Genomic DNA, 72,089 nt, shown 5'->3' on the forward strand with positions numbered 1-72,089 from the left:
TGACACCCACACACTGCCTTTGCAGACTGAGTGTCCTGGTGCAGAACTAAATAAAGAGTCGGCATGGCACACATCCCTGTGTGCCATGCCCATAAACCCACCGCCCTGGCATACATTGGTCACCCCTCTAGCTGGGTGCCCTATGCCAGTGGTGTGGGCACAGGTGCATGAGCCCTGTGCCCCTACAGTACCGAAGGCCATTCCTGGGCACTGTAAGTGCAGTTATGTCATTAAGAGTATATGGTGCTGGGAGCTTGTCATTACGAACTCCACAGCACCATAATGGCTATGACTGACAAGTTTGATATCAAACTTCTTAGCACATTAAACCCACACTGATGCCAGTGTGGGATTTAATGTAAAATGCACTACAGGGGGCATCTTAGAGATGCCCCCTGAAACCTAACATACAACCCAGGTCTTGTCTGAGAGGCTGCCTAAGCTGCCACAAAGCAGACATGTTGCTGGACCCCTGGGTGGAGAGCCCCCCGCTCTCCTAGTCCTGCAACAATGCACAATCTGGGCGAGGTGCTAGGTCTCCTCCCTCAGGATGGGCAGAGGGAAGCTTCAAAGGCATACTGCCTTTGTGAGCTTCTCCAGACCACTTGCTGTACTTAGCAACCGGCCCCCATCGGTTCTTACCCCCACTCTGGCGGGAAGACTGGCAGGAAACCCTACGTGAGGAAAGGAAGTTGCCAGCCTTTGCCAACTCCACCCCTCAGGTGTGAGAGGCGAGGTGAAGCATAACTCCAGGCCCCGACCATCTTGAGGATGGGGATCCCTGCCCAATCAGAGATAGGCTCTTGCCCCCCTCCCACAGGAGAGGAGCAGGATAGGGGGTGTACTCACCCCAGGACAGGGACCTATTGGTCCCTGCCCTTCCCCTACCTGTAACACCCCTAAATTTTGTATTTAGGGGCACCCTGAAACTTCCTTCCTCAGATCCCGATTTCGAAACAATAAAGAAGACCAAGAAGAAGAAGTCCTGCCGTACAGCTGCTAACAAGAGGATGACACCAACTGACTTTGCCCCAGCCCTACAGGCCTGTTGATCCTTGAACCTGCTCCTGCTAAATCCGGGCATCTCCTGCGGACAGCAGCCTGAAGAACACCGGAGGACCTGCCTGCCTTGACCCTCTTAGAGACTGGGACTCCCACGAGCAGTGGCTCTGCTCAAACAGCAACACCCCTGGTGCCAGCCAGGAACCGCAAATCCAGCCCACTCTGCACCCGCCGAGCCCGGCCTGTGCCCGAGTGGACAAAGACCCTGAGGACATCCCCCCAGCGATTCTGACCTGGAATCCAGTGCCCAAGGACCCTCCTCGACGACCCAGACGACGCCTGCAGACTCCGAACCAGGGACCCCTCCAACCGCGACCAGCAGAGGGTAAGATTTCCCGATGTCCAAAGATACCCCTGCACCTGGCGCCCCCGGCCTCCTGTACCCAACTCCAGGGTGCCTACCTACCCTCCAAGATCCCAACTTACTCCTCGAAGTGTTCGTCACTCTAGAAGAGCCACTGTCCCCGAGCCTGCAGCCTTCGTTCCCTTTTAAAGATCTCCAATGAATAACATTGAGCGCCCGACGGCTCAAAAGCACCCTACACCCAGCCGCCCGAGTGCCCCTGGCAGTGCAACCTTTGTCCTATCCTACTTCCCCATTTGCCCTGAGTAAGTGACCAAGAGCCCAGCTCCCACAGCCATGTGGCCTGCTAACCAGCAGCCACCAACCGAAGGCCCCCTGCCTCTCATTGGATAACATTGGGCCTAACTACCTCTGCACCCGGCTGCCCCTGTGCCGCTGAGGGTGTACCAACTGTACCTACCTGACCCTGGGAGACCCCTGAGTCTATGCCCAGAACCTTAACTCTACCAGTCGAGTAGTTACGTAATAGCCGATAACTCACTTTTCTTCCATAGGCTAACATTGACTGGTTTCACTTGGAAAATCTTCTAAGTGTGAAGTTTTGAAACTTACAAATATTCCTCTAAAATCAGCCGAACTACGAATTCCAGTTTACTCACCTTTTATCAGGAGAGACCTCAGTGCTGCATCTTTGAGCCCAGTACTGTTCCTGAAAAGTAATTCTAACCGTACTTACCAGTAACTTGAATTTCATTCCATTGGCTAACATTGACTGGTTTCACTTGGAAATTCTTCTTTTTGGAACTTTAAAATATTCCTCTAAAATCAGCCGAACTACGAATTCCGATTTACTCACCTGTTATCAGGAGAGACCTCAGTGCTGCATCTTTGAGCCCAGTACTGATCCTGAAAAGTAATTCTAACCGTACTTACCAGTAACTTGAATTTCCTTCCATTGGATATCATTGCCTGCTTTTTGCTGAAAAAGTTTCTAAGTGTCGATTTTTGAAACTTACAAATATTCTCTAAAAATCGTGCCAACGATAAAAGCGTCATTACTTGCCTGTTTTAGATAGAGTTCCCAGTGCTGAAACCTAGGAGTCCAGCACTGTATTAAAAAAGTAACGTGAACATAATTTACCTGCAAATTGAATTTCCTTCCATAGGATAACATTGGTAATTCCAACTGAAAAAGTGTCTGTCAACTTTTAAAATACAATAATATTCCTTAAAAATCACTACTGTAACCAAAACGCTTTTACTTAACTGTTTACAGCTCATGTCCCGGGACTGAATCTAGAATCCAGTCCTGTGGTTAGAAAAGTAATCTACAAAGTAACTAATTGCATTTAACCAGAAATTCCCATTGAGCTCAATGTTGCATTGTGTTTGAAATTGTGTTGCCTATTGCAACAAACTGTAACTATTGAATTCAAAAAGTCTATTGCCTATTTGAAAAGTATTTAACTAAAGTAACTCATCCTGAGAAAGTATATTTTGATACCTTGTTGGTTCTAAAATAAAACAACTATATCTTTTGATACAAAACAATTGGCCTAGAGTTCAGTTCTTGAGTGTGTGAGACCATTTGCTGACTGAGTGTGTACAACAAACGCTTTACACTGTCCTCTGATACTGCCTTACTGCTTGACCAAGCTACCACTTTAGAGAGTAAGGTTATATCTAACTTTAATCTCTGCCAAACCTCTGGGGACTGGCGACTCTATACACACTGTACCTTACTTTGGTTCAAAATATATAGAGGCACTTTCCTACACCATCCCCTCCCTTCACCACAGTGTAAACTCGCCCTGTGTCCGTTTTAAGAGAGTTTCTGCCGTGTCGGCCCAAGTGGGTCCAAGGCATTCATCAGGACCTAAGTGAAAACAGGGGGGCTCCGTTCTTACCAACTGGTGGCAAGACAATACCACTGTGCGGTTGTGGCAAAGGCCACGCTCCACTTCCTAATGAGCTTCCAAATGTCAAGCCCTAGTCGCATAAACTACTTGCCCCATGCGGGGAGGGGAGGGGAAACTCCTGTTTGTTTGTCTCAGGAAAGTATCCCTTGTGCGTCCTACGTTACTGCTCCCGGTACTCCCGAATGTCTTGGACCCACTTGGGCCGACACGGCAGAAACATGTTGACCACTCACGAGACGGTTAGGGGACACTAAACACCCCACTCACTGTCTAATGCTTTTAGTATCATATAGTTATTAGCTACATTAAAATAAGATTTTCTGGTAACTATAATGATTTTTAACCTCACACACATTTTCACGGTCCCCCACTCAATAGCTTAGAAGTGCATCCCTGTCATCAGGTGTATGCCCGCCCTCTATCAAACGAAGGTTTTAGAGGGCGAGGACTGGGCGATGATGAAGCATGACACCAGGTGGTGTGTGAGACCAGTCCGTCACTTTTTGTGAGATGCCCTCACTCACAATGCTTTTGTAACTGTATTAGGGTCACTTTCACTAGGAGCAGCTTTCTGTGGTAAACATTGGAGGATAGAGAGCCTGCTCTCTCAGATCATGTGGTCACTGATGCTGGCCTCTTGGATAACTGGATTTGCTCCACTATTTGCCATCTGGCGCCTGAACTGTTATGGCAGCCGCGCCGAACCAAGCCTTCCTGTCCCTGGTACACAGACTCCCTTAAAGAGGTTAAGAGTGAGTGTAAACATCTGGAAAGACATGGAGGGTATCAGATAATCCAACTGCTAAAGTCAAGTACAAAGCGGCTTCAAAAAAATATTATAAAGAGATCAAAGCAGCAAAAAAATTATATTTTGAGGACAGAATTCTAAATTGTGTTAATAAGTAGAGAGACATTTTTTAGATAGTGAAAACTTCATGTCCCCGGTGGCCTGTGTAGGATGGCAGGTGCCTTCTGTGGAATGGTGTGAACAACTGGCTCACTACTTCCAGAATCAGATTGCAAATATTCAAGCCAGTCTCCCCCCTTCTTTGCAAATAGAGGCGATGATAGGGGAGAATCAGCATATGATTTGACCCTTTCATTGGATAGGTTCGATCCGATCTCTTTGGAAGGATCGCTATTAGCAATCCGTAGTCTTAAGTCGGGCTCTTCCTCTGATCCATGCCCTTTGAGCCTTCTGCCTTCAGGAGCAGGTGTCATTAACCCATTGGCTAACAATCTCTCAAATACCTTGCTTTCTTCGGCCACAGTACCCCGTGCCTGGAAGCAGGCTAAAATCGGGCCTCTGCTAAAGAAACCCCAGTTGAATTCCATGGATCCATCGAACTACAGGCCTATTTCTTTGCTTTCAGCACTCACAAAAGGTCTGGAGAAGGATGTCAACCAGCAGCTGTCCCATGACATGGGAAGTAATCATTTATTGCATCCAACTCAGTTTGGTTTCTGCCCCAGTTGTAGTACGGAGACAGCGCTAGTGGAGGTGATTGATTACATCGGGGGTACCTTAAATGTCAGGGGCAAGTTTGTGCTGATTCTGCTTGATATGTCAGCAGCCTTCGACACAATACCCCACTCCACACTCCTGGCCTGTCTCCATGCCTTTGGAATCAGGGAGCGGGCGTGGGGATGGCTGGCTTCTTTCCTGGAAGGAAGAGGTCAAGAGGTCCTTTTTCATGTGGGTCTTCTGATCTGCAAGTGGGAGTGTCACAGGGTTCAGCTTTGAGCCCTCCATTATTCAATATATGTCTCACTCCTCTTGAGTTCTTGGCAGAGACTCTGGGAGCAAAAATATTTTCATATGCGTATGACACCCAGTTACTTTTTTCCTGGGGAGGGATGAAGTGTTTCCTGGCATACTAATCCTGTTTGTAATGTGGGTAAAACTGAGCTACTTTTATTTGGTATGAGATCAGACGAGGCATGGCAGACCTTTTGGCCGGAGGATACTCCCCCTCCATTAAGTAACACTAGCTCTTTCAAAAATCTGGGCATTAAGTTTGATGGTGAACTCTCTTTTTTGTCACAGGTTAATGCAATAGTAGGGGTCTGCTAAGGGTGCTTGGGAAGTTCCTCCATTGTCTTTCTATTTCTGCTAGGAAACTGGTAGTACAGGCTTTAATAACATCTAGGCTTGATTAGAGCAATGCACTGTACTTGGGCCTGCATGATTACCTGATCAGTAATCAGTACTCAAGTGGTGCAAAATGCAGCAGCTCACACGCTTCTCGGCTTGCCACTGAGAACTCCTGTATCTCCCTATCTTAGAGAACTGCATTGTTTTCCCTTTAGGAAGAAGATCCTTTTCAAAACCTTACACCTGCTTCACAGGGCTCTTCATCAGTGCAGGGCACCTCAGAGCAAGAATTTGCTTTTATGCCCCTTTGAGGAGTTTGCGCTCAGCCAACCTCTTTCTGGCCAAAATCCCTAGGATTCGACGACCCAGAATGGAAGGGGCATATCCTTTTCATTTTTGGGACCTTCACTTTGTGGAAAAGTGGATTTCCCTGATCAGTTATGTCCCCTATCTTGGACCCCAACGGTTCTATATGCATGTTACAAGTACATGTATGTTCTCTCCAGTTCCAGTTTCAAAGACGCAAACACATGTGCGTCCACCGTCAACATGTTCTCTGTCAGATCCGCCATCAATGGGCTGGATAGTTGATTCCTAAGTAGGAAAGGCCACCGACTTTATATGGCTCAGTTACTCCATTTTTACAGTTCAGGCGAAGTAGGCCCGATTCTGTCCTCAAAGCCTTTCCCTGCTCTCTGTCTCTGACAAGCGTCAGCTTGAGCTTGCATCTGTATCCATGAACTTTGTCCTATTTCCTGTGCAGCTAACGGTGCCTGCCTCGGCCAGTTTAGCCTGTCTGCCAAGAAGCTGTATTTCACCTTCGAATTATCTACTTTGCTCTTCAGCCGATGCATTCCTGTCTAGTGATTTAGGTAAACATTTCCTTTAGCTCTCGTGCAAAGGGCTGTCCTCTTGCAAGTAATTCATAGCCCAGTTGCCATGGAAAGTTTTCTGCCTCTTGCATCTCACATAGACACTTAGACGTTTGTGCACGCACACAGTCAGTATAGAATAGATTCTGTCCGAAAGTCCTTCCTTGTGGATAACATAGTTCTTTAAACATAGGATGTTAGATATGATTTGGGATTAGGTTGACTTGACCCCCCAGACTTTTCGTCTCCACATGTAGAGTTAATGTCAAGCCCCCTTCACCCCCTAGTTATACGTCAATTACACGTCATGCTGCTGCGCGCGCATCTATGTCAAGTATTATCTTATAGATCCACCTATATGTGATAAACTTCAACCAATTATGTTTCTTTTTACTCCTTATTACGCCTAGTTTCGTTTACGTAATTATTATGTCACTTTTCTTATCAAATGTTACGCCTCCTACATTCGTTTCATTATAATGTAATTACTATAAAAATGTATGTCTGTCAATAAAGTATCGTACTTCACTTCCTGAACCTTCTTGGTGACGGAACCTGAAGGCCGCCACTCGAGTCGGCCATTTTGGAATAAAGCCCATTCAGAAACCTCTTATACCACGGATTCTGCCTCTTATTATTCTGAGCTATTTGTTTAAAGTTCCAGCATGAAATTCAGATCGGTAGAGTAATATTTTATTTACCACATAATGGCGCCCGAACAGGGACACTTTCTCATCTCACGCGCCGGCGGTGCGTTGCAGGCCCGGTCTCCTGCCACAGCTGGACGGACCATAACGCGTACCAGCAGGATTTCCTGTAGCTCCCTCCGGTCAAGCGGGCGCGACTGAGGCTGCGATCAACCCAGACGAGGCGGTGAGAAGCGCAAAGTATCCCGACCAGAGCCTAGCTGAGAGAGCAAGATCCGAGGTATACAGAGGCCCACCAGGTTTCCGAAGTCCCGATGTCCAGAGGGTCCGATGTCCGAAATCGAGTCCAGTTTCCGAGGCCTTTCGTTGTGAGCTACTCGGTGAGTACCATCGCCGGGGAGGCGTGTTGACGTGCACATAGGTTGTGCCGGTCAAGACGGATTTGGGTACACAAATCCGGTCTGCACTGTTTAGCAGTGTATATGTACGGTTTAGCCGTATATCAAGTATTCCGAAGTATTTAGTTATTGTCAAGAATTCTGCTTGGTGATTGGTTATGCAGACTGTCACCATTGTTGGTCATTTTTTTAAAATGTTTAGTGTTTTATTTTTAACGTGTTAAAATGTCCTGCATATTGTGGTATGAATGATTGTTTTACTGTGCTTTGTTCATTATTGTGTTTTTCGTACTAAGTGTGTTCAAAATTAAGTATCAAATTAGTTGCGTTCAAGAGTAAGTATCCGATTAGCTGTTGTCAATATGCCGCTCTTTTCGAAATTAAGACAAATCACTACTAGAAAAGGGGTGCTTGAAGAGGCAGTCCCCATCCCTCCTAGGGACACTCCAGGGCATTTTATGTACCATAAGCATGGCTTAGATGCCATATTATTTCTAGATCTATGGGTGGACTACACCAAAGAGTTACCAGAGAATCAGAGATGGCCCGTAGCTGGGACCTGGGATGCAGACTGTATCATGAAAGTAGAAGAAGAGTTGTGGAAGAGGAAAGCTAGACAGTCACAGAAAGACGCTATTGAATTATGGCGTAAAGAGTCGCATAGGCGCACCGAAAAGGCGCTGAGACAAGAAGAGAGAAGTAAAGAAAGTGCAAATAAGGTTCGAGAGAAGCAGTTGATTGAAGAAGGTACAAGAGTACAAGCAGAACAAACAGAGAGACAAAGAAATGCCCTTATGAAAGGGATGTATCCCCTTCTGGCCGAAGGATTGCCTCAAGCCACTACGGCCATACCAAAAGACTTGCCACCCCCATTGTTTCCAATAAAGGTACATCCTAAAGGACATCCTAGAACCGCAGAAGATATTTTTCTTTCCTCATATTTAGATGATACAGTTCCCGAATATGCTAACCCCGCACCGCACAGACCGGCTGCTGGGGGGGTTCAACGTCAAGATCAAGTTCCTGTCCCGGTACCACCGCAAGCTCCGACACAGGTCACGACACAAGCTTCGGCAAGCACATCTGCTTCCGCGTCTGTCCCCGTAACTGTTTCTACAGCCGTGTCTACACCTGTAGTGGCTGTAGCACGTTCAACGAATCCTTTCACGTCTGACACCTCAGAGGGGGCTACTGGAGGTGCTACTAGCCTTCATTTCACGCCACCCAGAGGGAGTAAATTTTCTTTCCAGGAATCAGTGCATGCACGTACGCCCAAACTTATAAATAACCGTACGCTTAAGGATCTTATGGTAGATTGTAGATATGATCCGGTGCCTGGTAGAGAGGATGAAATGATTATAACATCATTACGTATTAGACGAGCTGCGTCATTTTTAGGAAGGCTGCCAGGAATGACCACGCATTTAGATAACATATATCATTTTGTCCAAACAGGAAAAGATCCTGAATGTATTAACAGAGCTATGGAATATCAGAAAGTCGAGATACAGGGAGAATTGTTACGTTTTCTTATAAATTGTGTGATCAGAAATCAAGACCGACCGGGGGTAGACCCGGAAATAATGCAAACTCTTACTAGATGGAGTCAGAATATATCCGATGGAAAACATGATAGACAAGGAAGTATAGTAGCCATGTGCCGAAAAATTAGGAAAGAAGTAGAACACATACATGCAGAGAGATTGGAAACAGACGAGTTCGAGCAGGATGAAGAGTCCGAATCAGGAGATTCAGGAAGACAGGCAGACACCATAGCCTATGTGGGCAGAGGAAGGTCCTGTAATAATACCGGAGGTTTTTCTGATCCGATACACTCTATGCGTCCAACAATAATAAATATGAAATCTCCCGAACGTTTGTTTCAAGCCGCAGATAAAATACTCCGGGAACGAAGGGGTTACCACCTCCTCGATTCCATGGACGAACAAGAATTAGCGAGGGCAGCTGTTCATTGGATGGACAGTCCCGGTAAATATGGTGATGTGACAGTTGCACACGCGTTTTTGAACCTCAGTCCAGACGAGCAATGTTTAGCTGGGATTTATATGATCCAGCAACTTCTTATACAATATAAGAGCCGACATGTTGATCCTGGTCCCTTACCCGATATGTTAACCGAACTACTCACGAATAGATGGAGAGGTTCCAGTAACAAGTTAATTAAAGAAATACTAACGTCACGTAAACAGTATGATCTTTTTGTAAACACAGATCCTTTCGCGATCCCCAACAAAGAAGGAACATCGTACTACATGGATAGACAAAATCCCCTACGAGAAGTTCACCCAATAAAGGGTGATGACGATCAGTTTCGTCGTGTATTTGTTTACACACCCATATCAAAAATGGAATTATTAGGAATGAAGAAAGTAGTACCAAGTCATGATAAAGACCCAGCGGGTTTTCACCGAGAAATTAAAGACATGTTACTGATGGGAGAGTACACCTTTCCTGATATTATGACGATATTAAAGGTGCTTTTGCCTCCTGGCATTTATGAAAAACTGAAAGAAAAAGAGTGGGAAGTGGGGGACCAAAAGATAGATTGGACAGCATTAGAAGCAGAAGAAAGGGCCCGAACTGCAGGTTCAGGGCTCGGGGATAAAGTTAAACTGTTACCAGGTTTACTAGTACAGGTACTGCCACGTTTACTAGCGACGAAAAAGGAAGATTGGGGTGCAATCTCAGCCTGTAAACAAAAGCAAGATGAAGACACAAGCGATTATTATGCACGATTTGAAAAATGTTTTGGTATAAACAGTGGTATAAAAGCAAGCAGTGACTCATATCCACATTTGTTTGTGACTAAATTGGTGGAAAATGCGTTACCTCCAGTGAAGAATAGAATATTGAAATTCGAGAGTACCTGGCAAAGTAACACTCCGTCACAAATGCTCCAAATGTTACAGTATCATCACAATAGAATTAGGGATGAACAAGAACACGAGCATAGACGCATGAAGGATACTAAAATGAAAATGCTAGTTTCTCAGACAGTACCAGCGGATGGTCACAAAAAGGGTGCGACACATTCTGGAGATTCTGCAGTTCCTGTAAAAGGAACATGCAATTACTGTAAACAGCCAGGCCATTATGTACACGATTGTCAAGTCCTGAAACGTAATATAGCCTCAGGTATTGCAAAAGAGAGACCACGATTAGTTAGACAAGATCAGAATGAACAAGGAGCTATGCAGCATGGACAGTCCATGCCAGTTCATCAACAGTCTATGCCAGCCGCACAACAGCCCATACAGTTCGTGCCAGCTGCACCACCGTTGCCTGCTGCTGCCACACAAGTAACTTCACGACAGATGTATCAGACCGCACAATACGAATACCCTGAATACCAACGTTACGCATGAACCAGCCTAGAGAGGGAAGTTGACTTACCCCTTATCGAGATTCCAGTAGATCAAGAAGGACCTTATGTCCATAGTGAATTATTAGGTCAAGACAGAAAATTTTTACTCGATACAGGGGCAAGTCGAACGACCATAAAAAGTAGTGAAGTTCCAGGGGCACCCCTCTCAGGCTCTCAAAATGTTTCCCTTGGTTTTTCAGGAAAGCCTATTGTTAATGAAGTAACACAGCCACTTCCGCTTACGATTGGTCCCTTGACACGAACTACTGACTTATTGCTTACCAAATCATGTCCAGAAAACTTGTTAGGTATAAAGACATTGAAAGCCCTAGGGGCTATTATTTGTTGTTCTCCAGAAGGAGTAAGATTGTTTTTACGTGATTTTAAAGGTCACTATGTATCCAGAGACATGGATTCCCGTTTACAGAACTTACCTGCGCATCTATGGGCACAAGGCCCTACTGATGTTGGTTGCATGAACATTACACCATATCGAGTCACCCTGAAGGCAGGAGTAGTATTGCCACGAATGCGACAATACAAGTTACCACCGGATGCTGTAGCGGCCTTACTGAAAATCATTGACGAGCTAGTTGCGCAAGGAGTGGTTGTAGAAACCAACTCCAATGTGTGTAATTCACCGATAATTCCGATTCTTAAACGAACTGATCCTATGGCCCCGCCAGTATATCGATTAGTTATTGATTTGCGTGAATTAAACAAATGCATTGTGCCACAATTCCCCGTGGTCCCCGATATCTCATCATTACTGACAGCTATTGATTCTCAAGCTACATTCTTTACTGTAATTGATCTCAAGAATGCCTTTTTCAGCGTCCCAATAGATCCGGAAAGCCAATACTTATTCGGATTTAGCTTGAATGGACGAAGCTTTAAATTCACACGCGCTCCTCAGGGATTTACAGAAAGCCCCAGCATCTATAGCCAAGCACTGAAACGAGAACTTGACAGTATACACATGCCCGTTAACACCGCATTGCTTCAATACGTCGATGATCTGCTGATCACCGCACGAAGCGAACCCGAATGTGAAAAAGCCTCACTGACAGTTTTACATTTTCTAGCCGACAAGGGGCACAAGGTGTCTCCTTCTAAGCTGCAATTCTGTGTCCAGCGAGTTATCTATCTCGGTCACTCGCTGTCCAAGGAGGGAAGGCAGCTTACACCTGACCGCATTCAGTTAATTGCAAACATGCCAATACCACAGACACAAAAGGAAGTACGGGCTTTCATAGGCCTCACTTCATACTGTAGGCAGTGGATCCCTCAATATGCATTTTTAGCGAAGCCACTCATTCAGTTGACAACACAGGAGGCAGCCACATCGACTGTCCTCCCTTGGACTCAGGAACACACACTAGCTTTTGAAAGCTTGAAGAAAGCTCTATGTCAAGCACCTGTTCTAGCGACACCATGTTACAGCAAACATTTTACACTCTTTGTTACAGAGCGTGCAGGTACTGCCTTGTCAGTACTCACTCAGGAACAAGCAGGAGCATGTAAGCCGTGTGCTTATTTCTCCAGTACATTAGATCCCGTAGCTCAGGCTTTGCCTGCGTGTCTGAAATCAGTAGCAGCAACAGCTTTAGCAATCAGACAAAGCGATGCCATAGTGTTAGGGCATCCATTGACAGTACAAGTACCGCATGCAGTAGAGGTTCTTGTGAACCGAACGCAAACACAACATTTGACCATAGCAAGACTCACTGGTTACGAGCTGACATTGTTTCAGCCACATATAGAAATCAGACGTTGTAATACACTGAATCCTGCTACACTTTTACCAGTAATTGGAACCGACCCACTAGCTCATGATTGTGTTGAAGTTATTGAAATAAAGACAAAACCCAGACAAGACTTAACAGACGTTCCATTGTTAGATCCAGACCTGACGTTGTATGTAGATGGTTCGTGTATGAGGACAAGTACAGGAAATTTAGTTGCTGCATACGCAGTCACTACAGACACCGAAGTTATTGAAACAAACTGTATAGATACTTTGTCAGCCCAAGCAGCAGAACTTGTTGCTCTAACACAAGCCTGTATTCAAGCCACAGACAAGAAAGTCAACATATATACTGATTCACGTTATGCATTTGGAGTCGTACATGACTTCGGAGTGCTTTGGAGAGAGAGAGGTTATTTAACTTCTCATGGAACCCATATTCAACACGGGTCCCTCATTCATGCTCTGTTAGACGCGATTCATTTACCGACTGCGATATCGATTATGAAATGCAAAGCACACACGAAGGTTACTGATATCATTTCACAAGGCAATGATTTAGCTGATAGAACAGCTAAACAGACTGCTCAGACTCGTACATCCGACATGACAAAGCCAATAGTTCAGACACCAACACAGTGCATGACGATTAAGGATCCCACACTTGACGTAATTGACATACAGACACATGCCACAGAGGAAGAAATAAAGAAGTGGACTGAACTAGGAGGGATCCAGACAGATCAAGGATGGATGACGAAAGAGAAATCCGTGTGGTTTCTCCCTGATTCCATGGTTCAAGCCATTATAGCTACCGTTCACAGTCCAGCACATTTAGGAGAGAAGGCTATGTTAGACAGCATACAGCACATTTGGTTTAACAAACATTTGCGAGCAGCTGCTAAACAAAAAGTCCGTACCTGTATGATATGTTGTCAGTTTAATCCAGGAAAGAGTGTCCCCGTAGAGCAGGGTGGATTTCAGCCTCCTGATCATCCTTTTGAAGTCCTCCAGATGGATTATATTCAGATGGAACGTTGTCGAGGATTCAAATATGTTCTCGTAGTTGTTTGCGCTCTCTCCCGTTGGACAGAGGCGTACCCTGTATCAGATTACACTGCCCCGACTACTGCCAAACAGCTAGTTCGAGAATTCTTCCCACGGTACGGTTTACCACGTGTTGTATATTCAGATAACGGCCAACCCTTCTCATCCGAATTAATGAAACACGTTTCGCTTCTGCTGGGATATCAGTGGAAGTTCCATTGTGTCCGACACCCCGAGGCAGCAGGTCTCGTGGAACGACATAATCAACTTTTGAAAATCAGATTGTCTAAAATATGTCAAGAAAAAGGTGTTGACTGGATAGTAGCCTTACCAGTTGCACTATTTTACATGAGAATGGTACCCCACTCTCGAACAGGGCTATGCCCGTATGAGGTGATCTTTGGCAGACCACCGAATATGTGGGGGACGCCTATACCACGTAAAATAACTGATGTTGACTGTAATATGCTGACAGATTACCTGGCTTCCTTGATGTCTGCACTACAATCTTGTCGTTCACAGGTGGTCGCAGCTTTTCCTGACAACACTGAGGTGAAACCCCATGACGTGGTTCCTGGTGACTTTGTACTCGTCAGGAATTTCGATAGGAAAAGCCAATTGGACCCCAGGTGGAAGCTTCCTAAACAAGTCCTGTTGACAACAAGAACAGCCGTAAAGATCGAAGGGAGGAAGGGCTGGGTGCATTCCAGCCATATAAAGAAATTCCATGGACTTCCTCCTGATATGAACAATACTCCCCGTGCATCTTCTCCCATTGACTCAAAGCTACCTTTGGCTGAGGCCAGTAGCACCGAACTCTATAAGCAAAAACTTAGGTCCAGGCCTAAACTGTCGGACGATTTGATTGTTTAAGTCCTCTCCAAGGTGAAGCGGTTGAATCTGTCCCGACATGTCTCCTTTAGGTCTGAATCATGTAGAGTCCAGAATCATAATGAAAAGACATGCATACTGTAAATTACTGCGTAGCCACTGTATTGTGACTTTATTAATTTTGTTTTTCTTAAGTTTTATAATAGTTACTGCAAGTATATTATTGCATATGTATTATCCTGTTTCTAGACGTGCTATTAATATAACTGATGAACATTCTTTTAGTGATCTACCCCCACATGAGTTGTCCTACAGACTTGCGCTGCGTAATAACACTTTCATTAGTATGTTACATCATTCCCACCAGACTAGTAATGCCACTAATTGTTGGGTGTGTGGTCGACTTCCTCCCTATCAGAATAACAAAGGAGTTCTGCCTTTCTTTCCACATCCGTTCACATATAATGGCACCTGTGGAGCATGGTTTAGTTTATTGAATTCTATAGATTCAAACACAGCAGTTTATCAACACCATTGGATATGGGGAAATCTGAATATAGTGTTATACAAAGTCTGTCACCCTGACAAGGAGGGTCACCCCAGTAGAACAGGAACTGACCTAGAAAACGAAGTGTATAGATTAGGTAATTTTACACCTAACCTCATGATTCTGAATGTCAAATCCGAAGTTGAGCTAATTTTGCCCACCATGTCAGTATTCCCAGTTAAAGGTGAATTATGTGTAAGAAAAGTTGGTTCCATACCTATGGGCCATAGCAAATGTGTTACTACAGTAGAATATAGTGATGAAGGAAAATCTACATTTAGAGCTTCTCGCCATTCCTACTTTATATGTGGTCAGACGGCATACATGCGTCTACCTCTAGATTGGGATGGTACCTGTTACATTGCATTTCTTCTGCCACCTGTTTTCTTAGCTCCTCCTGATTATTATCGAAATACTCGTTTAGCACACAATAGAGAGCGAAGAGATCTCCCAGTTGTCGATTATACTGAGACGGCATGGGACAAGTATGTAGATTTCAACAAAGGTATTTTTCCATATATAGGTACAATTTCAAATAGTAAACTGATACGTAGACTAACCAAGACTCTTGAAGCTGTAGTGAATGAAACTATAGCTGCCTTAGGCAATCTGACAGAGGAACAATCAGTGATGAGGATCGTTGTCCTTCAAAATCGGCTTGTCCTTGACGTCATCCTGGCCGATAGGGGCGGAGCTTGTAGGGTCATCGGATCCAGCTGCTGCGTATTCATACCAGAAAATTCGCCATCTGTATATAAAGCTATAACCCGCCTTCATAAGATTGTGAGCCAGATACACGAAGATCCAGGCACTTGGACTTGGTCCGGGTGGTTTTGGAGTCTGATATCAGCCTGGGGATGGAGAGTTCTATCCTTCCTAGGTATTGGCCTTCTTATACTATTCAGTTGCTGCTTATGCCTCCAATGTGGACCAGCGATTTGTGGTCTGTGTGCCACATCGTGTATTCCACATCAAGGTTTTCGTTCAAAATCCCGGAAGAAGAAAGAAGAAGAAATGATGCTCCATGAGCAAATCGATGGATTAATGAAGATTGATGTTTCTTGACGGGCAAGTAAGGGGACAAGGAGGGAATGTGGAAAAGTGGATTTCCCTGATCAGTTATGTCCCCTATCTTGGACCCCAACGGTTCTATATGCATGTTACAAGTACATGTATGTTCTCTCCAGTTCCAGTTTCAAAGACGCAAACACATGTGCGTCCACCGTCAACATGTTCTCTGTCAGATCCGCCATCAATGGGCTGGATAGTTGATTCCTAAGTAGGAAAGGCCACCGACTTTATATGGCTCAGTTACTCCATTTTTACAGTTCAGGCGAAGTAGGCCCGATTCTGTCCTCAAAGCCTTTCCCTGCTCTCTGTCTCTGACAAGCGTCAGCTTGAGCTTGCATCTGTATCCATGAACTTTGTCCTATTTCCTGTGCAGCTAACGGTGCCTGCCTCGGCCAGTTTAGCCTGTCTGCCAAGAAGCTGTATTTCACCTTCGAATTATCTACTTTGCTCTTCAGCCGATGCATTCCTGTCTAGTGATTTAGGTAAACATTTCCTTTAGCTCTCGTGCAAAGGGCTGTCCTCTTGCAAGTAATTCATAGCCCAGTTGCCATGGAAAGTTTTCTGCCTCTTGCATCTCACATAGACACTTAGACGTTTGTGCACGCACACAGTCAGTATAGAATAGATTCTGTCCGAAAGTCCTTCCTTGTGGATAACATAGTTCTTTAAACATAGGATGTTAGATATGATTTGGGATTAGGTTGACTTGACCCCCCAGACTTTTCGTCTCCACATGTAGAGTTAATGTCAAGCCCCCTTCACCCCCTAGTTATACGTCAATTACACGTCATGCTGCTGCGCGCGCATCTATGCCAAGTATTATCTTATAGATCCACCTATATGTGATAAACTTCAACCAATTATGTTTCTTTTTACTCCTTATTACGCCTAGTTTCGTTTACGTAATTATTATGTCACTTTTCTTATCAAATGTTACGCCTCCTACATTCGTTTCATTATAATGTAATTACTATAAAAATGTATGTCTGTCAATAAAGTATCGTACTTCACTTCCTGAACCTTCTTGGTGACGGAACCTGAAGGCCGCCACTCGAGTCGGCCATTTTGGAATAAAGCCCATTCAGAAACCTCTTATACCACGGATTCTGCCTCTTATTATTCTGAGCTATTTGTTTAAAGTTCCAGCATGAAATTCAGATCGGTAGAGTAATATTTTATTTACCACAACTTGGGAACCAACTCCCTTTAGAGTAAAGGTGCTTTTCATATACTCCCCCAGTTGCAGGGAAAGACTGAAAACATGGCTTTTAAATCAGCATTAGTCTTACTTCTCTCAGCTACATTTCACAGGAGGCGAAGAGCGCCAGGACACTCCTTGGAGTAACAGAGCACTTTAGAAATGTCCTTTACATTACATTACAATTAATTTAGACAAAAGTGTTCTCCCAGGTATAGGCGCATCTCTAAGTGCGTGAGATCTCCACCTGCAGATTTACCTTGTGAATTGTCTGCAGAGTGTCCTCCTGTACATCTGCCCATGAGCATGGATATATGTTGTGTGTGTGTCTGTGCATGTGTTTGCAAATGAGTCTTCGTCGTGGGGTGTTCCTGGGTGTTGTTATGCTGTGATAACGTTTACCTTTAAGAAGGAGAAAGCCTATAGATGTGAGATAATGATTAGGCTTTACTTGTGGGGTAAAAGGCCACAATTTGTGGGTCGTCTTGTCAGATGTATGCAGGAGGTAAAGACTTCAACTATGTTACAGTGAAATTAGTTGTGAGAACATGTAGCTATTTTAACCAGTCATACAGTAGTATACCACACACTGTGTAATTGATATTGACTCTAGGTTAATTTTAAATGTTTTTAAAAGTTTATCTGATTGCAATTTAATATTGGATGTTGTTTTATTGGTAACCAGAGTAGCCTTCTGTGCACCAGGTAAATGATGGTCTTTGAAAGCAGCTCATTCATTTTTAAGAATATTGATATGGTTTTAATTCATGATAATAAATGTCAATTCACATTATCGTCTTGGTTTAAACGCATAAAACAAAAGGCAGAATTACTGGCTTTGCCGTTTCCTGTTCTCGGTGTTTCCTGAAGTAACTGCTCCTTGATTCTAAGGCATGCCATTCTTGTTGACAAATAGTGGAATGCGCTTTTCCCTTCAGAGTGAAGGTGGGGTGCTTGGCCGCATAGGATGGCAGGTGACTTAATGCTAAACTGATCCAGCTGAATCCAGGACTTTGCTTTCTGTATACTCCAGGACAACTTATTGACATACAACCCGGCACTTCCCGATATCTCCTGAGAGATTTAGATAATAAAATTCTTAGTCACAAACAAAAAAAACACATGCCCCAGACTCCCAACTCGCAGCACAGACGAGCGCAATTAAAAATGCCAGAGTGGCACAAAATGATTTGTGTTTTCCCTAATTCTTCCACGATTATGCTTGTTTTGCCTGTTCTTTCATTAAAGTTCTTCTCCATTTTTTGCGTTCTCTGTTGTTGAGGTGTTAGTCCCTCCTAGCATGCGTGCCTTCATGAGGGTATGTTTTGTTTATGTCCGGATGTTGCTATGGTTTCAGAGTTATGTTTATAGGTGAATCATGTGTTGCATCTGGCTCCCTGGCACTCACTAGTTGGCTTGTTAAATAAAGATAATAATAAGCATCGTCCAGTCTAAGTTTTCCTGGTCTTCATTCCATCTCATGTCTTTCAACCACCCCCCACCATTCCTGTTTCTTTATCACACCTTTTCAGGCTCTTTTTAATCACTGCTTTCTCCCTCTGGCACTGTTTTCAGATCTTGCTCCCTTTTCTGCCTTTCTCTCTGGTGCTCTGGGTCAAAGCCCATCAGAGTGTAATGATGACAAAGTACTAAATTGCAAATGTTTTCGGATTGCACCCTTTTCTTTATACTCACTTACCACGTGTGCTGAAGGGATTATGATCATCACAGTACAAGGCATTAGAGCTAGTTTGTTAATATATTGATTTTTCAGTCCTGGGATGGATTTTTAATCCGCTGCGCTCTTTTCGGGCAATTTACAAAAAAGTAGTACATCCGCACCAGTAAATATAAACCCAAGAAAAGGTGCAGATTAACAACTTGGAATTCACAAATATTTCCAGGAGTAAACCTGGCGCCGGTTTTTATAGGTACCACTGGGATAGATATGTGACGTCTCTGGATTCCATTTCCTCAATGCATCATTGTATGTTACGCACTGGCAAGCTTGAACCTGAGGTGCAAATGATTTTTTTACCCCACATGGAAAATATGCAACAAATCTGAAGGTGATCCATTTCCCTGGCCATCCATGGAGGGGAGTTACTTCTGCCTTTTTTCTGGAGTAAATCCCTGACAATTCCATTGTGAAAAAGGGTTGGATCAAAGTTTGTGAGGGCCCACAAACTAACTAACATGTTCCAAAGCAGGCAGTTCTGGCCATTCATTACGCCATCTCTTCGTCTGTCCCCGGCGATTTAACCCAATTTCTGTCCCTTAATCATCGCTTCTTTCCTCTTATGTATATCACAACCTATTTTTTTTTTTGGCTCAATCTGTTCTCGTCTGTCCCTACCTGGTCCTATGCACACTGTTTTTTTCCCATCCGTGCCTGAGACTGTTTCCCTCACGTGCTAACCACTTCTACACATCACCGCCGCTCTCCGTTTCTAAAACGTCTCGCTCCCCGGAACTTTTTCACTGACTGTCAAAAGGGAAAGAAATTGAAAGTGTCTGGTAGAATAAGGCAATGCACTAGATTACGTATGAGGAGAGCATGCCCCTCGTCACCCTGTCTCTGCGGCATTATATCCCATCGAGACTGTCAGCTGTCACTCCCCCACGACACCCCTCAGCTTATCGGTTTATAAAAGCGTCTGCGAGAAGGGACAGCAGGTGCGTGCGTCTGTGTAATCGCGCGCACTTTACCCATGATCACCCGCGGAGGGCGCGCGCGACTCGCTCATCAAAACGGCTTGATGTATTAACTTTTCCATTGTGTGTGACTACTGACCGCGGCGCGGGTTCAAATCCCAGGATAGTTTTAGGCAATGAGCCCTGTCTGCTAGGGCTGGCTGCTTGGTGGGTCTGAAGGAAAATGTTAGGCACTCGTAAAAATTTAGGTCACAGGGTCGAAATGAGAGCACAAGTTAATATTTACCGATCTGCTGCACACTGCTGCATTACTCACTGCTGCATGCTGCACAACACTGCTGCACGCAGCACACTGCTGCACGCCGCACACTGCTGCACGCCGCTGCACGCCACACAGTGCTGCATGCCTCACACTGCTACACGAAACACTGCTGCACGCCACACGCTGCTGCACGCCGCACACTGCTGCACGCCGCACACTGCTGCACGCCACACACTGGTGCACGTCACACACTGCTGCACACCGCACACTGCTGCACGCCACACACTGCTGCATGCCTCACACTGCTGCATGCCTCACACTGCTGCACGCCTCACACTGCTGCACGCCGCACACTGCTGCACGCCGCACACTGCTGCACACCGCACACTGCTGCACGCCGCACACTGCTGCACTCCACACACTGCTTTTATGCGAGTTTATGCTACTGACATTGTAAATGACAATGCCTTTTATTTGTTTTAAAACCAAAACATAAATAAAAGGCATTGTAATTTTACAATGCCAATAGCTCAAACTCTTATAAATGCGAGACCTATTGCATTGCAAATGCTTGTTTAGTTTGAAAGGAGTAAAGTTTATTGAAGTAAAAGGGAAGGGGTAAAAGAAAAGGAAATACAATAAAGATACATATATACTATGTTTTAAAAATATTAATATACATGAATGAGTGTTTTGTTTAACAACAGAGAGAAGATACGTGGAAATATAAAACAAATCTGTTCATTTATCTGAAACGTAACAACATAATTCTATTAAATCTATGCAAACAATGTAAAAAAAAGAGAAAAAACAGAATGTTAAGGAGGTTTTGAAACCTCTTGCTACGAAACCGTGCGTGTATGTGAGAGCTTAGCATGACAGTCAATAAACATCGTAACTGGGACCATATATTCAAGCTTTTTACAGCTGGGGACATTGGATATACATAAATAGTGTCCAATCTATGGTTATGACATACAGCATACCACCAGGCCTGGAAAGAGAGGTCGGTCACATTTTTTCAATGTTTGGTAATTTGTTGAAATGCTACCCCCAAAAGTAAATCCAAATCATGTATTTGTAAAGGACACTGAGACCAATCATCAGAAAGAGAACCAAAAAAAACACTAGCAAAAGAGAAGGGCACCACATAATGAAAGATCTGGGTGATTTGTTTCCAAACACTTTTCCAAAAGTCATGAACAAATGAACAAGTAAAAAGTAAGTGTTTTAAATCTGCATTTGTGGAAGAACATGACCAGCAAGTATCAGGTAGTTCAATGTTTATCTTATAGAGAAAAAGGGGAAAAGATGTAACCTATTGTAAATGAAGAAAAGCGTCTGCGTGGTGTTAGCTGCTCTGGATGTTTTCCTAATTCTAAGCCAAATTTTGTTCCATAATTGAATGGAGCAATTGACATCTAAATCTTGTTCCCAATCCAGTACCACTTTAGTTTTCTCTCTAAAGGTATACATTTTTGATGCTTTGGGACCTGAATTCAAAGATTCATGAGAGATGTTAGAACTAACATTAGAATGTTCCAAAATTAGACCAGAATGATCAACAGCTGAATTCAAAGCATGTTGCAGCAATTGATATTTATTAGAAAATGAGATAGGAAAGTTAAAAATAATTCTATCTTGGTGAAAAGATATACTTTTATCATTCTGAAATAGCTAGTGGACTCAGAGAAGACCCTTTTGTCTCCGTGACTTCCAATAAATGGCTTTGCCTTTAATCTTTATCCGATTGTTGTGCCAAATGGAGGATTGTAAAAGTGATTTCATATCAGTAGAACTATCTAATAACTTGTGTGTATATTTAACAATGGGAGTAGATAGTTTCTGAGGTTTTCTGGTGAATGATAGGTATTCCTGAAAGGAAAAGGGGGCAATATATGATTGTTCAAGGGTAACCCAAAGAGGAGAGTCAGACGAGGAGTCGGTAAGCCAATGAGATGATTGACGTAAATTAAAAGCTTTATGATGGGTAGGAAAATCAGGAAAATTAACACCACCCTCTAATTTAGGACGGATAAGTTTTGCCATTGACTGGGGGCGCTAGAGGGCACACCGCAAGATGGCCGCACCCTAGTGAGGCTCTGCCCGGCTGTGCACATTATCCGCCTGTGAAACCCGACATCCAGGTGTTTTGAAGATTGCATCCTGCGTGCAAAGTTATCCTGCCTGCATCGGAGTACTTTTTGACTGCCTTAGTTAGCTGCAAACGCCTCAACCCGAGCTCACTTGGTCCCGGCCGGGCGCCTGCAAAATGGCGGCTCCCGCGGGGCCCTGAGATCGGCTGCCACAACCTGAAGTTTACACCCCGTGCGGTCGGTGGGAGTTTGCCTCCTGCCTGCGGCTCCGGTGAGGTGGGCGGCAGACCGCCGGGACTTGCCAGTCCAGGTGGCGGAGATGTGCTGCGCCCCTGATGGCGGGGACGGATCCACGACCGGCGGGGACAATGGTGCCTCTGTGACCGGGCCTCCCTGTGTGAGCACCGGAGGTGACTGACGGCGGTCCCTGTGCTCCCAGCGCTGGTGGTGGTGAGCGCCCGATTTGGGCCTGTTTCTGTGGAGGCGGGTGCTGGCCTGGTGTGGGCCACAGCCTGCGAGCCGTCTCTAGGTGCCGGTGTGCGCAGTTGGTCGCATGCCGCATTTGCCTGGGCTCAGCCACATGTTGCCGCGAATCCGCCCGCCTCTGTGGCCGATACCCTGCTTGGTGTCCTGGTGGAGCTCCACCTTCCTTAGCCTTATCTTACAAGGTGGCCGAGTGCTTTGGATTGTCCCAATTTTATCGCCTGGGGCCTGGAACTGCATGTGTGCCATGCTGCGGCTTACCGGTTTGCTTCCACCTCCACCTGTAAAATGCTGTCTGCCTGCTGTGGGAGCGAGAAGTGATCAACGCTGATCTTTCTCTTTGGCTGGGCTGCTCTCTCCTCTCTGTGTGCTGTCCAGTGAGCTGTTTGGCGGTCCATTGGGGACCTCGTTGGACTACTTTTACTTCTGTGACTGGTGTCCTGTCCAATGTTCCCTCTAATTTGTTGTCCTCTGTGTGCGGCAGTGTAAGGTCTCTGTGCACTGCAACCAAGACTATGTGCGCCAGGAACCACACCGTGCATGGGGGTGCAGCGCCAAATATCACTCCAAACTTTTGCTTAAAAAAGTGAAAAGACAGCATTTCCACACATGCAGCGCCCCATGAATGGTCTTAAAGCAGATTTTCAATTTAGATACACACGCCATAACATGAATTGGTAACACAGGCAAGTACACTTCTGGTTCAGAAAAGTACAGGACTCCAATGGTGGTACCGTAATATGATTTTACTAAAGATCCTCAACTTGAGCACTGTTCATAGGGTGCGGAAATGTTAGGAGCCTATACAAGATCACATATATACACAATTACATAATATATTTACAGTTTGATGTGCAAGCTATGGAGTAATGTCTAGATAGCCCGGCAGAGCTAGTTTGTGAAATGTGCTGACTATGTGGGTACAAACAGGAATCAGTATTCCACATTATGTGCATGCTCAACACTCTCAGAACTGAGAAGAAAGCTTCTGAAATCAGCCTTCTTACAACAAACAGCAAGTTTGCACTTATAGGCCAGCCATAATTTGTTGGCTCAGTGGAGATTCCATCGCCATGGCACACCAGGGAACAAAATATCTTTGCCTGGTACAAAAATTGTTCAGTAGTCAGGGCCACAAGAAAACATCTCTTTATGCACCAAACACCTAAGATTGCCCAAGACTCAAAACCTAATAGCGGTGGCAACCAAGATTGGTTCGACATGACTTGCACAGTTAGTATCATCTGCACCCGCATAAGCACCTTTGCATTTGAATAAATCCATTAGGAATCTAATTATGCAGGTGTTAATGCCCAACTGGCACAAGAAGCAGGCATAGAACATTCTAATGTTGGTATATGCAAAATAACATGCACTTTTTATATAGCTGTTGGCTTTTACCGTTAGAAATGTTAAACTAATTTGCACAATAATTTTTAAATCATGTCTTCCTGCGTTTTTTTTATATTGTAATGGTTTTAATTAATCATCAATAAAGTATGTTACTGTTTTTATTTTCTTAGACTAGAAGATAGGAGCCAAATTAACCATGCTTTTAAAGGCAATTATGCTGAATCACTGGAAGCCAGTGCACTTTTTGTAATAATACAGTGGCATATCCTTCTTGGGAGTTGAAAAAACAGTCTTGCGGCATCATTCAGTATGGTCTGGAGCATTCAAACCTCATTCTAAGATAGATCTTGGTCCAGTGTGCTAGCATAATCTAATATTAAAATGATTACTGCCATTATAATCAGTTTACATGCTTCAAATCAGAGAATTTGTAGAATGTTTTGCAGCATTCTTTTGAGGAATACACCTTTGGATGCTACCATGCTTATCTGTGGTTTTAGTTTGATATTGGAGTTCACGATGACTCCTGAGCATTTTACCAATGTTTTTATTAAGGTAGCCAGTCCCTTTTCTGAGGGGCAATATGACTGGGTGCACAAGGAGATGTGTTGTTGAGGAGGACAATTTGGTTCTTGTCCGTATTAAGTTTTAACTGCTTACCATTGATCCAAGTGACTATAAGCACATTGTGTCTTGAAATTCTAGTTGAGATGTAATTGTTCTCTCTAAACGCAGTAGGATCAGATAATCATTAGTGTAGTTGCAGATCCTACAATTCCTGTGTTAAGGTTTTGACATATATGTTGAACAGGTGGGGCGATAGGCAAGATTTCTGAGGAATCCCACATTCTAGTCTAACGGGTCTTGCTTGAAGTTGGCTAACTGAATTGCTGGAGAACATCCAAATAGGAAGACTTTTAGCCAGTTTAGTGTAGCCCCTGGAATCCTGACTTTCAACATGGATTACCATGATCTCATGGTGTACAGTGTCGAAGGCGGAAGACAGCTTCAGCATAGAGCCAAGGCAGAAGTTAGTCATCCCATATTTAGTCATTCACTACTGATAGGATAACTGCCTCTTCACTGTGCAAAGGGTGGAATCCTGTGTGTTCAGGCATTCAACAATACTTCTTTTGTATCAGGCAACAGAGACACTCATCTGTGAGCAGAAACCATTATTTGCATATACAAATAATCTAATTTATAGCAGTGTCCATCACAGTTACATGAATCAACTGAATCCTTGGGGTCAGAGTCTGCAATGAGGTCTGGCCCAGGTGGGATGAGCATACACCATGTTTACCATCTCGAATGCATGAACTTGGTTAATCTGTCCGTAACCCCTGAAGAACCCCAGTTATTGCAATTGGGAAAGTATCCCTTCCACAATGAAAACAATGTTTATTAGGTGCTCTTTAGTCATTCAAAATAGTTTATTTTGTTCAATACCCTAAAACCCAGCTGATAAATATCATACATTAATTCTTTCAAAAATAGTAATAAAGGCTAAAAGAATGACCATATCAGTCCATTCAAAGGTGATATTCATTCATTACTTTCAATAAAATATGATCTAATCTTAAGTGCCACTGTTATAAATGTAGATACTACAAAAGTATCACTGGAGAATTCATCAGTAACAAAATTGAAAAGCTGGTCTCCAGCAACGATGTCCCATAAGTAATAATACTTCAATTAAAACGGTTCTCATAGAGAATTAAAAACAACTTACAAAAATAATAGAAAGTGCATAAAAGACTGAACCGAGAGTTCATCATAGAGAAAGTGTGCATAATTCTCTACATCTGTATGTTTAGGATGACTCAGCATTTCTACAGAAGATTGAGCTTGTAATGGATTAATAGGGGTTCCAGAAATTTGTGTAATTTGCTTCCACATAATTACACAATATGTTTGCGAAATTACGCGTAAGTATGGAAATGCAATACCATGATTTCACACTGTATTTTACTTATAAATGTTTCCTATCGTTACTTTTTGGTTTGAGGATACATTCAAAATAAACACTGTGGACAACGTCCTTGTACTCGTGGTAAATTTATACCACGCAAATGGTGAGTTTGTGGTAAATATTTACTGTAAAAGGTGAGTAATTACATCCAGTGGCGTAATGCCATCATTTAAGGAATTTTGCATAAAACTGTAATGCAAATTCCCAAAATAAAGCAAATTATGCCTGAGTAATTAATATTTCAATCAGGCCTAATTAATAGCTAATTCAAATTGCTGCTCCATTCCAGGTCAAGATCTTAGCACTTCCAGATGGTTTATATTGCTTATCCATCTCTCATTCTTGCTAAAGAACAGTGTGACACAGTGTAGCTATGAAAGACACTATCTTAAAAGAATGTCTAAAATGGCCTCTAAATCTTTTTATTCCGTGTCATCTTCAAGATGCCATCCAGTCCAGAGAAAACAAAAACAGTTCTCTTTGCCCAGTCTTGCATCTCCAACAATCACCAATAACGAAAATTCTAGATTGTCAGATAAGGCTAAATCCTCACAAAATACTTTAAATAAGAGTAGGCAGATTATATCAGCTCTGTGTGCTAAATCCAAAGTGATAGAATCACAAGAATGTTCATTAAGCACAATTTTGGAAGAGATTCTTACTATTTGTGATAACATAGATACCACTGGCTTAGACATCAAACGCATTCAAAGGAACCTGGAATGTTTGTCTATGTGAGCCTCTAGCATTTAAAGCAAAATTAGAGAGAATAAAGTCAAGAATGATCACAGCACTTGTGTGCTGGCTTGGATACATCCTATGAGACATTCGTCATTAGATTTGGAAAAGAGGAAATAAAATGTACATATTTTTATTCTGCAGGAAAATATTGTGGGTCACAATCAGCCCTGTAGCTGTGCACAATTATGAAAAGCACACGTTGTGTTTGAGACACCGTTTTTCTTCTCATAACAGTGCACAGCTGTGGGCTGATTGTGGGCCTGTAAGTCAGTATGCATGTAATTTGCAGAGCACATGGGCGCTACAATTAACATGAATACAAACTCAAAGGGTCACAATCAGCCCCGTAGCTGTGCACAATTAAGGGGAAAAACACAGCGTGTGCTAAAGCACACGTAGTGTTTGAGACACTGTTTTTCTTTTCATTACAGTACACTGCTGCGGGGCTGATTGTGACCCTTTGAGATAGTATTCATGTTAATTGCAGCACACATGGGCTCTGCAATTAACATGAAAACTAACTCAAAGGGTCACAATCAGCCCCGTAGCTGTGCACAATTAAGGAAAGAAAAGCAGAAAAGCAGAGTCTCAAACACAGCGTGTGCTAAAGCACACGTTGTGTTTGAGACACTGTTTTTCTTTTCTGAGCAGTGACCAGCTGCGGGGCTGATTGTGGGCCTTGAGTTAGTATTCATGTTAATTGCAGCACCCGTGTGCGCTACAATTAACAAGAATATGGTCTCGCAGGATCGGATGTAAACACAGCACAGTGCACGCTTAGAGTGACTTCAGTGCACGCGCGCGCACGTGTGTGGCTTATTGGGAACAGTCCTATAGATGCAAACCTCTGGCTGTGCACTACAACTGGAGGAGCTACGCTGATAGTGTTCACCCGGAGAAAGCTGGGGCCTGCCCTTTGTGACTCTTGTCAAGTTTATATTTGTGGTGGGGTTGACCTGGCCCTTGCTGCTGGACTATCCTTGTTGTGGCCCCCTTGTGCATCGCTTCGCTGCAGGCCCCTGGGACTGCGGTGGCCCTCTCTATCCTGTGGTTGTTGGATACACTACTGCAGGGGGTCTACGCCACGTGTCACTTTTGTAAAGGAGGGCCATTGTCGGTATTTCTGTCTCTGGTGGTGTTCTCACTCTCTTGACCCTCCTGGTGTGGTGTACAGGCAGTAGCACTTTTTCTCTGGGTATGCCACTTGCCTCGCTAAGCTGTGTGCAGCATGTGCTCTCTCTAAACGGATCACGTGGCCTGAGTGGTGTCCGTTTGGGGGTGTCCTCTTCATCCACACTCCCCTTTAAGATAGATTGTCTCAGATTGCGGACAATATGGGGAGGACTGAGAAGTCCCAACCTCGCCTCATGTTTAAGGCGCGCAAATCCACCAAGATTCCACAAAAGGCAGCCTCGGATTCAGAGGCAGATGCCCAGGATGGGGGGCCCTCCACTATCGAGACAACATTGCTGGCTATGCAGCGTAGCCTCAAGTCTATGGAGGGCACGATGGTGGCTGTGAATCACCGCCTGGACCACATGTCAGCGCAGCTTGAAAAGCAAAACACACGCATGGGGGAAGTTGAGCAGCGGGTGTCTGCGACAGAGGATGGTCTGAGCGATGTTGCTGGGAAAACACTTAATTTGAAGAAGGTTCTCTTCCTTATCCAGGCCAAGAACGAGGACTTGGAAGCTGCTCCCGGCGTAATAACATTCGAATTACGGGGCTGCCGGAATCAACGAATGTGGGCAAAATGGAGACATTTGTTGAAAACTTGATCAAGGATATTTTTGGTACTGATCAGCTTTCTACTATGTTTATTATTATTTTTTTTTGTAACTTTCTTTTTACTTTGTATACAATTCAATAACAATATTGACAGATGGGAAAAGAAGTCTTCAATGCAAAGTGTATGATCAACATTGGGTATGGAGGTACAGCAATAATCAATGAATCTTGCAGAGGGGTCGCTCAAGAGAGAGCGTGTATTCACATCAACGGTGACAATCCGAATAGTACATAGGACCATTCTACTAAAAGTCCATTCGCAAACAGAGGGTGGGAAAGCGTTCCTTATAAGCCAGTACCAGACCTCGCGTGAGATAATGTAAGGGCTCTCCCTTCTACATCCAAATCGAGCTTGTAATACTTCAACCATGGGGACAAAATTTTTCGGAATTTAGGTGGACAGCCCCTTGCTTTATAAACCACTTTTTCCACAGCCATGTATAAATTCATATTGGATTTCCATTCTGTAAATGTAGGAAGGCGTTGTACTAGGTTTATTATTGAGCAGGTTCATCGCTCCCTCACAGCTAGGCCGGTCCCGGGCGCTCCACCCCGCCCAATTATTGCGTGGGTGTTGAATTATAGGGACCGGGATATCATTTTGCGCATGGCTAGAGATAAGGGCACCATTGAACAGCAGGGCAACACACTCTCGTTCTTCCCTGATTTTACTGTTTCTGTGTAGGCTGCGCAAAGGGAGTTCGGGGCTGTCAAAAAGTTTTTATAATCCGAGGGGGTTCCTTATGCCGGCCTGCGATTAGGCACTGATGGAGACTCAAACATTTTCACCAATTCCAAGGCGGCTCTGGAGCATGCGAAGCATCTGAAGCGGAGGCGACGCAAATCCCGGACACCATCGGATAATGAGGAACAGTAGGACTGTGGGGCCCTGCTTACATACTTTGTCCTGCCATGAAGCTTTTCTGGGCTGCCATTCTTTTACCTGTGTAATGATATGACTTATATATGTCCCTTGATTTTCTCCTTGTGCAGGTAGACACAGTTGATACCTTCTTATATATGCACGTTTTCTTTGCAATGTTCTTTATCTGATTGTATTTCTTTTACCAGGCACATATGCTAGCTTATGCTCAGCCACCTCCTACCTGATAAGAGGCTAGTAGCACTCTGACACCTCCTAATGGAAGTACCCCATCTACGCTTTGCTTTGTTTTTTCCTAGTTGGGGATGGGCTAGTGAGGGTCGGGATGGCTTTGGCGAGTTGGGGAGGCTGAAGTGGGAGGGGGTCGAGGGCTGGAGGGTGAGGGGGGACTACCAGCACTTTCTATTTTTGTTTTTTTGGTATTGAACTTTTTGCTTGCAATTGTGGATACATGTCTCTGATATATCCAACTGTCAGGTTTTTTAAAGCTATATTGACTCAATGAGTAGTAAAGTGCGGTTCCTGACCTGGAATGTCCGCACCCTAAACACCCCCAAAAAGATTTGGTCTGTACTGTCGTATTTACAGGAAACCCACCTCACAAAATTGTAGGAAAAAAATGTGGGTGGTCGATGGGCAGGGGTGCGAGTGGCGTCCTCATATTACAGCTATGCTCCGGGAGTGATGATTCTGGTCAAGCGAAAAAAAAAAAACTTTTTGCCATTGACATATGTGCTCTTCTCTTATTCCAAAGAAAGGAAGATACTAAGGAATACATTTTTTAAAGGAACTTTTGAAGTATGGCAACTGGAATGTTAGACACAGTAAAAAGAACAATCGGAGATAACATAATTTATATTGTATCCAACCTTCCCACCAGGATAAATAAAAGGGATGCCATTTGTCAATGAGGGAAGACATCTGTAAGAAAAATTTATCTAAATTGGTGTAAATTGATGAATTGATTAAAGTAAAGAAATATATGTTTAAGTACTTTATATGCTTAGTATTCCAATTGAAGTTAGTTATTTCAAAATCATTTTAAAAGTAAATATAATTAAAGGAAAAATTTTGCATTTGTCATTGTTACATTTATAACCCGATACAGAAGAATAAGTATCCGTCTCAGAGAGAAAAGCAGGTAGAGAAGAATGAGGATTGGATAGGAATAACAAAATATCATCTGAATAAGCTGCCAGTTTAATGCATGCTCTCATAGTTGAAACGTTGGAACTCTGAATTTTGATGAAGTCTAGATAGAAAGGGTTCTAAAGCTAGATTAAACAGAAAAGGGGATAAAGGACAACCTTGTCTAACACCTCTACCCAAATTGAAATATGAAGAAGTAAGGCCATTAGCAAATATAGCTGCTTTAGGATTTGAATATAGAAGAGAAATTAAATTATACATTTTGGGACCAAAACTAAACCAATCAAGTGTTCAAAAAATAAAAGACCATTAAACTCTATCAAAAGCTTTTTCCGCATCTAAAGCTATAGCCGCTAGAGCTTCGGAAGAATGAGAGGATTTGGAGAGTATATAAAAAAATAGGCGTGTGTTATCAGTGAGAAAATTACCTTTCACAAAACCTGATTGTTCTTTACCTAAAAGATCAGGAGAAAGGATTCTAATCATAAGGCCAAGGATTTTGAGAACATTTTATAATCGATATTCCCTAATGAAATCGGTCTATAGTTTTTACAATAGCGTGGGTCTTTATTTTCCTTAGGTATAAGGCAAATTAGGGCTTCCAAAAAGAAACCTGAAGAAGTTCCTGTTTGCAAAAAAGAAATCAGAAGTTTATGTAATTTGGGAAGGAGTAGTTGGAAAAATGTGAAAACAATTCAACAGTGAAACCATCTGGCCCTGGATCTTTATCTTTCTTAAGAGTGAGTAAAGCAGTGCATTATTCTGTCAATGAAACATCAAGCTCCAATGAATCAAAATCTAAATGAATATCAAGAGGTTTATCAATAGAAGAGAGATAGTCCATAATGGATTCATCCGTAGGAGTAGTTTCGAGTGTATACAGAGAGTCGTAGAACATATGGAATTCTTGCAAAATTTCTTTAAATTTGGGTAATTAATGATCGTCAAGGGTTGAATCAATGTTAAAAAAAAATGCTTAACTTTAAGATAATTTGCCAATAATTTGTTTGATTTATTTTGGCCACCATAAAATTTTGCACTGGATTTGAGCAAATACAAAGAAGCTCTTTCAGTAGATTCCTCACTGAATTGAAGTTTGTCAGCTATTAGAACTGTTAGACAATCCGTTGATTTAGTAGTATAATAGGAATGTTCCAATTTCCTTATCTTGGCAAAAAGATCAGTGGCGGTATTGCGGGCATTAAGACGTTTCTTAGAAATTAACGAAATTAATGATAAAGTCCCGTGCAGCAGCTTTAAAAGTGTCCCATATGACATGAAAAGGGAGGGTAGCTGATTCATTAAAACGGAAATATTCTCTAAAAAAAAAAGATGTGAATGAGGAGGTAAAAACAGGGTCAAGCAACAATAAAAGATTAAAACGCCAACGTCTAGGAACAGAAGGCTTGTGAAGTATGTCTAGAGAAATGGATGCCAAAATCAGAAATCAAGATAGAGCCAATATCTCCAGATCTTATGGATTGAGAAAGGTCATGGGAGATAAAAAGATGATCAATGCATGATTGCGTGTGATGGACTGGAGAGAAGTAAGTGTTTTCTCTCAAGGTGGGGTTACACCATCTCCATGCGTCAATTAAATGTCTATGTTGAAAAGAGTGTAGGAATGATTTATGAGCTTTAGAGGATATAAAGAAAGATGAGGAATTGCGGTCTATGAAGGTATCGATAATTTGATTACAGTCCCAGGTAAAATCAGGTTGTCATGAGAGAATTGCAAGGTGAGACCAAAAAAGGCAATCACCCGTAGGTGGTGCATAAATATTAAACAAAGAGAGTGAAACCTTCCCAATCAATAAATCCGTAAGTACCAACAACCCAAATCAACTTTTTCTTGAGAAACAAGCTTAACATGGAGAGATTTGTGGCACAATGCAATAACACCATTACGCTTACCGTCACCTGGAGAAAAGGAAACATCCCCAACCCAGTCTCTTTTTAACTTTAAAGATTTGGATTTTCTGTGAGGTGTGATTCTTGAATCATTGCTATATCAGCTTTCAATTTAGACAAATGTGATAACACGCATTGCCTTTTGATCGGTGAGTGCAATTCTGGGACATTCCAAGTAACAATATTTAATGACATCTAATAACCATTAAGAGAATAAGTTAAATTAGACCATATATGATAAAAAAAACTTGATACATGGTAAACCACAACATTATGTAAATGTAAAAGAATATAACAATATATGAAGGAGGAATCATGTAAGTAATAGAAGAATTAACTATAGAGAGAACAAATTGAACTAGACCACACACAATATAAACTCGATAAATGAAAAACCATAACCTCATGAAAGTAAGAAAGAATGTAACAATGAATGAAATAAAAAAAAAAGAAGAAAAATATCAGAGATGAAAGGTTAGAGAAATAGTAGGGAAAAAATAAGAAGAAAGGTAAGAAAGAAAGGAAAAAGTCAAGAAAAAAAGGAAGAAGATACAAGTAAATGCAAATCAACAGAAGATGAGAGGAATAGGGAAAAACAAAAGAAAAAAAAACATATCTATAGCCTGGAGAATAATAAAAGAAAGAAAAGAAGATAATGACAATAATGGAGGATGCATAAGATAACAGATAGAAAAGTGAAATACCAAATAAGTAAAGGAAGGGTATAGAATGGGAGGAGGGATAGCATAACCACCGAATCTTGTTGAACAGACTGGAGCATTTGGGAGTCAAGGGATGTGCCTTGAGATGGATACGATCTTATCTCACAGGGAGACAACAGTTGGTTTCCTTGCCCCCTTTTACCTCCAATAGGACCTTGGTGGAACATGGGGTCCCCCAGGGATCAGCCATCAACCCCATCCTTTTCAATATCTATCTGCAGCCATTAATTCCTATCATCAAGGCGCATGGGGTTGACCTTATCAACTATGCGGACGATACCCAATTAGTGTTCTCACTAGAGGGAAAGGATGCCCTGACTTTGGATAAATTCCAGAAATGTATGAGTCAGACCTCGGACTGGCTCAGGGCTAACTCCTTGCAACTCAATGGAGGCAAGACTGAGGTGATCTACTGTTCCCCAGTGAGAGTAAGGGATATGCCTTTTGAATTTAGACTGGCCCCAGAAATGGAACCCATTGTCCCTGTGACAACGGTGCGGAATCTGGGGGTCATGTTTGATAATGATCTTCAAATGGCTTCTCAAGCTAAAAAAAAACGTGGGGGTGTGTTTTGCCCTTATGAAAGCCCTACGGCAGATTTACCTTTCCTGCCGGTGGAGAAAAGACCTTTGGTAGTTCGCAGTATCATCCTGAGTAGGCTGGACTACTGCAATTCTCTGTATTTAGGAGCTCCTCTCTACATCTTTCAGAGATTGCAGAGGGTCCAGTCTATGGCAGCCAAATTGGCGCTGAATAGGAAACGTGGCTCCTCAACCACGCTGGCGCTTCAAGAGGTTTACTGGCTTCCTATGAGGGAAAGGGTCAAATTTAAATCCCTGTGCATTGTCTATAAAGCGGCACACGGCTTTGGCCCTATTTTCCTACAGGAGAAAATTTCCTGGTATAGACCTCAAAGGACTCTCCGCTCTTTGAACGCCTTTTTGTTAAACACTGGCAGGATCAAGAAGGCCAGGAAGGGAGGTAGGGCCTTCAGTACTGTGGCCCCGCGATACTGGAACGAACTCCCTCTGAATATCAGACAGACTAACTCTTTGATGGATTTCAGGCGAAAGCTGAAAACCTGGCTCTTTCCTAGGGAGGGGCTTATGGACTCTTAATCTCCCTAGTTCTTGTCTGGTCTCGGCTCTTTTATCTTTCCTCCTCTTTCTGTCCCTGCTGATGCACATTCTGTTGGTTTAAAAGTTTTGCTCCATCTCAGTCCAAGCGCCAAGATACCCGTTGGGTGATAGTTGCGCTGTACAAAAATAAAATACAAATACAAATACAAATAAGATAGGAGAAGTAGAAAAACATAAAGGAAAAGACACATACCTACAGAAATCCAAAAATGAGAGGGGGGGTGAAACCACATGGAAGGACGGTGATCCAGATCTCATGGAGGGAGGCACAGGTATAACTGGATATTAAATTGTGCAAGACAACAGGATAAACATACAATGAGGATGCCTATAGGAGAAAGAAATACAATTAAACTATGAATTCACAACAAAAAGGTCATAATATAATCAAAACAACAAGAATGAAAATAGCTGTAATAAAAAGAGCATGTTGATCTAAGGTATGAAAAATAGAGAGAACAAAATTACTAAACAAATTATTATATTCAGCCAAATTGAGAGGTTGAGGCGCTAGAAGTATCCATAGTATTGACTCTACAGAAATTAAGAAACATTTTCAATTTAACAGGATCCTCATAGGTGGTCGTTTTGTTCCTATACGTGACCTTAAAAAGGCAAGGATGAAAAAGGCCATATCTAGCACCAAAAGTACGAAGATCAGGCCTCCTCTTTAGAAACTCTCTGCGCCGGTCAGCAGTACTTTTAGCATAGTCCTGTGAGAAAAACAGCGTATGTCCCAACCATGAGATGTGTGGTAACTTTTTAGAAGCTGATAAAACTTTAAGAATGTCTGTATATTCCAAAAAATACAAAATGACGCCTCTTGGACAATTAGAAGCAGAAGTATCAGCATGTTGACGACCCAACCTACGTGCACGTTGAATGTTTGAAACCCAACACTTTAGGCAGAAAAGATTTGAAGAAAGTGCGAGGTCTGCACCTTCCGTGTTTTCTGGCAGGCCATAAATGCGTAGGTTATTCCTTTGATTTCTATTTTCTAAATCCTCGACGTGCTTCTGTAGGGAGGTTACTTGTGATTGGAGAGCATGTACTTTAATCGCGTTGTAAGAAAATACACTCTGATCAACCGCAATAAGTGTCTCATTTAGTTGGGACCATCTATCAGTCAGAAATTGAAGTTTGGAGTTTGTCTCTTCCATACAGGGTTTTAAGGCCCGTATTTCCTCCAAAAGTAAGTCTAATGCGTTTGTGGGGGTGCGCCAGGCCTTGGTGAAGAAGCATAGGCAGACTCCATTATGGCAAACTTTGTCAAGATTGTAGAGTTTTTGATAAGTCTGTTAGTGGGAGATGAGGTAGAGGAAGAAAGCTTCTGCAGCCTCACCATAAATTAACCAAGAATAACCTGAGAGAAATGTAAGTAGTTTGATATCACAAAAATCAGTTGCAGAGGAGGGACAAATATTAAAAGGAAACCAAGAGAAATCAGAATGCTAAAGAACAAGTGTTCTGTGATGACATGGGGATCTTCTATTATTGAGAAATAGAAATATCACATGTTGTTGAAAATAAGTGATTATCTGCACACAGGATAGTGATGAGGAAAGAAAAATAGTGAGGTAAATGACATGGGTAACCATGGGTAACCTCAGCACCTCAAAAGTAACCAACGTTGCAAACGTATTAGTGAGGGGAGAATGACAGTCGTTTTTAGAGAGGGTCTATTTTATATCATAGGGTGCCCCAGGCCCGTTCTGTCCTCACCTGAGGTATGAGACCCTTGTCCTTGCCCTGCCAGCCTACTTTGTAGGCCGTGTTAAATTGACCAGAGGGTCCTGTGTTACTATATAACAAATACCCTGAGCCATCCTTGTCACTCAGCAAAGCATGAACCCCTGCGTAGGCCCTGCGAGCCCAATTTGTGGGCCTTCTGTTAAGTTGACCAAATTCCTGCACCCATCTTTACTGAACAGCAGGCCCTAGGCTTGCCTGACCAAAATCACTGCCAGCCTCTCTCAGCGAGGCCTCCTGCTCTAAACTAAAGAGCTCCCACCCTATCTGTGTGCAAAGTTCACTGGCGCAGAGTTCACTGTCTCTCTATTCTGTCGACATATAGCACATCACATCCTGGGTCTGTACATGAGAAATAGAGAAGTTCCCACTGCAGCCGCGTCAAGCTGGGGTGATGAATAACCAAGACACATATCCATATATGTATATTTTATTCCTTTGCATTACATATTTTCTGCTTGCCCTATGCAATTTACAACAAACGCTTGGCCTGAGAATATAAACTTTCACCTAGTCTACGTTCCGCATTTAGTGGGATAGACATGACACGTCTGATAAAATGTGAAAACCATGCACTAAGTGATGTGGGTAGAAGTGGTGTGAGATTACGTTACTGTAGCGACTTCTCATAACCTTAAAATGTATAAAAATGGAGCTCACACAGTCCTCGGCGGACTACCCCACCCGTCTGTTAGTAGATGGCAGGTGGGTGTGGGTGCTCCCCAAGAGCTCTTGCTTTTTTGTTTTTAAGATACAATTTAACTTGCCAATGTATTTGCTGTATATGCTATGTATGCTATTTTGATATGCTATTTTGTCCTTAAATTGGTGTTTTCTTATTGAGCATTTCATACTTATATTACATTTGCAAGGCTGCTTTCTTTTAGGTTTTAGGTAGGTACGTGAGTATTCTCAGTATTTTAGATCAACTGTGTTTTGCATTCTGAGATCATTTTCCTTGATTTAACTTATGTTTTTCATAATGCATTTATAAATGTGTCTTTGAGGTTTTCTGAAGTGTCTCTCTCCAAACGAGTTCAATGCCTTCTGATTCATGCGAGGTCACTGGATTCTGTATTTTGTATTTTTATGCCTTTGTCTTGCAGTTTTATGAAATTGCACCTTCTTAATAAAACTGTTAAAACTTTCAGTCTCAGTTTCCATGGCTCACATGTCTGTTTCCTTGATTTTTTGAGCGAGCGTACCCAGACACCCCGGCTCAAATTAAGGTGCCCCTTTTGTCCCTAACTCATTCCCTCGATCATACAGTATGGGTTCCCTGAGCCCTGTGCTTAGCCCCCTGCCCTCTTGATCCTTGAAAAAAATCTCCCTCCAACATTAGGTGCCGTGACTCGGATTGGCAGTACCAGCAGACAGGAGACAGCTGGGACTGAGAGCATGCAGATTAAACACTCGTGACTCCTTTCTAACTGAACCACAGAGAACAACGCTCGGGTAAGTTTATTATGACTGCCTGAAGTGTTTGTGTCTTGTTGTGGTAACAGTTTGAGGGGAGCGCGCGTGAGACATCTGCGTGCCTTCTCCCTTTCAATTGTCTTCCCTGTCTGGCTGGTCTCGCTAAAGGACATTCTAAAGCTGAGGAAGCTTGTGTGCAAAATGGAATTCTGAGCCAGAGAGTGAAATTAGGAAGTTATGTGATTTACGTGCTTTTCTTGCTATAAATAGACGAACATTATTACTGTGCCTTTTGTGGAGCCAGAGGGAAGACTGCGTCTGAAATCTTTCAGTGCTCATTTTTGCTTTATTATTATTATAATGTGTTACCATGCCTCTCTACATATAGCTAGGGGAGAGCCTCTGTCTATGTCACAAGGACTTGACAGGGAAGGGAGGATTGCGTTTGGTGTCTTCCAGTAGTTATCTATTCATTATTATAAGTTGTTACTGTGCCTCTCTACATATAGCTAGGGGAGGGCCTCTGTCTAAGTCACAAGGACCTGACATGGAATGGAAGATTGCGTTTGGCATCTTTCAGTGGTTATCTATGTGTTTTTTGGTGCTAAAATTGGAACTGTTTTTATATATGAAAGCTGTTGCCTTTTTGTGAATAAATAGTATTATATAGTTACCCCTTGCCCCCCCACCAGCCCCTGTCTGACCTATGTGGCGCAGCACCACATTTAATTAGCACAAGTCATTTTCAGATAACTGACCACGTAGTGCACTACAATACACCCCGAATTGTTTAAATATTTCCTCACATTTATATTTTGCAGTATGTACTTGGCGACAGGAGGTTGCGTCTGGCGTTTCCTACTGTGTGCCACAAATACATGTGTATGGGACCGCGTCTGGCAGCTCACATTTGTTTTGAATTTTGATTACCTATTTGGTGTAAATTGGATTGTTGGAACGTTTATTTCTGCAGGGAATGGGAGGCATCTTATCGCATTGAGTTTAACAGTGTCTTTTTTCAACTCCGTGCTTCCAAAAGGGGAGCTACTTTCCTTCATCACATTGCATTGTGGTTTCCTATCTCAGGCCTGGTAGTAGCCAACGGCTTTCGACTTCTCTCTCCATATTATAATGGGTGTCCTCTGTTCTACTCCTTTTTCAGCTACATGCCGTGTACTTTAATAGATATAATGTCCGTCACCCTCGCTCGATTTGCAATTTAGCGTCTCTCCCTCTCTTACCTGGCTTATAGGCCTTTCTCCTTGAAGTGACGCAAATCCTGTTCAATAGGTGATCAATTTCATTATGATTCATGGTCAAGAATCCTGTAACCTTTGAGAAAATTTTTGTAGCGTAGATGGCACTTCTATTTTCTTAAATATTTCCCAGAAGTGACCACAATGCATCATGTCCTATAGGTCTGAGGCACCTGATAATGTTGTCCTTTTGTGGTCAATAGTTCATCATTAAAAGAGTATAAATATCTGCTCCTTAGTCTATTCGACGGACTACCACGCTGCAGTGACCCATTGGGTCACTGACGCCTGTGTGGTCTCCTTCAGCCCTCTATCTAAGCATCGTTGGCTGAAGCTCTAATTTCTTATTGTACTTAGAAATGGTCTGTTTCTCTCTTCTCTGCATTGTCCTTATTCTAAAACATTATTGCAAAGCACTAATAGTTGTCCCGCCTAACTTAACGTGTGCATTCCTAGCATAGTAAAGTGTATGTTGCATTTTGAAGGTATTTCCATTGACTTAAATATATTTGCATTACATGAGTTTGTTCTTCGCTCCAGAAATGTGTCTTTAGATGCCAAGACTTTGCTAAGACTCCCAGGCTATATATTGAATTTTAAAAAGAAGGGGTTCTTCTTTCATATAAATCAGACAGCTATTTTTCCCTATAGTTTACACATCTATTTTGTCATACTTTTGCAGAAGCACCACCTCAAATTAAGCTGCCTTGGTGCAGTGCCCCAGGGCCATAAAATGTCACCCTTTCATTGCCATTAAATGTATTTTGAAATTGTAAATTCTTGCACGATTAATTTTCTCATTTAAGGGTTTGCCTTCTAGATACTTGAGCGTCATAAACATCTATTCTTGTGTTACTATTTTTGGCTGATTACAAATGTAGTTTTGAATAGTCGTTCTGGAGCTAACAAACTGATAAATATATTCTATGCTGTGTTAATGATTTGATGAATAAAAGTGCCTCTTCAACGTAAGACCTTTGTTTTCAGAAGGGTAATACTTACCATTCATCTCTTATTTTGTTTATGGGCCCTCCTCATCTCTTTCTCTCACAGTGGTACAACAGGAGATGTTATATATAGGTGTACGTCTCTTGTGCACTGCAGTGAGAAGTGATAAGCAGGAACATCTGGGTACGTGCCAAGCACACCCACTTTAACTCAGACAGGTTCAACTAGAGACCACGCAACTGGTGCGCCTCACGCTTCTCATCTCACCTTTCTGGCAGGCTTGCACCCATAGTAAAGGATCCTCCCACTTGAATATTCAGTAAAGTGGTAGGAAGAGGGGGAAGAACGTAAATGTCAGAGCAGATGGTGAACATTAGAAAGAAGATTGGAATAAGCAAGTTAAGACTGAAGACTGTTCCCTTCCATTTTCTTGTGCACGGAAGTGCAAAGAAGAGGGGAGATAAAATGATGAAGTGGAATACACGCTAGATATACCCATGGTTTGACTTCATGGTCACACGTCAAATGCTATTAGGTCTCCTCAGCCTTTCATCTTTCAAAGTTGGATAAAATGAGTAAAAAAATACATATTATTTTAAAATAAGCTATATTTTACGTACAATTAAAGACAACACATGTTTGGATATTACATGGTGTTGAAGGCTTAACAGATTTTTGAGGCTGCATTCAGAAGTAGCATTCCTGGCCCACCACAGATTCTGGGCATTGAACCAGGCAGGAAAGGGGCTTTCTGTGGTTGGCAGCGAACATGAGATTGAGAAGAAAGAAAATGCATGTGTAGAAATATATTTATGTCTGTGGAAGTGAACAAGAGAAATAAGTTGCCTAGAATCACACAGTTTGGTAACGGGGGAAGCCGAGATTGAATACAGTGTTTCAGGTTTCACGTTGTGCAGCTTAGTGAAGGAATATTGTTTATGTGCAGATGGGTGAGAGGAGGTAAGGAATACGTTTTGGGATATCCACAGCTGTGTGCAGCCTTCAAAATATAAGATAAACAGAGATTCGTAAAAATAAGATTACCACAGGTAGCCACCACATGCCCCAGTGCTAGGAAAATACGAAAGAATAAATAATACGTGCAGATATAAAAGTAAATTTCAATGTTAAAGGAGGTATGCATGGAGTGAGCAATGCTCAGTATCGCAGTGTTGTCAGAATAATAGGTGTGGATTTAAAGAGGCCCTTTAAAAGTAGAGTTGCAGATTTTAGAGGTGGTTGCATATATTTTGCAGTTCGACCACTACAAGTTTTTATCTCTCTTAAGAGTTTCTATCTTCCGTTTGGGTTCTTCTTTCGGTTTCTTAGTTAATCAATGATTAGAGGTTTTGCAACATTATTATCATGGATCACTCTGTTTTCACTCACAAATATTACAATGTTCTGACAACAACTTAACACCCCATATACTTCTCCCTGAACAATTAATATATGTATGGGTCACATCAACTAGACATCACAGTGGCATTGAAATTATGTAAGAAGGCATATATTTGTATAAATTAACACCTGCTGCGAAGTTTCTTTCTACACAGGTATTCAGGCAGAAGGAGAAGGGCCCGCCCCATCATCCCTGAGTCCAAAGAAGAAGAGGACGGGTGATCAGCCGCAACAGGAACACGCTATCTTTACAAGCAGATGTTCTTCAGAGTTGGAGAGAATATTGGGGTAATAAATTACAGTGTAAGATGGAATGTGCTAAAATGCATTCTAAATGCAGTGCATTCGCCAGGGACACAAAGGATAGGAGTAAAGAAAAGTAGTAATGTTGTGTTTATATTATGTTTAGGTATTGGTCATTAGTAATGAGTATATGCCAATGCAGAAGGATAGTGTGCGTTGAATAACTGTGCTTCATATTATTGTTTCAAGGATACAATGTGTACAGATTTAATATGTGTTTTAATATATAGGTGCAATCTTTCAGGGTGTTTTAAAATAGGTTTCAAGGTGTAGGGATTGGCACAAAGGGGTGTGAAATTTAATGAAATATCTATGTGTTCATGGGGCAGGTTGCTTCTTAAATATCCTTGTCCTGTAACAAAATTCACTTGTCCCTTTTGTGCCATGTAATGCAGCGACAAATTATGGCAGCAATGTCATTATATAAGAGCTCTGAAATAGCCTCTCTGATTTTGTTAGGGCTCCTTCCATAGTACGCTTTGAATACTAAAAATTCCCTTATGTTGCCACGTTGCCGCAGATCTACATAGTGGGGCTGAAGGTAATGGTAAGCAACAGATCTGGCTCACAAAAAAAAAAATTAATTGGCTGGAGGAAAAGTGGACTTGCAATAACTCAGATTTTCGCTTGAGCAATATAGTACACCTGCATATTTGCTCATGCTTAAATACAGTTCACAAATATTTTCTAGGAGTTCTATTTCTTGGCCTACTTCTGTAGTCTTGTGAATTTACAACAGTTGTATATCTGCACTTAATACAAGGACATGGGTGCACTTTATTTCATGATTTGGCCCCTAATTAGGTCTGGCGTTAACAATGACCTTTTATGTTTAGTAAAATGGTGTCTCTCCCTCCCTCTCTTGGCTAGCTTCACTGTAAGTGACTTCATTCTGTTCTTTCACCAGGAGCATATCGAAACACAGTTGTTTCATTCAGTGCCAGGAACTTCTGTGCAATGTGTGATTTTTGAGACCACAACAATTTCTGCTTTTGCCAATGTTTGTTATAACGGTGAGGGCCCAGCAGCTCCCACACCAATGAGGTTTCACAAAAATATTGCCAAAACAAGTTGTGCATTGACAAAGCCAAAAGGCTGACCAACAATTTCATCGGCTTTACCAATGTTTGTTTATTTTTACGTTGCAAAGAAATGGCACCTACCTTATTCCAGTAATTTAGCGAAATGTTTTTGCATTTTTTGTGTGAACATTTTTATTTTGAAAGCAAAGAATTATCAGTCTTGCTTTTAAGCTTCTGCAAATATTTGCATCTAATTGGAGAGCATTCTGGGAGCAGTATACATAGCCTCACATTGCTAAAAATTGAAGAAGTGTGTACACATTTGTATACTCCAACCACTGTCAGTAGTGCAGTCTGAGCTTACAACATTTACTTAGAGCACTCACCCTAATAATAAAGCCTTTGCATTAATGAACAATAAATACAAGTTTGAACAGCATTAACACATGGACACAAATATTACCTTTATTGCAGACAATGCCTTTTCCTGATCCATAGTGTGGTACTGTAAACTGACAGCCAAGGGGTTTGTGCTGTAGGGGGTTGGGCCTACTTGTCCCAAGGACGAAATATGCATCAAAACTTGTTGCCCTTGACCTAAAAAAAATATGTCCTGGGATTGGGGCTACGGGAATTCCACATCCCTGGGCACAGTTTGACAGCTATGAGTGTTTTGATTCCTAAAGGTGTTACTGTGACAGAGATTTTCATCTGTGTTTTCTGTTGGGTCAAGCTATAGTACAATCATTTAATTCTTCTTTTGCTTTTGGAGATAATGAATTTCTTTTTAAAGTCTTGTACAAGGATGCCAATATAATTTTTAGGTTCTTTCGATTTCCCTCCTTACCTCAGCTGGACAACACATGCAGCGTGCACAATTAATAGCTCAACTATTGCAAGGCCTGTTACTGCCAACATTTCAATTATAGAATTTGATATACACGCCTCCCCCAAGGACTGTATATCAATTGGTAAAGAATTTATTGATGCAGATGTACAAAAAGGAATAGCATCAACTGATTGTGAGTACACAATGGTTCAGATTGCTTCTACTACACATGGTATCATGATATAAAGATAAAGGATGATGATATGTACTATGACACTAAGTATATTATTGAAAGGGCTGGGTGGAAGAAAAGGAAGGAAGGAACAGGGGAGGATGTATGCAAACAGAAAAGGGATATGAATAGGCCCAAATGGAAAGAAATGTTTACCAATGATAATGCTTGCTCCCATGGCCCGTCTTTTTCATTGTTCATCACTTGTACGATGTGATAGGAAGATCAGACTGTTTTCCAAAAGCTGTATTGCCACTGCCCAGGCCACTTCATTTCCCCACATTAAATGGACTTCATCAACATACCCCCCTACTAAAACTACAAGTACGTGTTGGTTATTGTGTGCATGATCAGCAAATGGACTAAGGTAGGCCAATTTTCGATTAGCAATGCACAAACTGTTGCCAAATGCCTGCTGAAAGAGTTCATACTGCGCTTTTGAGTACCTATGCTTTTGGGTTCTGAAAATGGACCGGCGTTCATCTCACATGTGATTGAGGGGTTGTGCAAGGGGCAAGGAGCCACACAGAAACTACATGTGTTCCACAGAAACTACCAAGTGGGAATGGTATCCCAAGCTCATCCTGAAGGGTTGCACATGCTACACAGAAGAGAAAGGATGAGTGTGTAAGCGGGCCCCAAGGATACATCACCTAAAGAACGTCTGGAAACATCGACACCCCAACCCCTCAGTCTACAAGTTGTGACAACGAGACATCTTTACCTTTTCATCACTTCGTTTTCTTCATATTGAATGTGTCTAAGTCATAGAAGTGCTTGCAAACCTCTCAAATTACTTGAAGACAAGCACCAACGGTTACTTTTTCTGTTAACAGGTATCATCTCTGAGGCTATTACTTTCTTTTTAATGGAGACTACTACTTACAACTGCAAGGAACAGCGATGGGGGCTAAATTTGCCCCCCCCCCATATGCCTGTCTACTTATGGGAGAAGGAGAACGCCATTGGATCTGGGACGACAACCAGGAAAATTTCTCTGACAATATAGTTATGTGGGGCTGATATATTGACGATATGCTCCTAATATGGCAAGGACCTGAGACACGCCTACGAGACTTCATCCAGACTCTCACCCCCAACCAATGGGGCATTAATATAACATACACTATCTCTAAAAAAGAAATCGAATTTCTAGATCTAAGTATCTATGTTGAAGACAACAGTCTACACACAAAGATTCACAGAAAAAGCACTGCTGCAAATTCTATCCTGCATGCGTCAAGTAGTCACCCCCAGCATACCATCAGAAATATTCCATCAGGAGAATACCACAGGGCCCGAATCAACTGCAGCTCAGATAAAGACTTCGACATAAAATCTCAAGAAATTACAACAAGACTTACACAGAGAGGATACAATCACCGTTACCTCAAAGACACAGAACAACATGTCTCTCAATTGGAACGTAAAAACCTCCTGCTAAGCCACAAAGAAAACAGTAATCAATCTACTACAAGATTTCTTACTCATTACAGAAATGGCCACTATCACATACGCAAGATTTTGAAAAAGCATTGGTATCTGTTAACACTCAACCCAGCAGTAAAAGATGCAGTTAAGGACCAACCTCAACTTAGCTTCACAAGAAGCAAAAATCTTCGTGACTCTTTGAGCCCTTCATTTTTTTAAGCACAACAGAACACTATGACTTTCTTACAGAAACCTAATGGCTTCTACACCTGTGCCAACTGCTTGATATGTAAATTGGGAAAACCAAAAATTCAAAACATCAGGATAAACGGTCATTGCCATCATATCAAGGATTTCATAAACTGCGAGAGCAAGAATGTGATCTACCTAATCACCTGTCCATGCGGACAACATTACATAGGGAGCACTTTTCGACCGCTCAAAACACGGATTCAGGAACATTACCGGAATATCCATAAATCTGATGAAAGACAAGCACTGGTAGAACATTTTGTAACAAATCATCAACATAATCGTAATTTCTCTTTCTGCGGCCTGGAAAAAGTAAAACAATATGCAAGAGGTGGGAATCTGGAACGGCGATTACGCCAAAAAGAAAGTGCCCTTATCATTCATTATGGAACTGTGGAAACAAGACTAAATAAAGATCATGAGTGGCACCACTGGTTGTAAGACTCTCTGGTTCATGAAACTGACACAGGTGACATTTCACCGAAAGGAGATGAATTACAATACATTTGGAGAAGAAGGTATCCCGTTGACATTATATTTTCTGTTCCCTCTTCAAAAAAATCCTTATAATGTAATTCTGAGATATGAACTCTAGATCTTTACAAATCTAAGGAATTACTTATTTACAGAATTTCTTTTTTTCTGACTTTTTTACTGTTTGTTCGTTGCTTTTTTTCCCATGTCTCTTTTCCTTTTTTTCTCTCTTAAGATGAGCATAGTTATATTCTGTATAATATCAACACTTAGATAACCTTTCTGAGCCTTGTTAATATTTACTCACCATCTCATATTAATTTGAAATGTCATACCAATCCCTGCCCACACCATGACCCCTAAACTGATAGAATATGGATAGCACTTATTATAGCCAAAGCTGAATGGACCCTCTCCCTTTTTAAAGAGCACGATCCCTCTTTTGCTCGTCTGATATTGTCTACCTAAATGAAACACATAAACAAGGTTAGCTACAGCTGAAATAGTTACATGTTATAACAAATACCGACAGACATTAGTATAACTACCGGCATGGAATGCCATGCCAAGGCAGAAAATCTAAATTCTAGCCCATCTCGATCTACGTGCTGGATAATGCATTAAATATGCAAATATAAAAACGTAGCCATCCTCTCCTCTTATAGATAAGCGAACCCCTCCGGGGCAAATATGTCCCTCGAGGTTTATGTTTTGACCTGAGTTTACCTTCTATCCCCCATTGCTGGTTTCTGAAATATTACTGCTTAGGGACAATGTCAAAATATCTGGGACATGAATACATTTCTTGGTTCCTGCGTCTTTTAAAATAAAGATCACATAAACTTTTACAGTATACAAATCCTGTCCTCTATCTTCTTATCTGTATATAGGATGGGTGTAATTTGTACTATACTAACACATTTAAAGATGGCGTTTCCCTGTGAGGACGTATACTATTCTGTATGCCCTAAACACGTGATCGGACTTGGTAACCCTTTTAAAGATGGCCGCTGTTTACAACGCTGACTTTTTAGTGGGAAGAACCATGCTGGTATTACCCCGGGATTACGCCGCTTGCAAAGAGACTAAAAGTAAGCGTTTTGAGGGTTTGTCCCTGAAAAGCCGCACACTGCACTTAAGAGCACTTGTAGAGAAAACCGTTAACGCTCCTCCTCGTATTCCCCGTTAATAAACAGAAAAGAAGAATACAGCGCATTGCGGTCCTTTCCGAGGCTACTATATTCGGTTTGCCGAAATAAGGCGTGAGCTTGCACCACACTAACAGGCTCTGCGTCGTGAGGTCCGGGAAATAATTAATATATTCTCTCACCCTCAAGCGCGTGATAGTAAGATACGCAATGAATAGCTTATAAACCAGACCGTAAATATATCGACTCTCTGGTTTATTCCTTAATGTCTGATATCGCTGGTATAATAAACCAAGTGTATATGCCTTTCTTGCTTAGATCTGAACGAAACAAATAGCTTATAAATCAGACCGTTAACTTATTGACTCCTTGGTTCCTTTTCTGATTGATGTCGTTGGCACAACAAATTGAGTGCATACACTTTTCTCAATGATGTTAGGATCTACATATGTCCCTTTTTTTGCTTTTTTCTGTTTAGATATCTGTGCTTCTTTATTGGAATTTTAAGGTATATATTGGATATGAAAAATGTGCTATGAACCTCTGTATTAGTTTTACTGAAGCATGAATACTATCTAGAAAACAGCATGCTCTGGATTTATCACGGGTAGGCCTAAGTCACCCTCCCGCAGACGAAAGTATGTATTAATACAATATCTTGCTAAAAAACACTTAGATGTCACATAGGTTGCCTCTCTTCTGAAACTTGTCTCGGCTTCTCATATAGTATAAACAAAATTACTATCTAGTACCTCTAATCTCTCCTAAATAGAGAAAAAAATATCTTCTGTTTATTATTGGGAGAACTCTCATTTCCTTTTTTCACATCTCTCTGAGTACTTCTATAGTGTCATTGTTTTTTTAATATCACGTTTACTTACCTCACATACCACTGGGTGCATGTAGTTAACACTGAGATCTTGATAGAAACCTGTCTAACACTGCTTAACTAATATCCTTTTCCAGCCTTCAAAAAGCCCTGGCCCAACTCTAGCCACTGGGTGAAACACGTGTCGGCTGCTAGCTCTATTCAGTGTGAAGAAAGAAACAACACAACAAATAAACAAGAAAGAATATGACTTATTTGTTGGAATACCTGAAAAAGAGCGTTTTATGCTGTAACAAATAAATCAAAAACCTGTACTTATTTAAGTACTCTGACCATTCTTATTTCAAATTAACAAAAGGAGGAGGCTTTGACTCACAACTTTATGTATGTACTTTTTGAGGCTATAGAGGTCCAGTGTCTCGAGTCAACCTTCTTAAGAAATAAACGACATATATTGGGCAATCCTCTCTGGAATTGGAACCTCTGGACCTTAGGCTCTACATTATTACTCTGCAGACTTTTTTTTATGGAGTAAAAGCTCAGCAGAAGATAAGACATTCTTCCAACTAGTAACACTAGCCACACGTACTAACGATTGGAACAATGCCTCAAGACTTGCTCAAGACTTTCAGAACAATTAGAGGTAATTATCATGGCTGCTACTAGCAGCATTGACACCCATTGCTGCTATTATAATGACTTTTGTACCACATTGAATAAATTGCCATTGATAAAGATGGGACAGGGGGACAGTTGACAGAGCAGGATGTTATGTTTGTACACACCGGCCTACCGATGTCATACCTGTCTCTAAATACATGGGCTGTGTCCTAATGTACAATATGCTCTGCAGTGAGCACACCGAGTACGTAGCGGTTGTACCTCCTGAGAAAAGCATAATTAGCAAAGGGAGAGCAAGGATAGAACAGGGATTGTGAATAACTTAGCACTTATAGAAGTTGTAGAAGTAACAACAATAGGACTACACTAAATGCAGCCTGCTACCATTACCAAACACCTCAAAGACCTGAAAGGTATGCTGTAAGGATTTTGTTCAAGAATGAACAAGAGCAGAGAATGAGAGAGGGTCTATTTTATATCATAGGGTGCCCCAGGCCCGTTCTGTCCACAGATGATGTATGAGACCCTTGTCCTTGCCCTGCCAGCCTAATTTGTAGGCCGTGTTAAATTGACCGGAGGGTCCTGTGTTACTATATAACAAATACCCTGAGCCATCCTTGTCACTCAGCAAAGCATGAATCCCTGCGTAGGCCCTGCGAGCCCAATTTGTGGGCCTTCTGTTAAGTTGACCAAAGTCCTGCACCCATCTTTACTGAACAGCAGGCCCTAGGCTTGTCTCACCAAAATCACTGCCAGCCTCTCTCAACGAGGCCTCCTGCTCTAAACTAAAGAGCCCCCACCCTACCCGTGTGCAAAGTTCACTGGCGCAGAGTTCACTGTCTCTCTATTCTGTCGACATATAGCTCATCACATCCTGGGTCTGTACATGAGAAATAGAGAAGTTCCCACCGCAGCCGCGTCAAGCTGGGGTGATGAATAACCAAGACACATATCCATATCTGTATATTTTATTCCTTTGCATTACATATTTTCTGCTTGCCCTATGCAATTTATGACAAGCGCTTGGCCTGAGAATATAACTTTTCACCTAGTCTACGTTCCGCATTTAGTGGGATAGACACGACACGTCAGATAAAATGTACAAACCATGCACTAAGTGACGTGGGTAGAAGTGGCATGAGATGACGTTACTGTAGGCACTTCTCATAGCCTTAAAATGTATAAAAATGTCCTCGGCGGACTACCCCACCTGTCTGTTAGTAGATGGCAGGCGGGTGTGGGTGCTCCCCTAGAGCTCTTGTTTGTTTGCTTTTAAAATACAATTTAACTTGCCAATATATTTGCTGTATATGCTATGTATGCTATTTTGCTATGCTATTTTGTCCCTAAATTGGTGTTTTCTTATTGATCATTTAATACTTATATTACATTTGCAAGGCAGCTTTCTTTTAGGTTTTAGGTAGGTACGTGAGTATTCTCAGTATTTTAGATCAACTGTGTTTTGCATTCTGAGAACATTTTCCTTGATTTAACTTATGTTTTTCATAATGCATTTATAAATGTGTCTTTGAGATTTTCTGAAGTGTCTCTCTCCAAACGAGTTCAATGCCTTCTGATTCATGCGAGGTCACTGGATTCTGTATTTTGTATTTGTATGCCTTTGTCTTGCAGTTTTATGAAATTGCACCTTCTTCATAAAACTGTTAAAACTTTCAGTCTCAGTTTCCATGGCTCACATGTCTGTTTCCTTGATTTTTAGAGCGAGCGTACCCAGACACCCCGGCTCAAATTAAGGTGCCCCTTTTGTCCCTAACTCACTCCCTCGATCATACGGTGAAGGTTCCCTGAGCCCTGTGCTCAGCCCCCTGCCCTCTTGACCCATAACAAAATCTCCCTCCAACAGTTTAAAAAATGAATGCAAAATACACCGGCAACATCAACTCGTAAAAGTAACAGCAGGACCCAGCCATAAATGAGATGCAGCCAGGTTATGGCGTGCTGAAGGGAGCCCAAAACATTGTTGGGAGCCAAATGATGGGTGAACTACGTGCACCGCTGCAGCTTTATGAGTCGGGTGGTTTCGGCGGGTCTATCACAAAATGGTGGCTGTGTCTGAGGTGACAGCGAGGTTGAAAGAATACCTGCGGAACTTATTGCTGGCATGCCACCTGCACTACCAGGATATTGTCAGGCGTTTCATGTATCAGAAACCGCACTTCAGGAGAACAACTGGTGGTGGGACCCGCACAAAGCAGTCTTTCGCTGCGCCGGCCCACCTGAGCTTACGGAGCGACCGCCATCTTCCATGGCCGTCAAGCCACGCCCCTCCCTTATATATATTCCTAATGATATTCACCACAGGTGTTTTGATGCCCACTAGGCCAAATGTAGGTAAATGGCGATTTGACAGAACAGCACTTCTTAATAAGAAATCTTCTAATATTCACAATATATGCACAGTGCAGTTTTGAGGAGCTCGTATTGGCATTGCTGGGGAGCTGATCAATACATTTCCAACCAGAATTTTGAAAGCACGATAGTCTACTAGGTAGGCAAATGTATGATGCACAAAATGTCACGTTAATATAATATCGACCTACCAAACTATCAGCATGAAAGCAATTGCCCATAAATGAGCTAAGAGTGCAGTTAGGCAGATAACTTTAGCCCCTCCTAAAACAAGTGTAAAGTGATTTTGTAGGTATTTTTAAAAATATTATGCCGTGAAAATGCTGATATTTTGGTTGGCATACATTTAATTCACGTAGGCATACAGTAGAGAAAGATTGGGCTGTAGGTTTTTATGAGGTAGATATTTTTCTTGCTGAAATTATAATATAGAACCACAAATAGTACTTTTATTTTGCTAGTGTTGAACTTATGGCAGGCTAGGAGACAAAAAATGCAATATTTCTATGACTTTTTGAAAATACTATAACATCCAATTTCATCCCGGGTGAAAGCTGATTTGAATAAAGCGCTATAAATCAAGCACCCAAAGAATAAGATGCCTTGTTTACCACAGATGGTGCTGAAATCATGCAGTTTTCACAGATTTCTAAGAATATTATGTCCATTTAAGGAATATTTTTCATTTAGATACTCTCGTTCATCAATGTAAAGTGCCCACTATGTTGGAAATGAGAGATAAAGAAGCTTATACAGTCTAGGAATTACCTTCATGGCCTGCTTGACGTGTGCAGAAAAGAGACCCAGGAACTCAAGTCCCTCCTCGCATTTGTGCTGCCAATGGTACGTTCCTCACCACACTTTTCAACCCTGAAACTACTACAAACAGTGAAAGAAATGGACAACACATAGTCACATTGGTGAGGATTAGGCCATTACGACGTGTGGTGAAGTATAGCCTTCTGTCGAACCCCAATGAGGGGAGACCAATGCTGCATAAGTTCAAGGGAGATGAATTTATGCACTTTCTTGCTGTTTACAGGAATGTTAGAGGAGACTGCATGTCTCCCTACGGTCCCAGGTGAAAACAACTGCCTACATTGTTTCTCAGCAGGCGCTCATTAACAAAATGTTCCACAATAACCATAATTATCTACACGTCTAACTAGTAACAGTCTGATCCCCAAATACCTAATCAGCTCCTCTGTGAGTTAATTAACCAATGACTGTGATTAATGTGTTGCATTTTTTAATGATGGTTATCATAGTGATCACCATCTTATGCTGCTGGATGAAAGATGCTAGATGTACTGTGCTTCTGCCATATCTGGCTTTTTTACAACCAAACGTAATCATTTCTTCTGTTTTCAATCTATTTCTTAGAATAGTTATATCGGTGCATGAGTAGGATCTTGGTAGAACATCCTGAAAACCACTAACTTGGAGAGCAGATGTGCTTAGATGTGTATGTAAGGAGGAAAACTTGTTATTTGGGGCTTAGATTTGGAGCTCATATTTGTTTCTGGCGGGATTTGGGGTCACAATTTGCTGCCTAGATGGTTGTACCAAGGCATCGTGAATTATTCTTGTGTGAGAATGGATCTTACCCCTCATGTCTTGACAGTAAATGTCTGTCTTTTCACGGCCTGTGGTGTAAGCCGGCAGTCACATTAAGCCTCAAGAACACCTCAGAAGCTTCTTAAGACTGATGGTATTCTAGCAACACTAAATTACAATGATCCTTTTTATGTAAATGCGGACACAGTTTATAATCTGGTAATGTTGCACATGACAAAAATGATTCAAGGATGGGAAAGCCTGACTATATGGAGAGCCTGCCTATATGGAGAGTGGAGACTTTATTCCCTGATATTCTTTATGCTTTCATAGGTGCCCTTACCCCCTAACTGCTGGGCCTCCCCCACCCCTCAGTGTCAAGCCCTTCTTTGGATATTTGGGGTAGTTCGTGCTGAAGCCTCTGTTAGACCTGCCATCCTTGGCGTGGTTCCCCATGACTTTTTTGCCTTCTGGCCACCTGTTTTGCTGACTTAATTTTTGCTGGGCACTTTACTACTGCAAAGCAGTGCTAAAGTGTATGTGCTCTGTACTTTAAACATGGTAGCATTGTTGTATCCAAAAATTAACTTATTTAATTTACTTAAACATCCCTCATGAAGTGTACTACATGTGCCCAGTGACTGTAAATAAATGCTACTCTTATGCCTGCAGCACTGACTGTACAACCCACTTCAGTAGCCCTTTAAACATGTCTCAGGCCTGCCATTACATGTGCTTGTAGTGAAAAACTCTTAACATTTTATTTCACTGCTGCAAGGCCTATCTCCTACAGAGGTTAACATTGGTATTCACCTATTACATTTTATAAGTGTGATTTCCAATTAGGAAGAGATGGGACCCTCACGTTTGGTGTCTCTGGAATCACAATTTAAAATCCCAAGTTTATGTTTATGTTTATGTTATGTGAGATTTATAGAGCTCATGGGCTACCGGCACTACCAAGGCAGGACACAGTGTACAGGCTTAGTGTAAAGGAGGGAACTTGAATGAATGAATGAAATAAATCTTATCGTGCGCAAACTTGGCCCGATGGGCGTCAAGGCGCCTAACTCAAATAATACAGCTCGTCAATTGAACCCAGCATTCTCTTATTGGTAAGCTTTGGTAAAGTACCAAGTTTTAAGGGCCTTTTTAAACAAATCCAAAGAAGGAAGGGTTTTGACCTCAATTGGAAGGGAGTTCCAAAGCTTAGGAGCGGCAACAGAAAAAGCTCTCGCTCCCCATCTAGCTAGTCTTGTACGGGGCACTACCAGTTGAAATAATCCAGCAGATCGAAGAGATCTGGATGGATTGTAGTGGGTAAGCAAGGACCCAAGTGCATTTTCCGTGCCAGCCACAAGAGCTCTGTAAGTAAGACACAGAATCTTGAAAAAGACTCTATGTTGAACAGGAAGCCAATGAAGATCTCTCCTAGCAATCATAGCTGAAGATGCCAAGGGAAGAGCCAGAACAAAACGTGCAGCAGCATTCTGCACGATTTGCAGTCTATGGATAAGGCCCTTGTTGGACTCAGCATATAAGGAGTTACAATAATCGAGCCTGGAGCCAACAAGAGCGACTGCAATCTGCTTACGAGCCTGGAGAGAAAGATAGCTACGAATCCTATTTAGGATCCTAATAACACCACGGCCACGGTCCTATTTGCTTGGAGCGTCATGGAAAGTGAGGTGTCAAAAACCACGCCCAGATTTCTGGCTGATAGGGAGGGGGTGGGGCAGATGCTAAGAGATATAGGCCACCACTCGCTCGACCAAACATCTTGGTCTTTCCCAAAGACCAAGACCTCTGTCTTATCGCCATTTAACTTTAGGGAGTTGATGATCATCCAATCTGCAACATGCTGCATGCATGACCTAAAGCTAATGGCAGATGTATGGACAGAGGAATGAGCCAGTGACACCATGATCTGGGTGTCGTCGGCGTAGGACACCACCTCCATCCCCTGCGATCTTACTAGTCTAGCAAGGGGAGCCACATAGATGTTAAACAGGGTCGGACTAAGGGCCGACCCCTGTGGCACCCCACATTGTAATGACTTGGCAGGGGAGAGGAAATTTCCAAGCTTTACTCTCTGTTCTCTACCATGGAGAAAGGAGTCAAGAAGATTCAGGGCCGGTCCAGTAACCCCTGCCTCACTAAGCCGAGATGTTAAAATGGCGGGAGACAGGGTGTCGAACGCGGCTGTGAGATCTAATAGGACCAGTATTGTAGTTTGGCCACTATCCACTTTACGTCGGATGTTATCAACTACAACAGTGAGTGCGGATTCAGTACTATGATGTTTTCTGAATCCGTGCTGTGTGTTATCAAGATACTCACTGGTCTCAAGAAAAGTGGAGAGATGAGAGTTGAGGTGTGCCTCCAATATTTTTGCAGGAGCAGGAAGCAGAGAAATTGGTCTGAAGTTTTTAAGAAGGCCAGGGTCCAAAGATGGTTTCTTAAGGAGAGGCTTTACAATAGCCTTCTTCCATACTGATGGAAAAGAACCCTGGACAATAGACTTGTTCATGACTTCCAACATAGGCGGCAGAATACTGTTTCTGCACTCCTTCAAAGTTTTTAGAGGTAAAGGATCCATAGGAGAGGAAGATTTAATCCTATCAAGTAGGAGATTCAGTCCTTCCAAAGACAATAAGGGAAATTCCCTCAAAAGTTTGGAAGGCTCTTTACCCAAAGTATCTAACCTGGCTATAGCAGATGGAATATCCTTATCCAAAGAGTGGCAGTGGGCTTCTAGGGCTAGATGAATATCCAAGATTTTGTTGTGGAAGAAGTCCGAGATGTTATCACAAAGGTCCTGGGAGCTCACTACAGGATCAGGAAGTTGAAGAGAGCATAGTGAATCAGCAATTTTGAAAAGCTCCCTAGATGAAGTTAGGGAACCTGTGAGATTGGAAAAATACTCCTGGAGCTTCTCTCCTCTCTGGTCAGTCTCAGTTCCTTGGTCATACAGTTCCATAACTTTGAAGTAAGATGTGAGAAGTGTCTCCCTCCCCATCTGGATCTGTTCATCCTTATGATGTTCATGAGGTAGTCGAATGAGGACCTGAGAGATCTGTTGGGGACATATGGGGTGACCATGGTTTTTAACAGGTCTGGCTCCCTGTCAGACATGGCTCTGTGAGCTAGACATAGAGATTTGAACCTGACCCTCGATTGCATGGGGAACCAGTGCAGTTTTTTCAGTGAGGATCTTACTGACTCCTGTATAGGGATCTTTAGGAGCATCCTCGCCGCAGCATTCTGGACAACTTGTAGCCTGTCAGTCCCGTGTTTAGGGGAACCCAGATACAGGGAATTGCCGAAGTCCAGTCTTGAGATCACTAGGGCCTGGACCACTGTTCTCCATGCCTGTACTGGAATGAGGCTCAGGATCTTACAGATCATCTGCATGATGGAGAAAAAAACTAAGGAAAGTTTTGTGGCTTGGGTTCCCATCGAGAGGGTGTGGTCTAGCCACATCCCCAAGATTTCTATGGAGGATTTACGGGTGGGGGCACCCCAGTCCTTTGACCAGCTGATCTTTGACCGGGAACATCAAGTCAGTGTGGTCGGCATTCAGTTTTAGATTGGAGTTAGCCATCCATTTGGCTTTCTTTTCTAAGCATGGCACCAGTTGAAGAGGGTTAGAGTTCACTTCCTCTGACACTGAGACTACCAATTGTGTATCGTTAGCATAGGACACAATGGTACGTCCACACTCCTGAACAATTTGTGCTATAGGAGTCGGGTAAACATTGAACAGGGTCGGGCTGAGTGCCGAGCCTTGAGGTACTCCATGGGGAGCCATAAAGTTATCGGAGAAATTGGCCAATTCCATGCATTGGAATGACCTATCACATAGGAAGGAGGTGAGCCATTTTTTGGCAGTGTCCTGGCTGCCGATGTCGCCTAATCTCTGAATTAGGATATTGTGGTCCACGGTGTCAAACGCCACACTCAAGTCTAAAAGGAGAATGGCGGCGGCGCCCCCTTGGTCCAGTATAATTTTCAATTTATCAGTTATTACTAAAAGGACTATGTCCTGGACAGAACCCCATTTGCGTCTGGTGCAGGATGTTGTTTTCCTCCAGGAATTGCGAGATGATGATGTTGACATGCTTTTCTGCAACTTTCCCCAGAATGGGTAGCAGTGATATAGGGCGAAATTTCCCCAATACCAATGGATCCAGTTGGGGCTTCTTAAGCAGAGGCTTCACGATAGCATGTTTCTACGACTTGGGGACTATCTCTGTACTCAGTGATAGTGAAATAAGGTCTGCCTTTAACTGTTATGGTGAAGTTAAATTAAATTGTAATTCTGAAAATGACACTTTTAGAAAGTTGGCATTTTCCTACTTTAGTCATTTGGTGCCTTCCGCCTGTCTCTAAATACACATCATGGGTGCGTGATATCTGGGCTTTGTGCATTCCCGCTAGACAGCCACACACAAAGGGAGCTTAGGTATGACTGATGGGCCATTCACATCCTGATGAGCCATCCTGAGCAGGATGGGAGGGAGGAGTGGACACTTACACCTGAACAGGCTGTCTCCTATCCCGAACCAAAGGGCTGCATGCCTCCGTAGTGAGTCTCGAGGAAGAGCGGGGACTTCAAAGCCCTCTCTTTTAAGTCATTACCACTAAAAAGCAACAACTGGGTTTAAGTACCAGACCCCTTGACACCACCAACTCAGTGCACTTCTTGACCTGAGGATATTCTGCCAGGAAGTATGACTGCTGTGCTGCTGAAAGCACTGTCACTCTGCTGGACTCCTGCTGACCTGCAGCCTGCTGCCCTCCTTGCCTGGGAGTGAGAAACTAGACCTTTATCTCTACAACCGAGAAACAAAGTGACTCCAAGGGCTTCCTGGACTGCCTATTGATAGAAGTCTCAGGGACATCAAAGACTTCAAAAACATTCTTCTGCAGCACCTGGACTCTGCTATCCAAGAACTTTGCCCTGCCAAGTGGTGCCAATCAAGTCCTGGGCCCTTGGAAGTGGGTAGCAATTGCTGTGTTGCGTGGCTCAGAACCGGCGTATCACCATTGACACTGACGCATCGCCGCTGCTGAAGGACCAAAGACATCGCATCACCTCAAATTCCTGACACATCCTTGACGTGTGCAGCTCGATGGTGACGAATGGCCTAAATCTTGGATTGGATGACAACGCATCTCTTACTTGTGTGGCTTAGAACCAACACATGGCCTACATACAAAGGGATCAACGCTTATGCATTGCCTTCTCTTCTCCATATATCGGGTATTCATCGACGGCGCAACAAGGTACTTTCTTGTTGGGAAAAGTTTGGTCCCTGTATCCTACCCGCTCTCCCTCACTGTCGGCCTAAAACTTTGGATTTTACCTGGTCTAGCATGACCATATAGCCCTGGTTGGAGTGTTATGCTTTTAAGCACTACATTTCAGTTAAATCTTTACAAATTCAAAACTACAGTTATTAGATTTTTGTCGTTTTGGTCTTGTTTTGTTCATTAAATTAAGCTCTATCAGGCACATGCATCAAAGCTATTTGCGATCGCAAACGGCGCGAATCGCAAAAATCGGCTGTTTGCGATCGCAAAAATAGCTTTTGCGATGCATGAAACAACTTGCCACTCGCAATTTAAGAAATCGCAAATTATTGTGATTTCTTAAATAGCGATTGCATTTAAGGAATCCCTAATTGAGATTCCTTAAATGCAATGCATTACAGTTTCCAAAATAGCGATTTCGCTATTAGCGTGAGCAAATTACCATGAGGCTGGACCTCATGGTAATTTGCGAAAACTTAGAAAAATGCGCTTATTTGCATTTTAATAAGTTTCATGTTGCCCACACACATGCACTTAGAGCATGTGTGTATACAACATTTGTGCAGAGTGAACATACATGGGTGCAACAGGGTGTCATTTTGACACCCTTGCACCATGGAAATTGCGGGAGCAATTTGCGAGTACCTACTGGTACTCGCAAATTGCTCCCGCAATCTCTAATTTGGAGCCCATAGGAATGAATGGGAAGACATTCCTTAATTGCGACTCGCAATTTGCTAGTCGCAATTAAGGAATTTGTGGGAATCGCTATTTCTTTAGCGATTCCTACATGCATAGGGTTTTGCTATTCCTTAATTGCGATTCCTTAATAATCGCTATTAAGGAATCGCAAAACCCTATGATGATGCATGTGCCTGTATGTTTCTAAGCAGTGTGGTATCTTTGTGTGGAGTTTTCAGTGTTTTAATGTTTAAAGTTTTACACAAACACTTCACACATTGCCTCATAAGTTCAGTCGGACTGCTCTGTGCCAAGCTACCAGAGGGTTAGCACAGATTAATTTAGTGTGTGTATGTGACTTACCCTGATTAGGATTGTGGTTACTGCTTGGACAAGGTGCACATCTCTGCCAAACAGAAACCCAATTTCTAACAGCCTCCATAACGTTTTGTCAACATAAGGTATCCACACCAAATTTTCAACCCTTTTTACTAACATCCTGGGGATCCTAAAGGTGCCCAGGGTTTTTTGGATTCCCCTGGAGAGGACTAAGGATCTAGCCAAAATATAGCTAAATTTTTAGTTTTGGGGGGGAAATAGGAAAAAGTGCTCTGGATGAAAGTGTTTGTTTCCCTAAAAATTGCACCAGTAAACGGTATTGCAAAGCTAACATCACTATCTTCTCAGTTTCCAGGAACTTGCAGAGCTGAATCAAAAAACCTAATGTTTTACCACAATGTTTCCATTTTTCAACGAGGTAGCCCATTTTCCTATTTACTGTACTGTCAACCTAATTCTAGTGGTGGAAACCAGTGCAAAACCCATGGGTGATCCAGGAAAGCTATAGATTTCTGAAAAGTAGGCAAAGTTCAAAATTTTGCAAGAGGTCATATGTGTAGATCCCTCATAGTTTTTCAAAAGAAACTATCTGTTGAAATAACCAAATATTGAAAATGAGAGGGAAAAATAACAGCCATTTGTGACAATATTTTCATCTGTAACTTATTGTCAAGATGACCAATCTGCAAAAGCAATTTACCATTATGTTCAGTAGACACTTTTGGTTGTAGGAATATATAGGGTTTACTGGTTTTCCAAGAACCTGAGGTACCCAGAGCCAAAAACTGAGCTGCACCGTACAATGTTTTTCCATTGTGGACTAAGTATAGACCAATTCATATAGAGGAATATGTAGAGTGAACAATGTGTATTAAATGAACCTATGTGTTTCTGAAATTGGCCAAAGATATAGAGTTTAGGAGCAGTGGTTATTTGTGCATCTGTGAATTTGTGGACCTCCATACGAGCATATGATTAGAGGGTATTTTTCTAAATGTCTTCTTTCTAGCACACTGGCTTACATTTGGAAGATACAAATGCAGCAAAATCCAATGGTTATAACAAATATTCTACTATTCAATGCTCCCACATGTCTTCCATTAAAAATGGTGACTCACTTGTGTGGGTAGAGCTAGTGCCTGTGACAAGAAATGGTCCAAAACCCCACATGGACACATCACATTTTTCCACTGAAATCCAAGTTGTTTTACCCATAATCCCTTTAAAAACTCAAACTTTGACTACATAAACAACTTTTCCTCAAGTTTCTGTCATGGAAAGTTCTGGAATCTGTGGGGCGCCACAATTTTCCTTCCACACAGCATTCCCCTAAGTCTACTGATAAAAATGGTACCTCACTTGTGTGGGTAGACTTAGTGGCAGCAGCAGGAAACGGCCCAAAACACAACTTGGATACAGTACATTTTTCCCATTAAAACGGTCCTTTTTTCAATGGGATAGCTGTGGATTTTGGACCCTAACTCTGGGACACTTAGGGAAACCTAAAAAGCTATATATTTTTTAAAACTAAGATCAGGGGGAATTCAGGGTGGGCTGACTTGTGTGGCTCTCACAAAGTTTGTATTTCCAGAATCCCTTGCAAACCTGAAACATTGAGTAGAAAAACACATTTTCCTCACATTTCTGTGATGTAAAGTTGTGGGATCTGCAGGAAGCCACATACTTGCTTCCACCCAGCATTTCCTTAAGTGTTCCGATAAAAATGGTACCTCACCTGTGTGGCTTGGCCTAGTACCCGCAACAGGAAACGGCCCTCAACGCAACATGGATACATCACTTTTATTCACGGAAAACTGGCCCTTTTCTTCCAGTGTGAATGGCTGTAGTTTTTGAGCTGTAGCTCAAGTGAAACCCAGGGTTGCCTTTTAAACCTGCACATTTTTTAAAACTAAACAACTAGGGGAGTCCAAACTGGTATGCCTTGCGTGGATCACTCAAGGTTTCTTTCCCCACAATGCCCTATAAACCTCAAACCTAGGCTGAAATCATGCATTTTCCTTATCTTTGATGGAACTTTCAGAATTTGCAGGAATCCACAAAGTTCCTATCACCCAGCATTACCCCACTTGTGCCGATAAATACGCTGCGTCATGTGTGTGGCTCGGTGTAGTTCTTATATCAGGAACGGATCAAACCTAGGTCATAGAAGCCCTTGGGAGGGGACTTCAATTAACCTCAGTTTGATATTTATTTCTCCCCAGGGGCAAATTGAGAGCACACCTCCTATCTGCCTCCATTGGGAAAAAAAACACTGGGTTGTCCCTTTTGAGGTGGGATGTGGCCATTGTCAGAGTGCGATACGTACATCATTTTCTTTTGCTCCAAAGGCAAAATCCATGGTGTCAGGTCGAACCTCACAACCATTCCCTGATGTCTAGTGGGCTTTCTGCCCCCCCTGCTCCCCAAGGGAGGCAGAAAGACTGTTGCCCCCTTTCCTCGGGTGAGGGTATGGCCATGCCCATGTTGGGCCACCCCCCTATATTTTTATGAAAACAAAATCCTTGGTGTCTAGTAGGTTTTTTCCCCCCCAGCGGGGTAGATCAGGTGCAATTGCCCCCATCTTCCCTCATGGGGGCAGAAAGACTACTGCCCCATATAGTTGGGGTGGGGACATACGCATGCCCATGATGGGCAGCCCTCACCTCTATATTGTTTTTTTTTTACTTTTCCCTGGTGTCTAGTGGGCTTTTTGCTCCCCAGGGGGCAGATCAAGGGTAATTACCCACATCTGGCCTCAGTTGGGCAGAAAGACTGTTGCCCCAACCCCTAAATTAAAAAAAAATCTTTCCCTGGCATTTAGTGGGCTTTCTGCCCCCCTGAGACAGCTGGGGTTAATTACCCCATCTACTCCCCAGGGGGGCAGAACGATTGCTGCCTCTTTACTTGGGGTAGAGCAATGGCCATGCCCATGCCAGGAAGCCCCAAGCCCTACATTTAAAAAAAAGAAATTCTCTTTTGTCTAGTGAGAATTCTACCCCCCCCTCCCCCAGGGGTCAGATCAGGGAAAATTACCCCCATCTGCTTCCCCATGGCAGAAAGACTGCTGCCCAATTTATTGTTGCGAGAGCATAGCCAGACCCATGCTGCGCAGCCCCAACTCCCGTATTGTTTTAAAAATCAACTTTGCCTGGCTTCTAGTGGACTTTCTGCCAGTCCTTCGGGGGCAGATAGGGGTAATTACTCCTTATACTACCTGGGGGGGGCAGAAAATCTGTTTCCCCATTTACAAGGGGTAAGAGCAGAGCAATTTAAAAAATATCCTGGTGACTAGTGGGCTTTCTGCTCCCCCAAGGGGCAGAACGGGGGTAATTATCCACATCTGTCCCCGGGTGCAGAAAGATTGAAACATGCTATTTACCACAGGGGAGCCCAAGCACTTCCCTCTATCCCTAGTGGCTAGTAGATGGATTCCTGCTTGAAATCAATGTCCTGTAATGATCCCAAACAGGACTCCACAGGGCAGAGGTACCATTGGAAAGGGGAGGTTCTCCTCTTTCTATGATACCTCTCCCAAATGAATCAGAGTTTGGGGGGCTGAGATATGCCCCCAAGCACAGATTCAGTGAAAGTAGAATGAGCACAATAGCTCGTTTTAATTTCACTTTTACTGCAATGACGGCAGGGCGCCCTATGCACTGATTGTCACTGAAGTAACTTAAAAAAATGTAAAAGCTGCTCTGGAAGGTCTTCCCGAGCAGCCTGATGAAAAAAAAAGGACTCCCTCTGGTGCAAAACACCAGAGAAGCCTTTATAATCCACATCACTGTCAGCCAATGGCCAACACCTGCACTGGGAAGGTAGTTCACCAGCCGGCCATTGGTCTTAAGAGGTTAAGAGTGGAAAAGATGTGCTCCAGTCTATTTCAGTCCCAATGGTTTTGGAGGAGAGAGGGTATAATCCCTAGGAGGGATGTTTTAACTAAATTACTGCATCTCCTTATCTTCCCCTCTTTCATTAATATCCTTTCTCTATCTTTATTGTTAACGTAGATGGTTTCTTTGTGCACATTTCTTTATGCAGCCATTAGTCATTCGTTGCACTGTGCCTGTATTGAATATGCATCTATTTTATACATCTGACCCCATTCTTCATTTCACTTTGAGCTACTGCATCTTGACCTTGCACATGTATACATAAATGTTATGATTGGATTTCAGTAAATCAGCCAGCTGTGTCAGCAAACGGGTAGACACAACTGCCTATGTAATACATCTCATTGCGCATGTTGCTTGTTTTATAATAGTCATGGATTCAGGCTTTGTCTGCTGAGTGTGAGGGAGGCTTGGCTCCCTGCCACTGCCCTCCTGCCTCACTCTCTCTCTCTGCTTTGTACCAGGGACAGCTTCCTATTGTTGCAGATAAAGGCAGTTTTCTGCTTTAGTGACAGTGTAGATTTTGTGGACACTTTTTCAGGGAGTGCCAGCTTGAATGTTTAGCCTCGCTATCCTGTTTATCTATGCTTTTTGCTGCTGTGCTATATGACCACAACAGCATTTGCAGACATTATGTTAAAATAGTTATTTATTTACATGGTTGAGTGCCCCCTCTTAAAGTAGTACCGCCATCCCTGGATATAACCCTCAGAGACCTCTGCAGGCCTGCGTGGTAGGTCGCTGCCCCAGAGAAAAGAGCGTCAGCCGCCTTGCCACCCCGAGCCAGGGCAAAGTGCCAGCATTAGTGAGGAACCCTGACATTCTCAGGAATGGGGCTGGTGCAGCATGCCCCCCTTACCTGCAGAGGCACCCGAAAGCTGCCCCGCCTGCAACCATCTGTCCCGGCAATGAAGTGCTGAGTGGCGGTATCCTCAGCAAGGAACCGGCATCTCCAGTGCACCATGAGGCCTGCAGCGCCGTGAAAGTTGCCGCAGCCTCCTGCAGTGACTCTAGTGCCACCTGGCGGTCACCAGTATGGACCGCACCTAAGAGGTAAGTGTGCGAAACAGCTCCAGCGAGGCTCACAGTTTTGTAAAAGTAAAACCACCCAGGCATTCTCAGCCAGCCTGCCTGCATCACCCCTGCAAGCCTGCACGCAGCAGAGAGATGACCTGTGACATCAGAAAAGCCATCTACAGTGCCACCTGCCGCACCATGCCAACGCCCAGAAGATTACAGCTAGTGCATGCAGCTGGTGAAGGTGCCCTGAAAAACAGTATAGCCTGACGAGGCCATCAACGTGTTGGGGCGAAGCAGGCCCCTGATAAAAGGTGAGGAGATTACAGAGAGACAATCACAGAGACAAGCCCTTAGAAAAGTGTGCATGACATCTCCTCTTACCTCATTGGACAAAGCAAAGGGAATTAGAGCCTGTGGTGCTCCAGTGACTTTGCCTTATAGACCGGCTCCAATCAGCAAGGAAGAAAGATTCCATCCAGCCCGTCTGGCAATCCTGGCAGCAGCAGAACAGCATAAACCTAAATCTGCTGCCACTTTGCCCCAGCTGTTACTGTTCTGCTCTCCGTGAAGGAGGAGAGAAGTGTATGACATCTAGTGGCAACAGGCCACTGCAGCAAGAGACTGCTAAAGACTGTGAGCGTGTTAGAGGGAAGAGACTGTATACCCCAGCAAACAGCCCAAAGAAGCACAAAGCTACCCCAGCCATGCGATGTTTCAAGTGGCCAAGCAAGGTTTCTCGAAGGAAATGGGAACAGAGGCAGCCAAGCAAGCCCCATGAAAGGTGCAAGAAGAATGTGCACTGTGTGTGCAACCCCAGTGGCTGTCTGATGCCACAGCAAGTGAGGGGATAGCGCCACATGCCCCCAGTGGTGAACAGCCACCACCACAAGCCAGGAGAACAGGCATGCAATGCGCCAGCAGAGGGGCGCCCCTGAAGAAGAACCAAGAGCACGAAGCCAGAGGTGCACAGAGCACAGCATCCGGCAAACCTAACTGCCTGGGCAGGAGATCAGAAGAGAGAGGGACCTCTCTGAGAGGAAGAAGTAAAGCTGAACCAAAGAGGCTGCGCCAGACGGCTGCCCCAGCACCAAATGGCCACCATTGGCCCTGCACCGAGCATCATCACACGGAGTGACAGACACTGCCAAGCAGGCATGAACGGAGGCAGGAGCAAGCACTGCAACGATGCAGGCTTGAGGCGCAAGCACTACACCCTCAGCGAAGAAGATGGAAAAAAGATTACCCTCCTTCCAGGGTGAGGAGCACCATGAAGATCCCTGAGGAAGAAATAGGACTTGCAAGAGGCTCATGAGGAGGAGAAGCATGTCCTGCTGACAGGACAAAAGCCAAGCCCTGCAGACAGGATGCGACCAGGGAGGTCCTGGTGAAGAGAGCACCAGAGCAAGAGGCCTGGGTGGATTAAGAAGAGAGTGGCCTGGCGCCACATGGTGAATGAGTGGATGAAGAGAACAGAGTGGCAGGATGCCACAGCGTAAAGGAAAAGAGGAGACAAAGGGGTGTAATGGAACCCATCACATGGAAGGTCCTGACAACCACAGGTGTGCAGGAGGAAAGAAGAAGAGCGACAAGCGTCATCACACCGAGCAAGACGTCGCCACCTGAAGCACGGGTTGTGCAATGATAAGATAGTCATCATTACCAGGTGCTTCACCATAAGTCATCTAAGAAGCATCACACCACCAGAGTGGAGCAGTATGTCTGTTAAAACAACCTGAGGCTAACAAGGCATCCCTGGCACCATGGGAGGTTGGTCACCCAGAAACTTTATGTGAGCCCCGATGAACATGAGGCCTGCCAAAGTGAGCATACTTGACCATTTGGATCATCCACCCTTGGGGTTGGCCATGGCCCTGTTGGGAGTTCAGCAGCGAACCGTTTACGTGGCCAATGAGCTGCCCTGCACAGCTCATACAGTCCCATGGCAATCCAGGGGCAAGTGCATCAAGGGAATTCCAATGAGAGGGAAATCCCGACAAGAGAGATGCATCTGCAGCAGCTCCACGACAGACACTAGAAAGCATTGAGATTGTGGGCGGAGAATGGTCTCCCTAAAACTATCCGATGAAGACCTGCGCACCTAACTCCTGAAGGCCAGTGCACACAGACCCTGAGACAGCCACCCTTTGTGGCTGCAAGAGCGACTTGGATGTGCTCCTGTTGGCAGTTCATCAGCGACGCCTTCCTGCAGCCTAAGAGAGGCTCCGTGCAGTCCACACAGTCTCGTGGCAGCCCAGCAGAAAGGGCCTCAAGTAAATACCTGTGAGAGAGGAGTCCTGGCACGAGAGGGAAATCTGAAACTCATCCACCAGCGGGTACCAGGAAGCACCACGGCCGTCGAGGAAGACTCTCAAACAGCACACTGTCATCCTCCATCTTTGCAGGTTGGCCATCCATGGTGACAGGGCGTTTTCAAAGATATCTCTGCCGCAGACTCCACCACTGCTCTTGATGCACCATCCAAGTGAAGTGTGTAAATAGACATCAACACAATGAGACCAGGCGGGACAGAGGAACAGTGCCCATGCAGACTGCCGGAAGAGACTAAGCGATGTTTTGTTGTTTGTTTTTACCCACATGTTGGACTTTGATTGATTCTTTTGAATACAGTTTGGAAGGGATGCAGTGTCCAGCAGGACACATTCTATTGTTTGTAAATGTGGTGCTTCCACCAGCCACTTCTCGAGGGCTAGCTTCCACACTCACCCCACTCCAATCCATTACTAGTGTCACCAGTCAAGTGACCCTGATAATAAAAAGGGCCAGGCGCACTTGTCTCGGGCCAGTTGCCAGTACTATATCACGGTGTCCGTGTTCATCATTTCTAAGTATGTGGGCCTAGAGCTCACTTCAACTACATCAAGGACGGCTGGTTAATACTCTGGAGTAATGTGAAATTCCTTCTTCACAGCCACCTTGTGGTTTGATTAGGAGCTCGCTCTCTTCAGTGAGAGAGCCTAGCTCCTTTAGCTTGGAGCGTGCCTTCCCAACATTGCACCGATGCCATGTTGTCCGCCCCCACCCATCTAGACAGATGGGTTCCTCGATCTTGACCGAATTTCAAATCAAGCATCATGTTACAAGCGTCATTAGGCTTCTTCTTCACAGCAGGTGATTCAGGATTGGGTCAAGTTTTTTTTTCTGTGTACAATACCGCTAACTTAATCAAACATTACCCATATGTGTCCCATTGAAACAGTCTTAGTCTAGCTGTGCACATTTTAACATGTCACCATAATGGCTAGGCATGGCGATATGTATACACTTACCTTTTAAGTTAATGTATTTTGTGTTGTCCAGTATACACTGACACGGATCACCTTTGTAATGATAATAATAATCCTTCACCATGCATATCAAAGAGGAACATATGAGGTAAGTGAGAGCACCGCCAGGACGTACTTCTGCATCCCTAGCATGAGTCCCTGATCCCGCCCCTGTTCTTCTGGTTCATGCATTGGGGACACGCACATCAAAAGTGTGCCAATCACAAGCTTAAGCGGCCACTCTACTTATCAGAAAACTTATATTTGTTCTATTCCATTACTTTGGTGGTCTTTTAAGAAATTGGTTTTTGCACAGAAACAGAGAACTGACTGGTGGTTCAGGGCACATATAGCATTTTCAGTAGTGAGGAAATGGGTAATGTATTAATGTTGCATACATGGAGAAGAATACAAATTCAAAAACATGCAACCATATCTAAAGTCAAATGTGTCAAATAGTAGTAGGAACATGTTGAAGCATTTGTGAGTAATTTGACAAGTAAATATAAGTACTATATACCAGCTTGAGGGAAATATACATTCACATTTACAGTACCTAAAATGTATCTGTTAATATAATGCAACAAGAAACCATGACTGTACATATTATGAATCTGGCTGCATAACAGGTTGTATCAGTGCTGAAAACAAGCACTAAAATTCCTCTATCTCTCAGCTGCATGTGGCTAAGATGCAGTGGCAGCTCCTCCTCTAAGGCAGAAGAGCGGTTCAAAAGAAAAAATAAAATGATAATAACTGGAGTTGTTATCATTTTATTTTTAGTATCATCATGGGTGGGGTGGGGCTTGGCTCCCCGGATGTCAGGGAGGAGATGTAGTTGCTACACTCGAGCCGGCCAAAGCGTCATGCGCACTTTGCATGTTCTCTACCCAGGCTGTATTAGAGCCTGTGTGGAGAACATGCCCAGGCCCCCTGCTCCTGTCTGAGAGCTGATCCACAGTGCTCAGACCAATCACAACGCTGCATTACAGAGTTGTGATTGGCTGTGGGGATCCTGGATGCTTACTGGAAGAGACACAACGTGGGCACAGCGGAGGAGAGATGCGGCAATATCAGGTAAGTTAATTTTTATTTGTTTATTTCAACACCCCCTCCACCCTCCTTGCCACACACCCCCCTCGCCCTGCCACCCCGTACTAAACAGGCCCCGCTGCTACGATTACCACATTTTGGTGCTACTACTTCTTGGACACAAAATGCTCCTTTTCAAGTTAAATAAAGTAAAGGTTGGTTTGGTAGCAGCAACATAGTTATGTGGAATAAGCGTGATGCTGCAAGTTGTGTGAAACATAATTCATTTGAAATATTTTTGAGTGTCACTGTAAGGACCACTTCCTGGTTATATTTAGCAACCATGTTTATCTGCATTCTTTGCAAAAGTGTACCCCATTTTATTCAACACGGAAGTACATTTACTCTCCTTTTTAGGTCTGGCCTTTAAATCAGCTTTGACTTTCTCACTAGCCTACTATTTTCACTCAAAAAATCAAACATAATATACATACCAGAAAATTTTGACTTAAGCCTCCTCATTGGTCTTTTAAATTGTTGTTCACAAACCTTCTGCACTCCACAGCATACAGCACGGGGCAGTGAGTCAACCTACTTTACCCATTGGCTCCATTCACTCTGATTCACTGCACAAAGCCTTGATTGTTCACATCTGCCTAGAAAATAGAATAGTCCCTTTCTCGTCAGTAGCAAAGCTGGTTCAAAACCGGATCCTCCAGCAATGCAGGTTTAGTTTCCAAGTCGGTATAGGAGTTGGCACCTTGCCCCACTGTAAGGTTAATTTCACTGGGTTATGATCTGACAGGGTTTTACCCATATGGAGCACCGAAGCAATGGACCCCGTCAGGGCGCCGGAACATAGGAACCGATCTATCCGAGTGTGTAGTCTGTGTGGTGGCGAGTAAAAGGATTACTCCCTGTGCCCATGGTGTTTTGCCCGCCATGCATCATGGAGTTCCCATCCCTCCATCCACTTTCCAAGCGCTTCTGCTTATTTCTTGCTTTCAGTGGCATGTAATGGGGGATGAGACCTGTCTAAGTCGACATCTAGCACAGCATTGAAGTCGCCCCCTATTACCCAAGGATATTCAGCCCAGTCTGTCAAGGCTGTGGTCAGTGTAGTGAGGTATTTATTCTGGTCAATGTTCGGTGCGTATATACAGCCCATAACTACATGAGTCCCATCCAACAATCCATGAAGTAACACATATCTGCCGTTAATATCTATTTTCTGCTCTAAGAGCTTAAAAGGGACATTATTCCGCATCCACACCGCCGTCCCCCTGGAGAAAACTGAATATGTTGTAGCAAACAGTTGCCCCCTCCATTTTCTCTGCAATTTGGCTGCAGCGTCAGTATTAAGGTGAGTTTCTTGCAAGTAAGCTATTGCAACCTTCCTTCTATTAAGTTGCGCCAGGGCCCGGTGGCTTTTATGTACTGAACCCAAGCCCCTCACATTCCACGTGCAGTAGGTGTATGTATTATGGAATGCCATCGTGGTGCAGAGAGCGCAGTTGCCATGTGACCTCTGGGAGCCGAAACCCTGCAAACAGAAACTGTCTACAAGCCAAGTATGCATCAACATAGAAATTCCCCAATACTAGGTTCCCCCATTGAACATCAGAGGACCAAACTTTGAACAGAAGTCCAACATGGATTTCAAACAATAAATGCGCCATCGCAATCACCTGGGGGGGTAAAGGCCAAATCTGCGATAGTTCGTAAAACTAACGTATAGCCCATTTGAATATGTCTTGGTTACATTAGTACACTTTCCTATAAAGCTTAGTTACACTAGACCCACAAAGCAGCCATCAACAGTAGTACATATATAATGCAGAACCTCCGTATACTTTACCACTCCCGTGCATCTCGGAACACAGCATTAGAAGTCTCTGGCAACCTGCGCCGTAATCGAGGGAAACAGCGTTATGCTAGTTTCAGAGTCAGAGCGCACTGTGTCGACATCCGATGAGTGCCCCGATGTCGCAGCAGCCTGGGCATCATGAGCAGCCAAAGCTGCCGCTGTAAGGAGTGCATCTTCCTGACTGGCCGTGATCTGGTCCAGTGTCCACAGTGGCCCTGGTACTGCCATGTGCCGATCGGGGTAGTCCAGTCATTCGTATCCGGGAGGCACAACGCAGTTGTCCCAATGGTAAATAGTCTGAGAAGTATCCGGTGTAAAAGTGATTTCAAGCCAGTCCGCTGCTTCCTCTGGGTTATCAAAACAAATATGATTTTTGTCCATAGACGACTTTCAGTCTAGCTGGGAACAGCAGTCCATATTTCAGGTTGCGTTCACGCAGGTTCTTCTTGACTCCCAAAAAAGTATCTCTACCTTTCTGGACTGTGGGGGTAAAATCCAGGTAAAGAGAAATTGTTTTGTTCTCGAAACGCACTGGGAGTTTTCTCTGGCAGCTCGCAGGATAGTGTTGCAGTCTTTGTAATGTAGTATGCGTGCTATCAGCGGGTGGGGCGGAGCACCCGGTTGAGGAGGTCTGGAAGCACCCGGTGCGCCCTCTCCACGCTGTACAAGGATGTTAGGCCCTCCGTCGCTACATGGTCTCTCAGTCAGTCCTCTACAAACTGCGTGGGGTTGGATCCCTCACTGCACTCCGGTATACCAAGTATGCAAACATTATTGTGGCGGGATCTCCCTTCCGCGTCGTCCACCCTGTCCTGCAAGCCTTATTCGATTTTACCTTGTCGGCAAGTTTTTTGTGGTCCGCCTGTAGTAAGCTGAGATTAGTAGACATCGCTCCCATGCGCGTCTCCAGTGCCGTTCGTGAGTCTCGTATTTCTTTCAAGATTAAGTCCAGTTTAGCATCGTGGGGATCTACAACAGTGGGAGGTATCACGTCATTGTCTGAACCATTGGAGGAGTCACTGGCAAATGGGAGCTGCATTTTGCCATCCGTGGCAGCATCCACTTGCTTCTTTTGATTGCGCCCCATCGCGTCTCGGTGTCCGCCCGTCCGTCTCTGCTCCAGGGTGGTCGCTCGGGGGCCTCTGGGGCACTACACCTCACAGTTTATACACACAGGTCTGTTCAGGACCCTGGTGCCCACAAACTGCGCGAACAACCGATTTTCCCTTCCTCTCGGCGGGAACAATGTATGTCAATTTCAATACTACTGTTATTCGAAAGGATGGCCCATAAAAGAAGAGAAACATCTGTGATCGCCCAACAAGTTAGAGTACAGAATTTGGCAAGCAAAACAAGGTGTACAGTAAAATGAATTACATATTTGTAAGGATTTCATGGGAAAAGATTCACGGTCTATTTTCAACTGTATTTCACCCTTCCTAAAGTGACACCTGCACTTCCTGTTCATGGTCACGGAACATGTATTTATTTTATTATCGCCTTTACAGAGATGGCAGCATTTTCTCTACGTCGTCACCACACATAGGGCTTGGCTTCTACTGGTAGTGTGTTACTCATACCAACATGGTAGATGAACATTTGTGGGTATCTAAGTCTCTACCACAATGTGTTTTCATATTTTGCCAGCACACTGACTCTTGATTTACCCCCTTTGTGGGAGTTGGACATCAGCTGATTTCGGACCAAGGAGATAATGTCTCTTCTGTGAAGGGTGCGCTTTAACCTTGGTGATGCCGTGGCAGTTGGAAAGAGGTGTTGATATTTTACCCCGGGGCAGTGTACATGGTTGGGGTGATGGGGTGTTTGAGTTTCTCACCTTGCTTTTGCAACAATACAGCTAAGCTGTGAGGAAGAGGGTGTGGCCAAACGACCTGAGTTGCCCACTGCGGAGCAGGGGGCAGGGTTCAAGTCTCGGCATCAGCTCAACATCCTGCGATTCTGGCAACATCTTCTCCCCATGCCTACAGTTCAGCGCTTTTCAAATCCTTGATTTTTATATTGTTCTGGAACTGCTTATGGTGGTTGTCCGTTTTGGAACTCAATCTTTTAATGATGACGTGTTGAACCCTTTATATTGCATGGATAAAGGTGGTCATTTTATGCAGTCCTTGTCTGTGTCGTAGTGGGTCATCAGGGATGAATTCTTCACTTCCACTATGCTTAACAGCAAATCGATTGTAATAATTTGTCATTTTATCATTGTGTGGCTTCTCTGACACAGTGATTGTAAACATGGTGATTTCAGCCTGATATACTTTAAGATGCAAATACACAGAAATATGATTAATTGAATAGCTAATATTACTGGTAGCCATTCGGGGTAGTTATAATAGGTCTGGCTGACTTTTCGTGAGGAGGCGTAGGAAGATTGTATTAGTTTGCCCTTGTGACCTTATGTAGTGTAAAGGTTTCGTTTGATAATTAAAGTTTATAAACTTTTTGTTGTCATTCACGGCCTGCATGAGATAATCGATCAGTTGCCTCATCAGAAGCCACATTTCCTGAACATTCCAGGAGGGCT

Source organism: Triturus cristatus, chromosome 4_1 (genome assembly GCF_964204655.1).
Source record: "Triturus cristatus chromosome 4_1, aTriCri1.1, whole genome shotgun sequence".
Taxonomy (NCBI): Eukaryota; Metazoa; Chordata; class Amphibia; order Caudata; family Salamandridae; genus Triturus; species Triturus cristatus.